The sequence below is a fragment of the Lycium barbarum genome, chromosome 7 (genome assembly GCF_019175385.1).
Source record: "Lycium barbarum isolate Lr01 chromosome 7, ASM1917538v2, whole genome shotgun sequence".
Lineage (NCBI taxonomy): Eukaryota > Viridiplantae > Streptophyta > Magnoliopsida > Solanales > Solanaceae > Lycium > Lycium barbarum.
Genome location: NC_083343.1, coordinates 55,183,158 through 55,255,246, shown reverse-complemented (window position 1 = coordinate 55,255,246; position 72,089 = coordinate 55,183,158).

Genomic DNA, 72,089 nt, shown 5'->3' with positions numbered 1-72,089 from the left:
TATATATATATATATATATATATCATTTTGATAGCCAAAAGGCTTATGTATATAAAAGTATTTATGTTCTCAAATGAAAAATGATTTTCTTATGATTTGAGTATGATGAGTAGCAGAACGAGTGGTGCTCGGTGGTTAGCCCCGGGTACCCGTCACGTCCCCTAGTCTGGTCGTGACACGTACCCGGCCCTTTCAGGACTCGATCATATCAGTACTTGGCCCTTTTGGGACTCGGTCATATCCGTACCCGGTCCTTTCGGGACCCGGTCACACATGACTATATATATACATATATAAGAGTCCATAAATAAAAGCACATCATCATCATCATTATCATCATCACTATATCTTTCCTTAGAGGATCAGCTATCGTAGGGTGAGATCAATAGTGTCATGAGAGTATCAAGAACAATGAACTTGGATCGCATTGGAAATGGAATTATCATCATCGCTATATCTCACCTTGAAGGAACAAGTATAATGAGATGAGATCAACAACAATGAGTAAGCTCAAGCACATCATGAAATATGCTCAATAATCTCATGATAGCATTAAAACCATAAACTTTGGAATCTCCAAAAATTTATTCATCATCATTATCATCATGGAAAAACCTTATCTTTAGCAACAGAAGAACTTTGAGAATCATGAACTTCTAGCTTTTTGGAACTAAGGATATCATGGAAAACATGTATGGGTTCATAAGAAAAGAGACATGCCTTTAGAAAGAAAGGGTTTAGCCTTACGTACCTTTTCGGTCGCCTTAAACTCAACTACTTAATGCTTGTCCTCTCAAGGTCGTAGATCTACATTCCAGAGGATTCATACTACTGTTAAGACTTATCATCATACGCCTATCTTAAGTCTTCAAATTAAATTCCTTTAGAATCTGCCAAAATTCAGGCAGCATCTCCCCTGTTTATATCCCTAGCCGGAAATCACACTTCCAACAACCAACAGAACAACAACAACATCAACGCCAATAACATCATCATCAATACCAAAATATTCCATAAAACATCCCACACGATGTTTATCCAATTTCTCAACCAAAAAATTTGTCAAACGATCATTTAATAGCTCTATCTCCATAATTAAACCTAAATTAATAGCTATGAGGAGAAATTCATACCTTACTTCTGCTAGAACCGCAATATCTTCAATATTCACCTTGAATCAAAGCCCAGATTTGCCGCAATATGATTTTATAATCGTAATTATACGTTGTCCGAACCTGAATTAGGAGATTATACTTGAATTGCGCTAAAATTTGATGATTGGAAGTTGGGGGAAATTTCCAGAATATTTGGAGGAGTTTTGGGGTGTGTTGGGAATGAGGGGGGTGAGCCCCCTTATATAATGTTCTGGAGTCTGCCTGCACTGACCTAGAATTTGCTCAGCGCGTTCGCGCCACCTTGGGGCGCATTCGCGCTGAGTTAACCCTTAGTCCTCTACAAGTTCGCGCCACCGCCAGGCGCATTCTCATAGAGTTAATTTCTGCCCTGGAAGTCTGTCTTAAAACGCTCATAACGCTTGATTCCTATATTGGATCGACGTGCAGTTTGTTGCGTTGGAAACTAGACTTCCCGAACTTCATTTTAGGCTTTTGTTTAATTTAAAAACTCCTCATATACTAAAAGATATTCTTTCCCCAAGTTAGACCAAAATTATCGTACGAAACCTTGCCCAACTTTTCCCCAAATTTCCAAAAACTTAATCTCCTGGATTCACTTGTCCTCCAATATTTCCATGACCTATTACATGAGTGTCACGACCCGTCTAGAGGGCCGCGACGAGCGCCCGTTGCTAGCCCACACGGGCACCCTTTGGCTTACACTTCTACTTACATCTAGGTGAGCTACATAATTAAGCATACATTTCTCTTCATCATTCATGCTAGTCCATTGGACGACAATGCTTTTACATCATGGTTGGCATCTATACCACGTCAATGTACATGCGCCGACAAGGCTATCAAAATGATATACAAAATATAGGCCGACAAGGCCAGACATATCTACCCATATACACATGTCATATAGGCGGGACAGGACCCCGCTATGCCCATAATTATGTACACAAAAGAATAAGTACCCAAAAACTATTGCTCCGAATGAAGTGGAGCTCTGTTATGTAGTCCCTGAGAATGTGGCTATGGATCAAGTCTGTCTCCCTATGCACCTGCGGGCATGACACAGCGTTCACAAACAAAAGGACGTCAGTACGAAGAATGTACTGAGTATGTAAAGCATGATCAATATCAATATAGAAACATAGTAAGCAACATAAGAAATAACATAAGATGGGAGATGGTAATATCGTCGTCACGGGCACTTACTTGCCTTTCCTAGGGACCTTCCATTTCTAGCACATAATGGTGTACATACATCCGTATCCGTATCTGTACGCATAGTCGTATTATTTTACATTTCGTATCCATAATAGTGTTCGTATACATATCCTTATTCATATTCGTATTCATACTCATATCTATATCATATACATAATCACATCATACACATATCCAAGGCTCAGTGTTACACATACCTGGCCCTACCAAGGCTCAGTGTTGTCCGTACCCAACTGCAGTGGTGCGCGCGTGTCGTCATATACGTATATATATATATATATATATATATATATATATATATATATATTCGTTTGTATATTCTACCCGGCCATATAAGCTCGGGGTTTCATAATAGTCATACATAGGCGCACATACATATTTTCTCATAAGCATCTTTACTATTACCATCACTATCATTATCGTCATCGTCATCGTCATCGCTATTACCATTGTAGTCATCATCAATATCATTATCACTATTATCGTCATTCATCACATTCATGACCCATCTTTCCATACCCTTGTTCAATCCAAGTATTTCAACTCTTAAATACCTCAAACAACACATAAATACCATAAGTCCTACCTTAGATGTTGTAGGAACAAGCCTTGGTTGATAATACTCCGCTTGATCAAAAACCCTAGTTTATCTCGAATGAGGTTTCTTGACTTGAATGATCTTTGATGGGCTTCCTTACACTTGATTCACTTGGTTTATGTTGTTGATCACTAATAATCCTTGAATTCTTGTGGAGTAAATGTAGAGAGATGTTTTAGAGAGAAGGGGTGATATGTGGAAATGAAATAATAAACTTGGTCCCCTTTTTAATAACCCAAAATCTGATCTGAAATGAACAGTCGTCGAAAGTGATACAGTGATCGTAAACTCAGTTTACGGGCCGTATTCCAGTTTACGGTCCGTATTCTGTGGGCATATTTAAGCATAACAGAACCAGAAAGTCAGGCTGAGACATGGTGATTTACGACTCAGTTTACGGGCCGTATTTCAGTTTACGGTCCGTATTTCAAGTCGTCTTTAACTGTCACGACCCAACCCCGTGGGCCGCGACTGGTATCCTAACTGGATACCCATACGTACCTACTTAACAGAATTTCGTACCATACTGATTTGTTTTTTCAAACAGATGTGTACAGAATCCGGCCGATACAGATGCGGTGCACGCGCACATATACATACCTGAACATACAGAAATTTACAGACAAGCCGATGAGGCTAACATACAGACGGAGTCACAAAATAATTCGTACTTACCTAAACAGATGAAACCCGTAACCCACATATCTATCTACAGGCCTCTACAGACATACAGAATCATATGGCGGGACAGGGCCCCGCCATACCCCAAAATACCATACATACAGAGTCTACAGATGACAGAAGATATATACCAAAAGTATTTGCTCCGGATTAAAGGAGCTCTTCCAAAATAGCAGAATCGATGCCCTAAACTGGCGGCGTATCTCCAGGTGCGTCTGTACCTGCGGGCATGCAACGCAGCCCCCGAAGATCCGGGGGTCAGTACGAAAAATGTACCGAGTATGCAAAGCAGGAACATAACAAACATAATCATAGTCTGAACCGGAACCATGTATATATAGCGGACAGAACCATAAATCGAACGGACGGACGGAATCATAATCCCAACAGACGGACAGAATCATGGTTCAGACAGACAGATAGAACCGTAACCATACAGACGTACAGAATCAGAATCCATATGGACATACAGAATCAGAATCCATACGGACATACAGACAAAATCGTAATCCAGACGGACGGACAGAAGTATGCCGGACAGAATTATGCATGCAGAGTCATACAGAATCATACAGAATCATACAAAATCATACAGAGGCATGTGCTTATATAAATGCTGGTGGCACATGCATACATACATACAGATCCCGGCCCTGTCTGGGGCGCGGTAACAGAACCCGGCCCTCTTAGTACGGGATGCGGTGGACAGACATAATCAGATCAGATCATATGCCATCCTGGCCGCCATCCCCATACACAGATCATAATATCATAGTCATACAGATATAACAGATCCCGGCCCGCACGCCGAGGGACGCGGTGAACAATGCAGAGGAACATGCACGATAACAGAACCTGGCCCGGGACGCAGTGAAGGAATGCATTGAGCCAGCCACGGACAAATTAATGAGAAACCACATACATACAGACTCAACATACAGACTCAATCAAACTGAAGGGTGACAAACGGCGAGTCAAGTCAGAGTATCCGGATAGTATGCATAATACGCGCCTATGTCCTACTTGGGAAGGCATGACAGATTATTATCAGGATCAGATTCTCAGATGTCCAGAAATCATTTTGTAAGATTTGCATAAAAATAGTCATTTCATAATCAAAATAATAGTCCAGATGTTTTCTGAGGAAATCGGACAGAACCAAAGTAATTAAGGTTATACAGAAGGCATCGGGCCTTGTGGGCCCGCCTCGGACCAACTCGGGGCGACATATGTAAATTACTGATAATAGACCTTATGAGGTCATCCATAATCATTTGGAAGTGTTCCGACTCCGTTTGGGAAGGGTTCGTGCAAAAGTTCACTTTGAAGGCATTTTGTAAGGAAATGGTTTCAATTGTACTGAAGGAATTGGAACGGATTTCCATCTCGAATTCCGAGAAACGGAGTCGTACTTAAGGCTCGCGGCCGAGCCTATTACATCCAGAACATGCCTAAGAATAAAGGGGAAGACTTTACATACCTCGATTGCGCCTTACGCTCGCTTGGCTTCAATTCCAATTTCGTCCAAAATCTAGAAATGGTCAAGTTTACCAATTGTTAATTTCAGACATTAAGACTCCAAACTTAATACATACTTGCCTACCGAAATTTCGGCAGCATTTCCCCTATATATATAACATCCCCGAGACTTAGCTCGGCTTGGTTCATCAACACAGCAACCCAGAAACAACATCAATAACAACAACAAGCATAACATAATACACGATATGGCTTTACTAGCCGTCTTTCCGGCATAACGAAACATCTTTCATTTCAACCTTACACTTCCAAACCAATCCTACCATTTTCATATTCAACACTTATCAAGATCATTACAACATATTTCAGGGGCATATCATACCATTTTCACAAGATATACGCAATATACAAGTTTCCTACTAAGGGCAGATTTCGCCCACAACTTCCAATCTTTTAGCATAAACATCCATAACATATTCTTACCTTCCAACTCCATCAATGATAACCATAATTTGCATCTTCCTACTTTCACTTCCGCATTTACATAATTATAATAAACTTGCATGTTTTCCTACAACAACTTCATAATCATTTTTCCATAACAACAAAAACACCACTCTTTCATTCACTTCACAATTAACACAATTAACATACTAACAAAATTTAGTTCACCTTCCAACATCAACACACACCACACGGCCACATACTATATTCTCCAACTTCCATTAATTCATTCAACTTTCATTTCTAATACAATTCCCACATTAACTACAACTACATTTTAACATGAATTCAAGTCACCATAACCATGCAATATATATGCATATATTCGGCCAACACATATCCAATTCCAATACACAAAATTTTCATGCTTTTCATTCATTTCCACTTACTACATCATACATACACCTCTCATAACATAACAAAAGCATAAAATTCTTACCTTTCCTTCAAGTTCTTCACTTGCCACTAAAGTTGTCCTCTTGGCAAGATACTTATATCACCTTGTAGAGGACTTTGTACTTAGTAATAATCCCACAAGAAATTGAATTTCTAATCAAGGAGTTGGCTCCAAGAAATTTTTTTCTTTCTTTTTCTTTTCTTTCTTGCTTTGGCCGTGAGCCTCCCTTCTCTTTTTCTCTCAATTTTTCTTTTGATTTCTTGAAACTTCTTGAAACTAGCTTCATATTTATCCTACTTAGTCACATGACTAACTCCCATGGGTTTGGGCCTTTAGTTGGCCGGCCACCCCTCTAATTTGGGCCCAAGTTTTTTTTTTTTTTTTTGAGCCCAATTGGCTAATTTTTTGTAATTCATGGCACAAGTTTCCAAAATTCCAACTTTGCCCTTGGCCTCCTTTCGTAATTCCACACCAATGTATTCATAGCCAACACATTCATACCAAGTAAGGTCCAATTATGGCCTTATTCGTTACAAGTCAAGTTATCTCAAATTTTTCAAATATGCAAAAATGTCGGATGTAACATCCTCCCCCCTTTAAAACATTCGTCCTCGAATGTTGGATTGACCTCATGGGGCATCATACTACTTCGGGAGGGTTCTTTTTATAATCGTCCTTTGTTGACTTTCCGATATGAATTCTTTACCAATATGATGGAGTAATTCTTCACATTACTGACTCATATGTTTTCATAACGTATTTTCTCACATCCCACACAGTCACTGAGCCATGAACTATATCCTAGTAACCGATGAATGCTTTTCGCTCTATCACGGACGTTGTGTCCCTTCTTCCTTCCCTTCAGAGCTTTTCAAACATTATAATTAATATCACTTCTTGTCACACTCCTCGGTTCCTTACCACATTATCATAATCCCACGTCATACCAAATAGATTCAGAACTGGGATCGGACGCACAGGAGCATATCGGACGGATTCGTAATCGGAGGCAGACGTACTAAATTATGACAGACAGATTCGTAGTCAGAATCAGACGTATGGGAGTATGTCAGACAGATCCATGTTCAGAGTCAGACGTACAGAGATGTACCAGACAGATTCGTAATCAGAATCAGACATACGGAGATGTATCAGACAGATTCATAATCAGAGTCAGACGTACAGAATTATATCAGACAGATTCGTACCAGGGTCAGATATACGGAGATGTATCAGACAGACGCGTGATCAAAATCAGACGTACAGAGGTGTGTCAGACAGATTTGTATCCACAGTTAATTGTACAGAGGTATATCAGACAGTAACATAATCGGATCCAGAAGTACGGAGGCGTAATGGGCAGAGCCTTATCAGAATCAGAAGTGCAGAAGTATAACAAATAGAGTTTTGATTAGAATTAGATCACTCCTATTAAGGCTCCAGTGATTTACGAAAATTTCCCTTTGTCGACATTTCATTGCTCACTCTGACAATTGTACCACGGGTCATTTCATCAAAACCTGTTCACTCATTTATAGACTTGTTCGTCAAATCTCCACACAAATAGGTTTATGGGTCGCTGATCAACTCTTTCGAAGGCTTCGCTTAATCACACTTCTTATCCTTCATCTTTTCTAATGTCCATACTCATCTTCCTCTTCCAGATATCGTCGCACTAGACTAATTTGTAATGTAATCAGGGTTTTTCTATTCTTTGACAACGTTCGTATCCTCACCTCCGCTTCGTTTCATACATTCTGTTTAGTAAAACCTCTTGTCTATCGCAACAGTAGTCGCTGGGACTTTGCTCTTGATCCACATGACCACCAGACGAAAATCATACACATGCATATATATTTACTGCTATCTTACCTGCAAACGTCTTCGACCGCTATTCAAATTCGTCCAAATTTCCGAGCGGTATTGTACTTTTTTTTTCTTTTCGCCCATTAAGTCTGCCTCGGTTTGCGCGACTCCTGTAAGGGCACCAACTACTCTACATATTCTCTTTTTTTCTAGGTTACCCCAAATTTCCGTTTACATATCGCACTCATACTTATGATCCTTTCCAGGGGGTCACCCATCCCAGAATTGCTCTAGCCTTAGCACGCTTAACCTCGAAACTTTCACGCGTTTTGACGCGTTAAGGCTAGTATAATTTCGTCGACTGCCCCGCACGACCTTTGTCACATAATTTAGGGCAGATCGGGATCTTAGTAAATTTTTCAGAAAATTCTCGTAGTGGGTCCCACCCCGGGCTATACCATACAATTACCATATTGTCTTTCTGAATCTCCAATATTCACCTTCATCTGGGGTTTCTAAATTCACACTGATAGTGGGGACATCTTAGTCACCCTTGATTTTAACCAGTAGGTCTTTAATCCATTTAAACTTTCCGTCGTTGTCATCGAATAATATTTTACAGATATCATACACACATCGGAAAATTCTAGGAAACTTATATACTTATAAATGAACAATCTCGGGTCTAACCTGGGGAGCTGCCGTGGGAACTGTGTCCATCATCATCGTCGTCTGTCTGGCCCCCATTCGCCTGGCCCCCGCTATTACCTGCGACCGAATCAGAGGAGTATAGGTAGCCCGGCAATTCCTGGTTCACTGATGGCCAGGACAATGGATTGGAGTAGGGCGTGACACTCTCCGGGGAAGCCTGTCTAACATAGTGCTCTATCACAGGAGCTGCTGGCACATCCCCGGAAACCTCCTCCTCCGGCGTCCCAGAGGAATGCTCGAGGGGATCTGCATCATGGCCATCCTCATCCCTGGGAGTAAGAAGCTCTGGAGGTATCGTCGCCGGATCCTCCGAAGGGTCAGTATCATAACTATCTTCCCTGAGATCCTCTGCTCTGGGGATCAGAAACTCTGGAGGAATTGTCTCTGGATCCTCCGAAGGGTCTGTCTCAATCGAGTAGCTGGGGATCTGCCTACTCGGTCCTGGTGATATCCCAGGAGCCTTCTTAGCACCCTCACCCCCATCATCAGAAGCAGTCCTCTTCATTCTTTTCAATCTACAATCACCTGCAGGAAGAGGGTCAGAAACATTTTTCCCAAATACTGACACTTCTGCTCTTCTGGAGCCTCGCTGTAGATACAGCAATTCGTAGGAAACATCCTAACCATAGAGCTTTATCGCACGATCTAAGATCCGAAGAAGGGTAACATCCTAGATGCCCTGTAGCCTCCTGTTTATAGATGTGGTGCACAACACACCGATAAACAAGACTCTACTAGACACGGCCTGTAGACATTCCGAGGACAAACTGCTCTGATACCACTTCTGTCACGACCCAACCCCGTGGGCCGCGACTGGTATCCTAACTGGATACCCATACGTACCTACTTAACAGAATTTCGTACCATAATGATTTTTTTTCAAACAGATGTGTACAGAATCAGGCCGATACAGATGCGGCGCACGCGAACATATACATACCTGAACATACAGAAATTTACAGACAAGCCGATGAGGCTAACATACAGACGGAGTCACAAAATCATTCGTACTTACCTAAACAGATGAAACCCGTAACCCACATATCTATCTACAGGCCTCTACAGACATACAGAATCAGATGGCGGGACAAGGCCCCGCCGTACCCCAAAATACCATACATACAGAGTCTACAGATGACAGAAGATATATACCAAAAGTATTTGCTCCGGATTAAAGGAGCTCTTCCAAAATAGCAGAATCGACGCCCTAAACTGGCGGCGTATCTCCAGGTGCGTCTGTACCTGCGGGCTTGTAACGCAGCCCCCGAAGAACCGGGGGTCAGTACGAAAAATGTACCGAGTATGCAAAGCAGGAACATAACAAACATAATCATAGTCTGAACCGGAACCATGTATATATAGCGGACAGAACCATAAATCGAACGGACGGACGGAATCATAATCCCAACAGACGGACAGAATCATGGTTCAGACAGACAGATAGAACCGTAACCATACAGACGTACAGAATCAGAATCCATACGGACATACAGAATCAGAATCCATACGGACATACAGACAAAATCGTAATCCAGACGGACGGACAGAAGTATGCCGGATAGAATTATGCATGCAGAGTCATACAGAATCATACAGAATCATACAGAGGCATGTGCTTATATAAATGCTGGTGGCACATGCATACATACATACAGATCCCGGCCCTGTCTGGGGGCGCGGTAACAGAACCCGGCCCTCTTAGTACGGGACGCGGTGGACAGACAGAATCAGATCAGATCATATGCCATCCTGGCCGCCATCCCTATACACAGATCATAATATCATAGTCATACAGATATAACAGATCCCGGCCAGCACGCCGAGGGACGCGGTGAACAATGCAGAGGAACATGCACGAGAACAGAACCTGGCCCGGGACGCAGTGAAGGAATGCATTGAGACAGCCACGAACAGATTAATGAGAAACCACATACATACAGACTCAACATACAGACTCAATCAAACTGAATGGTGCCAAATGGCGAGTCAATTCAGAGTATCCGGATAGTATTCATAATACGCGCCTATGTCCTACTTGGGAAGGCACGACAGATTATTATCAGGATCAGATTCTCAGATGTCCAGAAATCATTTTGTAAGATTTGCATAAAAATAGTCATTTCATAATCAAAATAATAGTCCAGATGTTTTCTGAGGAAATCGGACAGAACCAAAGTAATTAAGGTTATACAGAAGGCATCGGGCCTTGTGGGCCCGCCTCGGACCAACTCGGGGCGACATATGTAAATTACTGATAATAGACCTTATGAGGTCATCCATAATCATTTGGAAGTGTTCCGACTCCGTTTGGGAAGGTTTCGTGCAAAAGTTCACTTTGAAGGCATTTTATAAGGAAATGGTTTCAATTGTACTGAAGGAATTGGAACGGATTTCCATCTCGAATTCCGAGAAACGGAGTCGTACTTAAGGCTCGCGGCCGAGCCTATTACATCCAGAACATGCCTAAGAATAAAGGGGAAGACTTTACATACCTCGATTGCGCCTTACGCTCGCTTGGCTTCAATTCCAATTTCGTCCAAAATCTAGAAATGGTCAAGTTTACAAATTGTTAATTTCAGACTTTAAGACTCCAAACTTAATACATACTTGCCTACCGAAATTTCGGCAGCATTTCCCCTATATATATAACATCCCCGAGACTTAGCTCGGCTTGGTTCATCAACACAGCAACCCAGAAACAACATCAATAACAACAACAAGCATAACATAATACACGATATGGCTTTACTAGCCGTCTTTCCGGCATAACAAAACATCTTTCATTTCAACCTTACACTTCCAAACCAATCCTACCATTTTCATATTCAACACTTATCAAGATCATTACAACATATTTCAGGGGCATATCATACCATTTTCACAAGATATACACAAGACATACACAATATACAAGTTTCCTACTAAGGGCAGATTTCGCCCACAACTTCCAATCTTTTAGCATAAACATCCATAACATATTCTTACCTTCCAACTCCATCAATGATAACCATAATTTGCATCTTCCTACTTTCACTTCCGCATTTACATAATTATAATAAACTTGCATGTTTTCCTACAACAACTTCATAATCATTTTTCCATAACAACAAAAACCACCACTCTTTCATTCACTTCACAGTTAACACAATTAACATACTAACAAGATTTAGTTCACCTTCCAACATCAACACACACCACACGGCCACATACTATATTCTCCAACTTCCATTAATTCATTCAACTTTCATTTCTAATACAATTCCCACATTAACTACACCTACATTTTAACATGAATTCAAGTCACCATAACCATGCAATATATATGCATATATTCGACCACCACATATCCAATTCCAATACACAAAATTTTCATGCTTTTCATTCATTTCCACTTACTACATCATACATACACCTCTCATAACATAACAAAAGCATAAAATTCTTACCTTTCCTTCAAGTTCTTCACTTGCCACTAAAGTTGTCCTCTTGGCAAGATACTTATATCACCTTGTAGAGGACTTTGTACTTAGTAATAATCCCACAAGAAATTAAATTTTGAATCAAGGAGTTGGCTCCAAGAAATTTTTTTCTTTCTTTTTCTTTTCTTTCTTGCTTTGGCCGTGAGCCTCCCTTCTCTTTTTCTCTCAATTTTTCTTTTGATTTCTTGAAACTTCTTGAAACTAGCTTCATATTTATCCTAGTTAGTCATATGACTTAGTCACATGACTAACTCCCATGGGTTTGGGCCTTTAGTTGGCCGGCCACCCCTCCAATTTGGGCCCAAGTTTTCTTATTTTTTTTTTAGCCCAACTGGCTAATTTTTTGTAATTCATGGCACAAGTTTCCAAAATTCCAACTTTGCCCTTGGCCTCCTTTCGTAATTCCACACCAATGTATTCATAGCCAACACATTCATACCAAGTAAGGTCCAATTATGGCCTTATTCGTTACAAGTCAAGTTATCTCAAATTTTTCGAATATGCAAAAATGTCGGATGTAACATTAACCATTCACGCACTTGATAGCAAGTTGAAGTTCTGGAATTTTAAATACGACATGGCAGTTTACGGGCCGTATACTACTTTACGATCCGTATTTCATTTTACGTCCAACAGGCCAAAATGCAAATCTGTAACTTTCCACATTTTCAGAATCTATAATTAGTCATTATGGAGCATAACCTATCCCTTATTGCAATTGTCTTTGGAACCTTACTTAGGGTCATCCAACGTCATTTCCTTCTTATTAAATCATTGTATACGCTATGCCCTTTGTTGGCCTATCCACTGTACGTTCGCGGGGAAATTTTCAAGGTGTAACATTCTTCCCCCCTTTTGGAACATTCGTCCTCGAATGTTAAACACTCGGGATCCTGCGAAAATTTTGCCATAGTTTCCCCTGTAATTTGGCACTACCAATCTGTCACAACAACCCATAATATCATCACCTCACAGGGCTACATCACAATATCAACATATCTATGGCCACACACGACCAAAAGCATAAAAAGAAAACATACGTACCTTATGATCTTGACGTCTCATCTTGGATTTCTTCCAAGGGATGAAATAAATGCGGGTATCTGGATCGCATACTTTCTTCTGCTTCCCATGTCATCTCTTCTCGTTTACTACTTCTCCATAAAACCTTAACTGAGGCCACTTCTTTGTTTCTAAGCCTCCGTACTTGCCTATCTAGAATGGAAATGGGCACTTCTTCACAAGTCAACTTTTCTGTCACTTACACATCGCTTATTGGCACGATCTTAGTAGGATCTCCAACACATTTCCGAAGCATTGAAACATGAAAAACTGGATGAACTGACTCCAAATCCGGAGGTAAATCTAATTCGTAGGCCACTTTGCCCACTTTGCGCATAATCTCATAAGGCCCAACGTATAGGGGACTAAGCTTCCCTTTCTTGCCAAATCTCATTACACCCTTCATTGGTGACATTTTCAAGAATACCCAATCTTTCACTTGGAACTCTAAGTCTCTTCGACGATTATCCGCATAGGACTTTTGACGACTTTGAGCTGCTAACAACCAATCTTGTATGAGCTTGACTTTGTCGATGGCATGCTGGACCAAGTCTGGCCCTATCAATTTAGTCTCTCCTGTTTCAAACCACCCAATTGGGGATCTACACTTTCGCCCATATAGAGCTTCATACGGTGCCATTTGAATACTAGAGCGATAGCTATTATTGTAAGCAAATTCAATGAGTGGCAAATGCTCATCCCAATTACCTCCAAAATCTAGTATACATGCCCGCAACATATCCTCAAGAGTCTGAATGGTGCGTTCAGCTTTCCCATCGGTCTGCGGGTGAAATGTCGTGCTAAGGCTCACTTGGGTCCCTAAACCCTCTTGGAAAGACTTCCAAAAATTGGCTGTAAACTGAGTCCCTCTATCAGAGATAATAGATACTGGAACACCATGGAGTCTCACTATCTCTTTAACATAAAGCCTTGCATAATCTTCTGCCACATAAGTCGTCTTGACCGGTAAGAAATGAGCTGACTTTGTGAGCCTATCTACAATAACCCATATAGAATCGTACTTGCATTGAGAACGGGGTAAACCTGTAATGAAGTCCATGTTAATCACTTCCCACTTCCAAGTTGGGATTTCTATAGCTTGCAACAATCTACCCGGCTTTTGGTGCTCGATTTTCACTTGTTGACAATTGGGACATTAAGCCACGAATTCCGCTATATCTTTCTTCATTCCATTCCACCAATATATGGACTTAAGATCATGATACATTTATGTCGCACTGGGGTGAACAGAATAACGGGAACAATGAGCTTTTCTCAATATCTGGTGGCGTAATCCTGTCACATCGGGAACACATAATCTGCCTCGATATCGGAGGGCTCCGTCTCCTGAGATATCAAATGATGACTCCTCTTTCTGGGGGAGTGTATCTCTGTAATGCCTTAGCGTGGAATCTTCGTATTGTTGCTCTTTCACTTCTGCTACTAGCGACGAGACTGCTGAATTCTGGATAGTGGCTCCCTAGCTACCTGAGTCCACTACTCGAACTCCTAGACTAGCTAGCTGCTGAAGCTAACGGGCCATTTCTCTCTTCTCTGGTCGAACATCACGCAAACTTCCCATAGATTTGCGGCTAAGAGCATCAGCCACAATATTTGCCTTTCCGGGGTGATATAGGATATCAACATCATAATCTTTTAGCAATTCCAACCATCGTCGTTGCCGTAAATTCAACTCCTTCTGCTTGAAGATATACTGCAGAATCTATTGATCTGTATAAATATCTACATGGACTCCATATAAATAATGTCTCCATATCTTTAACGCATGAACCACTGCGGCCAATTCTAAATCATGGGTTGGATAATTCTGCTCATGTTTCCGTAATTTCCTTGAAGCATACGCAATCACTTTATCATGTTGCATCAATACAGAGCCTAGCCCAATACCTGAAGCATCGCAGTAAACAACATATCCTTCCAGTACCTCTAGAAGTGTCAAGACTGGGGCGGAAGTCAATCTACCTTTCAACTCTTGGAAGCTTCGTTCACAAGCATCTGTCCATCGAAACTTTGCCGATTTCTGGGTCAACTTTGTGAGTGGGGTAGAAATAGAAGAAAAACCTTTAACAAATCTCCTGTAATAACCTGCTAAGCCTAGAAAACTATGAACCTCCGTAGGAGTTGTGGGCCTTGGCCAAGTCTTCACGGCCTCAATCTTTTGCTTGTCTACTCGAATACCATCGGCTGCAATAATATCCCCCAGAAATGCCACTGAGTTCAACCAAAACTCGCATTTGGAAAACTTTGCAAACAACTCTCGAGTTCGAAGAACTCCGAGGACAGTACGCAAATGATTTCGCATGTTCTGCCTCGGATCTAGAATACACCAAGATATCGTCGATACATACGATCACAAATAAATCCAGGAAGGGCCTGAACACATTGTTCATCAAATCCATAAATGCCGCCGGCGCATTAGTTAGCCTAAATGACATCACCCGAAACTCAAAATGACCATATCTTGTTCTGAAGGCTGTCTTAGGGATATCTTTCTCCCTAACTCTCAGCTGGTGATACCCGGACCTCAAATCAATCTTTGAAAACCATTTGGCACCTTGCCATTGATCAAATAAACCATCAATCCTCAGAAGAGGATACTTGTTCTTAATCGTCACCTTATTCAATTGCCGGTAATCAATGCACATTCTCAAGGAGCCATCTTTCTTTCGGACAAACAGTACGGGTGCTCCCCACGGGGAAGAACTAGGCCTAATAAAGCCTTTATCCAGCAGGTCTTTCAATTGCTCCTTTAACTCTTTCAATTCTGCGGGAGCCATTCTATAAGGAGGAATAGATATAGGCTTAGTGCCTGGCAGCACATCAATGGCAAAATTAATCTCCCATTCGGGAGGAAGACCTGGAAGCTCTTCCGAGAACACATCCAGAAATTCATTCACTACAGGAACTGACTGAAGAGTTGGCGAATCAGCATCTACATGTTGAACCCGAACTAGATGATAGATACACCCTTTTGTGATCATTCTCCTTGCCTTTAGATAGGAAATAAACCTACCCCTTGGTGACGCCATATTCCCTTCCCATTCTAAGACTGGTTCTCCCGAAAATTGTAAACGAACCCTTTTCATTCTACAATCAACATTGGTGTAGCGAGAAGCCAACCAATCCATGCCCATAATAACATCAAAATCCACCATTTCTAGCTCATGCAAATCAATCATGGTACGATGATCACAAATCACAATTACACAATTTCTATACACTCGGCTAGCTATTACCGATTCACCAACGGGTGTAGATACCTCAAAAGGCTTATTCGACTCCGGCTTGACTCTAAATCGACCCGCGATATAGGGAGTAACATATGAAAATGTGGAGCCGGGATCAATCAAAGCATATACATCATGAGAGAATATCGACAATATACCTGTGACCACGTCGGGAGAAGACTCAAGATCTTGGCGTCCAGCCAAAGCATAAACACCGTGCTGAGGACAGCTAGGACTGGGAATTCTCCCTCTGCCTCTACCATGGCCGACTGGCGCATGTGAACCTGGCCCCATAGGGCGCATAGAAGATGAAGATCCGGCTGTTGACCCTGAAGGCTGGGCCCTGCCTCTACCATGAATCGAAGGGCAATCACGCATAATATAGCCCGGTCGACCACATGAATAGCAACCCTCTGATCCCAATCGACATTGACCCAAATGCAACTTCCCACACTGGGAACATCGTGGTACGGGTGGCCTTTCCTGACCCGAATCACCTCTGCACTAAGACCCCGAAAAACTCTGACTCAGCCCGGAACGAGTAGATCTATCGAATCTCTGGCCTGAAAACCGTGGAGATGCACTAGCCATAGAATAGCCTGAATGCCTGGGAAACTGTTGTCTGTGCCCACCTCTGAACTCAGTCATCGGACCTGAAGATCTGGCCCTCTTGCTATGTCCCCTATCATGCTCGTTTTCGCTTCTTTGCTGTTGCAGGCTTTCTTCTAAGTTCTGAGCATGAGCCTGAATGCGTGCAATATCCATATTGTCCTGAAGGGACGCAGTCAAGCACCTATCCATCAAATGTCGCCCTAGGCCCTTCACAAATCGGTGTACTCTGTCACCCATATCCGCTACCATGGCCGAAGCATACCTAGCCAAAGAATTGAAGCGGAGACTATACTCTAGAGCACTCATGCTACCTTGCCTCAATCGGCTCTAGCTCGCCAAACTTCTGGAGGCATGTGATGTCGGAGAAAAGCATCAACAAACTCTTGGCATACCGAGGGAGGTGCAATGGCTCCCCGTGAAGCCATCCAAACCGAATACCAATGGACCGAGACGTCCCTCAATCTGTATGACGCTAGCTCCATCGATTCGGTGTCCGAAGCATGTATCAATCGAAGCGTCCTCAACATACCATCAATAAAATCCTGAGGGTCCTCCTCCAGCTTTGATCCAAAGAATTCCGGAGGGTTCAAAGTAATGAAGTCACGGGACCTTGCACTAACAACCCTATTACCTTGCCCCGAACTTTGCCGCTGAGTCTGAGCAGCAACCAACTAAGTAAGAAAATGTATGGCCTCTTTAACATCTTGGCTTGAAGCATCCGGTGGAGGAGCTGGAGGTGCTGGAGGTGCTGGAGCTGAGGCTCCCTCGCGCTTCTCTAATATAGGTGCTGAACGGGAGGACTGAGATTGACCCGCACTCTGTGACTCACTTTCCTCTACTACCAGTAGCGGTGCTCTTTCAGCCCGCTTCTCTGCCACTGTCTTGCCCTTTTGGGCTGCTGTAGCCTTTCTCTTTACATGCATTTCTGAAATACACAACACACGGTTAAGGGACAAGAATTTCTCATACCATAGCTCTATCGCACGATTCTTATGAAGAAAGAGGGTCATTTATTCCTAAAATGTCCGCAGCTTCTTGTTTATAAGTGTGGCGTGCAACACACCCATAACCAAGACTCTACTAGACACGGCTCGTAGACACACCCTAGGACTGAACTGCTCTGCTACCACTTTTGTCACGACCCTTCTAGAGGGCCGCGACGAGCTCCCGGGGCTAGCCCACCCGGGCACCCTTTGGCTTATACTTATACTTACATATAGGTGAGCTACATAATTAAGCATACATTTCTATTCATCATTCATGCTAGTCCCATTGGACGACAATGCTTTTATAACATGGTTGGCATCTATACCACGTCAATGTACATGAGCCGACAAGGCTATCAAAATGATATACAAAATATAGGCCGACAAGGCTAGACATATCTACCCATATACACATGTTTACGAGCCTATAAGGAGACTATGACATATCATAGAGGCGGGACAGGACCCCGATATGCCCATAATTATGTACACAAAGAAATAAGTACCCAAAAACTATGGCTCCGAATGAAGTGGAGCTCTGCTATGTAGTCCCTGAGAATGTGGCTATAGATCAAGTCTGTCTACCTGTGCACCTGCGGGCATGTCCACAAACAAAAGGACGTCAGTACGAAGAATGTACTGAGTATGTAAAGCACGATCAATATCAATATAGAAACATAGTAAGCAACAGAAGAAAAAACATAAGATGGGAGATGGTAATATCGTCGTCACAGGCACTTACTTGCCTTTCATAGGGACCTTCCATTTCTAGCACATAAAGGTGTACATACATCCGTATCCGTATCTATACGCATAGTCCTATTCTTTTACATTTCGTATCCATAATTGTGTTCGTATACATATCCTTATTCATATTTGTATTCATACTCATATCTATATCATATACATAATCACATCATACACATATCGTCTGCATAACGTACCCGACCTCGAAGGTTCGGTGTTTCACGTACCCGGCCCTAGCTAGGCTCGGTGATCATACATACCTGGCCAACCAAGGCTCAGTGTTACACATACCTGGCCCTACCAAGGCTCTGTGTTGTCTGTACCCAACTGCAGTGGTGCGCGCGTGTCGTCATATACGTATATATATATATATATTTGTTTGTTTGTATATTCTACCCGGCCATATAAGCTCGGGGTTTCATAATAGCCATACATAGGCACACATACATATTTGCTCGTAAGCATCTTTACTATTACCATCACTATCATTAGCGTCATCGTCATCGTCGTCGCTATTACCATTGTAGTCATCATCAATATCATTATCACTATTATCGTCATTCATCATATCTATTTTGATAGGCTTACTCGTCATACGTTGAATTTAGTACAATCATAGCGTATAGAGGATCGTGAGCCTACTAGCTCAGAAGATCAAATCATTTGAAGGATATCATAGTCTCATAGAAGATTTAGACGTTGGCCAAAGAAGCATGCCTTATGAAAGAAGGGTTAGCCTTACATACTATTCCCGTTCAACTATTCTACACATGCGCGTTCTCCTCCAATGCTAGCGTTTCTACCTTCATTAAAGTCATACTATCATTAGAGTCGATAACTAGCATATATGACTAAAACTAGAGAAAATCGGACATCATCTCCTTTACTTATACGACATTCCTCCATAACGTATATCAACTCCCAAACGTCGATAATACATTCACCATACCGTAATGTTAGTCATTATTCACCCACCTTACCCTCATTTCTTAGTTTACCTTCAATCACCCATATCCATGGCTATAACACACGACTATGTCCATTCACGTACATTTCTCATCTCATGTTCTCATCATCATTTATAACACATTTACGTCACATTACATCAAGACTCATAATTCAATTCAAGCTATTTCTCAAAATGGCACTATTCCACATTCATGACCCATCTTTCTATACCATTGTTCAATCCAAGTATTTCAACTCTTAAATAGCTCAAACAACATATAAATACCATGTCTTACCTTAGATGTTGTAGGAACAAGCCTTGGTTGATAATACTCCGCTTGAGCAAAAACCCTAGTTTATCTCCAATGAGGTTTCTTGACTTGAATGATCTTAGATGGGCTTCCTTACACTTGATTCACTTGGTTTATGTTCTTGATCACTAATAATCCTTGAATTCTTGTGGATTAAATGTAGAGAGATGTTTTAGAGAGAAGGGGTGATATGTGGAAATGAAATAACAAACTTGGTCCCCTTTTTAATAACCCAAAATCTGATCTAAAATGAACAATCGTCGAAAGTGCTACAGTGATCGTAAACTCAGTTTACGGGCCGTATTCTAGTTTACGGTCCGTATTCTGTGGGCGAACTTAAGCATAATAGAACCAGAAAGTCAGGCTGAGACATGGTAATTTACGACTCAGTTTATGGGCCGTATTTCAGTTTACGGTCCGTATTTCAAGTCTTCTTTAACCATTCAAGCACTTGACAGCAAGTTGAAGTTCTGGAAGTTGAAATACGACATAGCAGTTTACGGGCCGTATACCACTTTACGATCCGTATTTCATTTTACGTCCAACAGGCCAAAATGCAAATCTGCAATTTTTCACATTTTCAGAACCTATAATTAGTCATTATGGAGCATAACCTATCCCTTATTGCAATTGCCTTTGGAACCTTACTTAGGGTCGTCCAACGTCGTTCCCTTCTTATTAAAACATCGTATATGCTATGCCCTTTTGTTGGCCTATCCACTATACGTTCGCAGGGAAATTTTCAAGGTGTAAAAATGAGCTTCAACCCTCATAACCATAAGATAAGCACCTATAATCTCATATATCTTCGGTAATATCTCTAATGTCCCCAATTGAACAACTAGCACCTAGCAAATTTCAATGTACAAAAACTATGAGGTGTAACACTTTAATGCCACTCATCATTTGCTTTCTTCATCACTTCATAGAGTTTTCGTAACCTATCTTCATCTCTTTATTTTAATATTTTGTCTTCTTCCATTATTTTGGTATTCTTGAATGTAACCATAACCCACAAAAACCTGCAAATTACCTAAATATAAGCAAAAATTTGTTAGAAGTAAAAGAACCACACCCTTACGTTTATCACTCAAGTAGTGGCTCTCAACACTCGTATATCACACAAGTAGGCTTTTACCCTCAAATAATCTCACCACTCTTGTCTTTTACCACTCAAGGGATGCTCATCAATGTTCTTCCATGAACCTGTAGCTCAAACACTTCAAAGAAAGTTCCAAAGTTTGGTTCAAGAATCGAGTTTATGTCAAACAAAGAAAAGGACAAGAAAACTATAATGGACTGGAAACAAAGAAATACGCAACGAAAATAAAGAGAAAAAAAGCACGGAACAAATTGGCACAAAATCACTAGAATACAGTAAGTATAACAAATACTTAAAGTCTCTAGCAAGAGAATAAATAGGAAACCAAATATAGTGAATAAACACTTTCAAGAGAAGATCTAGAACATATCAAATGAGGTTTTATCCAAAAGTGATGTGATGATCTTTGCACTCCTGAAAATGACTATTGGGTTCCTTGATGAGTAAAAGTCAAAGAAGCTTTAAACCTAATGGGATTTTCAAGAGATAGCAACTAGATTGGATTCCTCAATATTTTAAAGTGACTAAATCACACGATAAAGCATTGAATTAACCAAGAGTAAGCAAAAATAACTAGAATTTACTATTCACATCAGCGGATTTTGAATTGTTCTTTTTTTGAATATTTTTTATTACTGTTCACGCTACAATAACGTTTTTTTTTTATTTCTAGTGTCCAAATCAATAGATCGGGTGAGTATAAAAATACCTAAACATTCAAACCTCTGATACCACTTGACCACATTAGAAGTTAGAAAGGGGGAAGGATTGATTCTTGAGAAAAAAGAACACAGGTTCAAGTATTTGATACATGAAACCATGTTTAATAGTAAAAGAAGCAGTGAATCAATTAAGAAGATAAAGAAGAATATGAGGGAGGGAACTCAAACGAGGAATCTTACCATTGAAGAATCTGAGCTATGGTTCAAAGTAGAACAAAAAGGGCGAACCCTAAAGAGAACTTCAAAGGTCTCCACAAGCCACAAGGATAATAATATTAATATTAATATTAACCAAACTTAGTTACAATAAAGAATAAAACACCCTTGTATATACGAGTCTAGAAAGGGTGGTCATCCCCCTGAAATTAACAATGTAGTAGTCAAACTAAATTAAATAAGATAAAATTTCCTAGGTGCATAGAAGACTACCAATTCTTTGTTCAAAGGTGCATTGAAGACCACTAACACTTGCTCCACGGTGCATAGAAGACCATCAACACTTTGATCAATAAAACATTAAATATTGTCAACATAGCATTATATAATCTTGATAACAACACGGATAGCGGAAGACATTAAAATTAGAAGTTACAAAGGGGGAGGATTGATTCATGAGAGAAAAGAACACAAGTTCAAGTATTTGATAGTTGAAACGTTGTTTAATAGTAAAAAAAAAGAAGTGAATCAATTAAGAAGAAGAAGAATAGGAGGGAGGTAACTCAAACGAGGAATATTACCATTGAAAAGTCCGACCTATGGTTCAAAGTAGAACAAAAAGGGCGTACCCAAAAGAGAACCTCAAAGGTCTCCACAAGCCACAAGGCTAATAATATTAATCAAACTAAGTTACAATAAAGAATAAGACACACCTTTAGATAGGAGTTGTCACGACCCATTTAGCCTAGGCCGTGCGGGCACTTACCTTCCCACCTCGGTAAGCGAACACTTATCCCAATAATGAACCAATACATAAATTGAAGAAAGTTAAGTAGCGGAATTCAACAAATATGTAAGTCTCACGATATATATATATATATATATATATATATCATCTAAGGTGAATAGTACAGTCTGGAAAACTAATACATAAATGTCTATGTCTCTGAAATAAAAGTAAGACATATGATAGGAAAGTCTTCAAGGTCAGCGGACTATGCTCACCCTGGAAACTCGAGAGGAAGCTGATGAGTCGATCAGCCACGGGTCAAAGAAGTAGATCTGACTTGGTACTCTGCATTCATAAAAGAATGTAGCAAGTGCAGGTCAGTACAACAACAGTACTGGTAGGCATCATCGGCCGACTAAGCATAGTTAACACAATTCAGAAAATAAGCAGATAAGCAAGAAATCTAACAAGTATAAGACAACACGATCACGACCAAGTATCCGTCATCGCCTATGTAAAACATCTAAACCCAAATACGTCAAATCTGAATATACCTGATCAAATCCAATCATCACAATCATTTCACCAAGAATCTCAATCAAGTCACAATGCAATGCAATGTAGTGCAATGATGGAATGAATGCAATGTAATGCCATGCAGATGAGGTGTCCACATGTACTCCGGACGGAAATATCGACGTCTCGGTGTCACAACCCAGCGTGACTCGAAAAGTCTAAGTGCCACCCGTCTCGGACCCTTGCCCAACAGACAGATCAGACCCTGGCTAATTGCTCATAGGGGAGTCTCACCGGCACCACCCTGGGGGACCCACGGTGTCCATGCACTAACAACGATTCCGGGATATCATCGGAATCGGCCATGCAACAACGATGCCGGAATAGATCATCAGCCATCACACAATCACTCAAGTAAAGAGTCTGTCATATTTCAGTCTAACACAATCAACGATTTCGGAATTAGACCTTGGACATCGTCCTTCTCACAATCACTCAAGCAAAAGCGTTTATCAGATATCACTTCTGTACAATCAACGATTCCGGAATTGATCATCAAAAATTGGCCTTTTCATAGTCACTCAAGTAAAGAGTTTATTGAAATATTAGTTTGCTCAATCAACGATACCGAATCATCACCGGGTATCGGCCATGCATCATGAATGTGTGAGAATGCATGCAATGCGTATATCAATTATCCATGGCCAAGTTCAATATCGCAGGTGCCAACAATGGGGTACGCCAACAATGTATCATATCACAATACCAACAGTGGTATGCCAACAGTATATCAATATCACAAATACCAACAAAGGGGTACGCCAACAACGTATCATATCACAATACCAACGGTGGTCTGCCAACAATATATCAATATCACAAGTACCGACAAAGGGGTACGCCAACAATATATCGATATCAGAACAACGGGTACGCCAACAATGCAGCATAGTTCAAATACCAACAACGGTATATCAATCCTATCTCAGTCAAGACAATAACACATATTCCAATATCAGCCAACTACTCATGGCATCATCCATCACAATAGAAAAATCAAACACACATAACGGGGTGGCTAGTCCCAACACACAACAGGGCCCACCCTAAAGCAATATCCAACCCAACTTCATACCCAAAGGTTCACATGCTATCTCTGACGTCATAATCTAAATATGTGCTTCGCTATACGAAGTGTCACCAAAGGTAAGTCATAACCTACCTGGACTACCGAACGGCAACACTAACAACTCTCTCTTTTGCCTTGCCCTTTCGCTGAAGCTCAAAACCAAAGTAGTCTATGCATAATCGAAGTATATATTAGAAATCATGAAGAATGATACTAATATTGCTATGATTTCAATTAGGTCAATTCAAACCCAAATTGGGAAAACGGGCCCACAAGGGCAAAATGGAAAATTCGAGGGAAAAATACCAAATTAAGTACTAGGTAATCATAACCCAACAACCAATTGTTGATTTAGCCCAAGGATTTTCCTAATTTCTGATTTCAAGCAAAACCCCCAAATTGAGTATAAACCCTAAATCTCCAAATCCAAAATTCAATGTTAAAAGTGGAAGATACATGATTAATAAGCTTAGATTCATCAAATTTTAGCATAACCATCATCAATTTTACCATACATGATCCTAAGGGAAAATTCATTAAAATCATCCTTCAAATTCCACCTCTAAAGGATTGTTAAAGGGAAGAGAGAAATCTAAGATGATTGTGATTAAGGAAGAGTAAAGGATTAGGCAAGGTTTACCTCCAAGAATTTCTCCAAATTATCGCCAAGAACAGTTTCCTCAAGCTCAAAATTCGAGATGGGAAATAATGAGGGTCTAAGACTTATTTAAGACACATTTAATGAAAACTAACTACCCATCGCTGCCACGGCGATAGGTATACTGCAACGGCGGCGCCGCTGCAGTGGCTGGGAGACCGCCACACCGGTATGGCCAACAATATATATGACCGCCCCAGCGGCCAACACACAGTTGTGCCGCCATTGCGGGCAACAGACACCAAAATCCTCCATTTTTTTCAAAGTCTTCAATCGAAATACCAAATTATTCCCGAGGCCATCTGCTCACAAACCACCCACATAGACCCACACAAAAATACATTGTGAATGCGCTTGTGGTCTCAAAATTTCCAACGGAGGCCTCATTGACCAAGTCAACCCCCGATGCCTTAATTTCAAATTCCCATCCCAAGTTCCGAAATGCATCCAAGTGCCTTGGGAACTGAAGAAAATATACATACAAGTTCTAAATGACCATCTGGACCTCTCAAAATTGACGAAATTTCAAAAAAGGTTCGTTTTCCCAAAAGTCAACTTTGGGTCACTATTTTTCACTTTAAGCCTATATTTTCACAAAAGTTGCCTGAATCCAATCTAGACACCTCAAGAAGCGTGTCAACGGTCCCTTCGGGTCACAAGTGAGCTAATCAATGCTCAGGAACGGGCGAAGATACCGAAACAACTATAACGACCAATTGGGTCGTTACATCATATACCCGTTGAACCGTTACTCGTCCTCGAGCGAAGAAAAGAATGGAAGTAGGGAAATACCTGAATTAGTAAACAACTGGGGATATCGGCTACGCATATCAGACTCAGTCTCCCAAGTAGCCTCTTCCACCAGGCGGTGCTTCCATTGCACCTTCACAGAAGCAATCGCCTTTGATCTCAACTTCTGAACTTGCCTATACAAGATCGCGATAGGCTCCTCATCATAAGTCAAATTCTCGTGAAGCAATACAGAATCCTAACAGATAATGTAGGTACCGTCGGCATGGTATTTCTTCAGCATCGAAACATGAAAGACCAGATGAACTCCCGCCAAGCTTGGCGGCAATGCTAACTTATAAGCTACATCACCGATACAATCCACAATCTCAAATGGACCAATGTACCTGGGGCTCAACTTGCCCCTCTTGCCAAACCTCAAAACACCCTTCACGGGTGAAACCTTTAATAGAACCTGGTCACCAATAGCAAACTTCAAATCCCGGACCATCCAGTCCGCATACATCTTTTGCCGACTCTGTTCTGCCACGAGCCTGGCCTAAATAACTCTCACTCTATCAAGGGACTCTCTCAATAGATCCGTGCTCCCAGGTCGAGCCTCGAACCCATCGAACCAACTAATCGAAGATCTGCACTTCCTACCATACAAGGCCTCAAAAGGCTCCATACCAATACTCGAATGATAATTGTTATTATACGCAAACTCTACCAGAGGCAAGTGTTGATCCCAATGACCACCAAAATAAATAACACACTCTCTCAACAATCCTCAAGCATCTGAATAGTCCGCTCGGACTGGCCATCGATCTGGGGATGGAAGGCTGTACTAAGATCCAATTGAGTACCTAACTCCTAATAAAATGCCTTCCAAAATCGGGAGGTGAAGATAGTACCCCGATCAGATACAACGAAAATAGGGAACCCATGTAATCTCACAATATCCCGAATATACATGTTAGGTAACTTCTCCGCGGTATAGGAAACCTGAACTGGAACAAAGTGAGCGGACTTAGTCAACCGATCCATTATCACTCAAATAGAATCAAACTTGACAAGGGTTTTTTGAAGACCCGTGACAAAATCCATGGTAATCCTCTCCCACTTCCACTCGCGAAATGCATCCTCTAAAGCATCCCATCGGGCCACTGGTGCTCTTATTTACCTGCTAACAATTTTCACACTTAGCCACAAAATCAACTATATCTCTCTTCATACGACGCCACTAATAGTGCTATCTTAAGTCATGGTACATCTTAGTCGCTCTCGGATGGATGGAATAGCGAGAGCAATGATCCATGAGCCTCAGATAAGATTAACTGAAACAAATCACCAACACGAGGAACGTACACGCGTCCTCTAATCCTCAAAATTCCCTTGGAATCAATCACGGCCTCCTTGGCCTCACCTCTCGAAACTCTATCTCAAATCTTGCTCAACTGAGCATCCTCAAACTGATGAGCCCTGATCCGATCCAATAAAGATGACCTCGCCTCTATACAGGCCAAAATCCTGCCCGAGGCTGAAATATCAAGGCGGACGAAACTGTTGGCCAGACTAAAACTCCATGGCCAACGGACGCTCAGAAATAATCAATCGAGCTAAACTCCCCATACTAACTGCCTTGCGATTCAAGGCATCAGCCACCACATTGGCCTTTCCAGGATGTTGTAAAATAGAGATGTCGTAGTCCTTCAAGAGCTCCATCAATCGGCGCTTCCTGGAATTAAGATCTCTCTGGGTAAACACAAGCTGAAGGCTACGGTGATCGGTAAAAACCTCACAATGGACACCATACAAGTAGTGCTCCAAAGCTTCAAGGCGAAGACTACGACCAACAACTCCAAATCATGGGTAGCGTAATTCTTCTTATGAACTTTTAACTGATGGGAAGCATAAGCTATCACTCTACCCTCTTGCATCAACACAGCACCCAAACTCATACGGGAAGTATCACAATAAACCGTGAAATCCTTACCTTCCACAGCCAAGGCTAGGATCGGGGCTGTAGTCAATAGAAGCTTGAGATTTTGAAAGCTCTCCTCACAATCATCCGTCCACTGGAAGGGAACATCCTTTTGAGTCAATCGGGTCAAGGATGAAGCAATGGCAGCGAAACCCTTCACAAAGTGATGGTAATAACTGGCCAAACCCGTGAAGCTACGAATCTCAGTAACGGTAGTGGGCCTCGCCCAACCCCTCACAGTCTTAATCTTCTATAAATCAACCATAATCCCCTCCTTTGACACCACATGGCCCAAGAACGCTACAGATTCCAACCAGAACTCACACTTGGAAAATTTAGCAAACAAGCTATGTTTCTTCAACAACCCAATAACGGTACGGAGATGGCTCTCATGCTCCACTCTACTCTTGGAATACACCAAGATGTCATCAACAAACACAATCATAAAGGAATCAAGAAACGGCCTAAAGATGCCATTCATCACAGTCATAAATGCAGCCGGGCATTGGTAAGCCCAAAAGACATCACTAAAAACTCATAGTGGGTATTTATCGTCCGAAATGTTGTCTTCAGAATGTCCTCCGCCCTAATCTTCAACTGGTGATAGCCAGAACGCAAATCAATCTTCAAAAACACCGAAGCACCCTGAAGCTGGACAAACAGATCATCAATATGAGGCATAAGGCAATTGTTCCAAATAGTGACCTTGTTCAACTGGCTGTAATCAATACACATCCTCATGGTCCCATCTTTTTTTCTTCACAAATAACACAGGAGCACCCCAAGGGGAGATGCTCAATCTAATGAACCCGTTGCTCAATAAATCTTGCAATTGTTCCTTAAGCTCTCTCAACTCGGCAGGTGCCATCCGATATGGTGGGATGGAAATGGGACGAGTGCCCGAGTCCATGTCGATACCGAAATAAATATCGCGATCGGGTGCCATACTTGGTAAGTCTGACGGAAATACCTCCGAAGACTCGCTCACAATAGGGAGAGACTCAATGGGTGGAGATGCAACAGTCGTATCACGAACATGCGCCAAATACGCTAAACACCCCTTACTTACTAACTTCTTCACCCGAAGGAAGGAAATGATCTTCGGAGCGGGACTAGGAGTACCTCCCCATTCAAGCCAAGGTATGCCTGGCATGGCTAAGGTGATTGTTTTGGCATGACAGTTGTTATATCCCGTGGTTGCGCATAATTAGAAATCGTGAAAAATAATTAAGACCTGTATGTTACAAGGAAATAATTTGATTTTAGTTAATATGTTTATGTTGTTTATGGAAGTATTGGTGCAAAGAACTTGGGGAAGGCCGAGGGCAAATTTGGATTTTGGAAATTAGTTTCAGGAATTACAAAAAACGAGATTTTAATGAATTGGGCCAAGAAAAAATTGAAGAAAAATTGAGGCCCAAACATTAGGGGTGGCCGACCAAGAGGCTTGGCCCAAGCCCCATTTTAAGTGGTCATGTGATCATCATGTGACCACTTAATCAAGATATTTATCTATGATTATCCATAGAAAGCTCAAGAAACAAATTGAACTCATCTTTGAGCTATTTGGAGCTCTCGGCCGAACCCCTTAAAGAAAAAAAAAATTCTCTAGCCTTTGTTGTTGATCCAAAAATCTTGTTCTTCCCATATTTGTAGTGTACTCAAGACGCTCTTCAACGTGATACAATTAGTTTGGTGAAAGGAGCGCGTTTGCGACAAGTCGAAACTTCAAGTAAAGGTAAGAATTTTGCCCTTTTAATGTTATGGAATTGGTATGAATATGTTAAGGATTGAGAATAGACGAGAATTTCATAGTTTTGATGTGTGTATGGAACCGTGGGTGTGTGCATATATGGTGTTGTGGCCGTGACTTATGTGGTTTGGAAAGGAAGGCGAATCGAATTCTATTTAGTTGATTAGTTGCGCCGTTGTGGTATTTATGACGTAAATGAATGTTTAACGAATTGAATTGGCGTTGGGAATGGTTGCGGGTTATTATGGGAAAGTATATGATTTCGGTATATTTGTGTATATCCTTGTATAATTATGATAGTAAGCCTTTAAATGTGACTTATGGTTGTTGTTAACGAATTTGGAATGAAACAATGCGCGTTAGTATGTTCGTCGTAATTGTTGATGATTCGGATGAAATATGGAAAGTGACGAACTTCTTAAATTGGTGTGTATTGTTTGGAACATAATTGGGATGTGTTTGAATAATCTTGAATGAGTGAATGAATACAATAAAGTGGACATTAGTTTGGTATTGTGAAGTTTGAATGAAAATTGTCAACTTATATAGAAAGGAAGAATATTGAAGTTAGAGTGCTTTAGTTGTGGTTTATGTTGTTTGTGATGTTTGGGCTGTTGTGTTGATGTATAGTGAGCCGAGCTAAGTCTCGGGGATGTTATATATATAGGGGAAATGCTACCGAAATTTCGGTAGACACAAATGAAGTTAAGGGAATTCTTAAGTTTTGAAATCTCTAATTGGTAACTTTGACCATTTGCAGATTCTGGACGAAACGGGATCTGCGTTTTGGGTGAGCATAAGACTCTTATAAGGTATGTAAGGCTCCCCACTCTTTCTTTTGGCATGTCTTAGTATGCTAGGTTGATATCGGAACCCCGGGAGCAATTCTGCTCCTCGAAATCCGATCTATAAAATGGTTACTATTCATTCAATTCAATTGAAGCCTAATGACCCTATTTTGGCTAGAAAGCAATCCAATGTCCGAAACCTATGTAAATGTGATCGGGTTACTTCGAAATCTCTACGTATGATCTTACAGACCGTAAATGTCCATAAATTATGTTCGCCACCTCGACCTGACCCGAGGTGGGCCCGCTAACCCCGAGATGCCTTATTTGTTCTATTAGGCTCTCTTTTGGGAAAAGTTTTGATAAGGGATCTTCGGTTATGAAATTGTCTTCTATGAAAGAATGTTTTGATTACTATAATGTACTAAACTATATTTTGAGCCATACGTACCACTTTGAGAACTCCTTTGTGAAATGAACTTCCGTACTAACAAATTATTCGACTACTTTGACTAATAAGATGACTTATGATGTAATCAAGTTTCGAAAGACTATTTTGATATACAAATTGCATTGTTTGCTCACGACTCCGCTCGTGCCCTTATTATGACTTCGTTCACCGGTTCCCGGGCCGGTTATGATTCGTGCGTACTATGATAAATTCGGCCGTATGCTGTGTTACGGTTCCCGAGACCTCGCCATAGGGCCGGGTTCCGTTTGGAGTTGTGCTGTGATATGGCTGGTGATATGTTATGCTGATTTGTGTGCTCGGGGATGTACGGAGATTTGAACCTTCTGGTGTTATGCTGTGTGTGGCACTAGCGTCGGAGTGGTGACCACGTTCCTGAGCTTTGCATGATTTTATTTGCATTATGTATATATGTTTTGATACAAAATTTGATATATCATTCAGTACTTCCCTTTGTATCTGTTTGCTTTCAGTTGTGGCCATATTTCTGTACTCTATGCTTTACATACTCAGTACATCTTCCGTACTGACCCCCTTTCCTCGGGGGCTGCGTTTCATGCCCGCAGGTACAGACACAGGTGATCCACCACTGTAGGCTCCACTTTCTGCTATTTCGGAGTACTCCCTTTGGTCCGGAGTCCACTTTTGGTACATACATCTTTTGCTATGTATATATATTTCTGTATATCTGACTATTTGGGTACGGCGGGGGCCCTGTCCCGTCATATGATTCTGTCGGTCTGTTTAGAGGTCTGTGGACATGTTTGTGGGTTAGGGTCTTTCTGTATGGTTATGTGTATATGTTGTTTGGGCGATCCCATACGCCGAGGCGGCCGGTCCGCATATGTTTATACGTTGCTTTGTTAGCCCTGTGTGGCCTTTGTTGGTGTTTGCTGTGTACAGGGTTATTCTGGATAGTCCGAAAAACAAAGGAAACTCTGCCGAAATTTTTCTGGAAATTATCTAAATTTGGAATATAGCCTCATCGGCTTCTGCTATATACTTGAATGCATTTGATAGATGGTTTTGGGTGCCCAGATCGGGCACTAGTCACGGCCTACGGGGTTGGGTCATGACAACAGTCCAAGATCGCATGATAAGGAGAAATCCAGGACATACCCAATATAATATCAAAGTCCACCATATCAAGAATCACCAAATCTACCCAAGTGTCATACCCCATAAAAGTAACTAAACAAGATCGGTAGACGCGATCAACAACCACAAAATCTCCGACCAGAGTAGACACAAGAATAGGTATATCTATGCTATCACAAGGCAAATCCCAACCAACGACATGAAATGCAGACATATATGAGTAAGTGGATCCAGGATCAAATAACACTGTAATAGACTGTTCCAGAACAGAAATAATACCTGTCGTCACTACGTCAAGGATCTCCAACAAGAGGCCTAGCTGCTCTCGCACTCGCGGCCTCAACTCTAGCTGCATAGTCAATAATGACCTGGAACGAAGCACCCTAAGTCACAAGCTAGATACAGGGCAGCTGGAGAGGACCATCCAGCCCGCTAATGAACCACCGGATCCTGCCGGCCTCCGTCAAAATCAAGGGGTAGGAGTAACAAGCCAGATAGGAGAAGGATAGTGCATAGGTAGCAACCGGAATGCTCTCCTAACAGAGATCGAGGAACTAACCCTGACGCTCGTCTTTCCAAGAACATGGCACGTACCTCTCTAGGAACAACCCATATAACTGCTCCCAAGTAAGTGCTCGGTAGCACAACCCAGCTTGACTTGTGAAGTCTAAGTGCCACCCGTCCTGGATCTTTAGTCAACAGACAAACGGGACCCTGGCTAATTGTCAACGGGGGAGTCTCACCGGCACCACCCTGGGGGACCCGCGAAGTCCGTGCACTAACAACGATTCCGGGATATCATCAGAATCGGCCATGCAACAACAATGCCAGAATAGAACATCGGCCATCTTACAACCACTCAAGTAAAAAGTCTGTCAAATATCATGTTACACCCCGTAGTTTGTATGTTGAGATTCGAGCTACCTTTCAGGAGGCATATGAGATTGTTTGTGTTTATCCTATGGGTATGAATGTTTAGTTCATATAATAAGCTATGGGAAGATTGGAGAGCAAGTGAATCATGGGGAACCAAGCTTGTTGGACTTCGGAGAAAATAGGAGGGGAAATTGTAACCCTTCTTGATGAGAGGATATCTTTTAGTAGATGGGGAATTTTAAGGCAAACCAAAAGCCTAAAGGGAATTTCACGAAGTCTACTTTCAAACGCAACAAATCGCTCACGCTCTGCGTGAACGTGTCAAAAGGTGGCGCGAACGCGGAGAAGGGGTGACAGACTACCCAGTGCGAACCCGCCACTACCTAATGTGAATACGTTGCGTAATTTTTAGGTCGGTGCTACCCGAGCCTAGAACGTTATAAAAATGGGTTACCCCTTTATTCTTACTTCCAAACATCCTCCAAACCTCTCCAAATATATGGAAACCTCCACCAATTTCCACACACAAAACATTTCACGCCAATAAAGTATAGTCCCTGAATTCTGATCCAGGCAGCGTATAGTTGCGATTATAAAATCGTATAGCGACGAGTTCTGGCTTAAGTTCAAGGTAGAAAGTGAATATATTGCAGTACTAGAGGGAGTAAGGTATGAATCTCTCCTTATTAATATTAGTTTTGATTTATTTACGGAGGTAAAACTATTAAACAGTCATACTATGAGTTGGTCAGTTGAGGAAGTTGAAAAACATCGTGTGGGATGCTTTATGACGTATATTGGTATTGGTAACGTTGTTGTTGGTATTGGTATTTTTGTTGTGGTTGTTGGTTGTTGAATTATGATTTCGGGCTAGACATATAAACAGGGGAAATGGTGCCCGAATTTCAACAGATTCTAAAGGAGTTTGATTTAAAGACTTGAGATAGGCATATGATGATGAGTCTAACGGTAGTATAATTTCTCTTGAATATAGATTTAAAGTTCGGAAGAATAAGCGTTAAGTAGTAGAAGATTAATCAGGTATGTTAAGGCTAGTCCCTTTTCTTTCCAAAGGCATGACTCCTTTCTTGTATATTTATATATGTTTTCCATAATGTCCTTATCCTCAAAAGCTACATATTCATGATTCCAAGATTTTCTTATGACGTTAAGGATGAGTATGCTTTATTAGAATAATGATGATGATGATGATGACTCTATTTCTAGAGATTCATGATTCCAAGAGTTTCTTATGACGTTAAGGATGAGTATCCTTTATGAGAATACTGATGACGATGATGACTCTATTTCTAGAAGTTCCAAAGCTATGATTTTGATGCTATTATGAGACTAACCAGTTTATTTCATGATTTTTTTGAATTTCTCATTGTTGTTAATCTCACCTTATGAATTTTTCCTTCGATGTGAGATATAGCAATGATGATTATTTCATAACATAAATCGGAGGTTACCGACCTTACGTCACTCGATAGAGTTGTTGTCACGACCCGACTAGGGGGCCATGACGGGTACCCGGAGGTGACTACCGAGCACCACTCATACGGCTAGTTATCATACTTATTCTGCATTTTTCTATTGCTCCACACTTCCAGTCGTAAGGAAAACCATTTACAATTTGAAACACATATACGTTTATATACATAAGCCCTTAGAAAGAAGGGATTAGCCTTACATACCTCTTTCGTTTAACAATTCTATTGCTTGATTGTTCTTCTTTGATGCTCGCGTTTCTACCTTCAAGAAAGTTCGTATTAACATTAGTTAATCAATTATAAAACGTGCTTACTAAAGCTAGAGAAAATTGGGGGCATTTCGTTTGTTTATAAAACTTTCCTCATATCACATATCGACACCCAAGCATGCATAACAACATTCACTATATTATAGGCAACAATCATCATTCATCTACATTATCCACATTTCACAATATCACTTCAATTCTTCCATAATCATGGTCATAGTTTACTGTTGTGTTTTCTCACATATAATGCTTATCCCATATTTTAAATGTCACTTATAGCATACTTACAATCACAACATATCAATATTCGTGATTCACTCCAAACTACTACCCAAAATTGACACTATTCCCACATTTATGACCCATTTTCTATACCCTTATACAATCCAAGTGTTTCAACTTTTCAATACCTTAAACAACATGGAAATGCCATGAAACTTACCTTAGATGGTGTAGGAATAAGCCTTGAGTGAAAATATTTCTCTTGCACCAAAACCCTAGTTCACTTCCATTGGAATTTCTTGGCTTGGATGAACTTTAATGTGTTTCTTATACTTAATTTTGTTGGTTTGGTGAAGTTGATCACCAATCTCTCTTGGGTTCTTGTATATGAAGAGTGTGGAAGGTTCTAGAGAGCTCTTGAGTCATGGAGAATAAATGAGAATGAAATAAATGAACTTGGGGTGCTCTTTTTATAAAATAAAAATCTGTTCCGACATTATTATACGGTCCGTATAAGTGACCGTAAAATCATCCCCAGCAACAACTCATTCTGTGACCATTATACGGCACATTATATGGTCCGTATAATTTTATATAGTCCGTATAAGTGACTGTATAATCCCATCAGTAAGGGACCTTCACTGTGACGATTCTGCGGACCATTATACGGACCGTATAATATTATACGGACTATATAATTGGTTGTATAATCTATCTCTTTTCCGATTTTGTTCTCGTCACTTCGTTTGATCTTCAATCCTTATGGAACCTTCTTGATAATTGTTTAACACCTCGTTACCAATCTAAGGGACATTATAACTCTTCTCCAAAACATTATCAAGCCATCATTAATTTGATACTCGTAAATCTTGCCCGACACACAATCTATGCCTCGCTTTCCTTAACAACTTCCGTCTCCTACCTCACATGTCTTTGAAATCTCATTTAGAACCATCAATTATTATTTCTTACCTATTAAAACATCGTATACGTCATGCCCTTCGTTAGTGTATTCACTGCACGTTAACGGGAAATTTTTGGGGTGTAACATTCTTCCCCCCTTTTGGAACATTCGTCCTCGAATGTTAAATACTCGGAAATTCTACGAAAATTTCGCCAGAGTTTCCCCTATAATATAGCACTACCTGTTACGACCCGACTAGGGCCGCGACAAGCACCCGGTGCTACCCCACCCGGGCACCCCTTTAGCATACCTTCACATAACGTCTAGGAGAGCCATAAATCAAATCATGCATTCTAGCCATCAAACATACTAGTCCCAATTGGATGATAACATTTCTTATATCATCATAAGCATCTAACCACATAAAGGAAATAATGCATTCTAGCTTACTCCATAACCATCATCAAATCATGTATGCATATATGTATAAGCTGCCCAACCATATAGGTACGGTGTGATAATCATTAGCCCGCGTCCAGGACTCCCGCATCCGGGGTACCATCTCATGCTGCCCACTAGTGGTGTCTGCCCATGCCATCTAGACATGGGGTATACGCTGCCCCGCTTTAGCGGTGTCTGCCCGGCCATATACGCGCGGTGTGATATCATCATGTACATTGTCACGACCCAACTAGGGGCCGTGACGGGTACCCGGAGCTAGCTACCGAGCACCGCTCACTTTACTACTCATCTTACTCATCTAATGCTCTTTTGCAATTTTTATTCATGGAAGTGTGAGAAAACATATATTTTATAGAAACATAAATGCTTTATACTTATTTGCCTTTCGGCTATCAAAATAACATATATATATATATATATATATATATATATATATATATATATATATATATATATATATATATATATATATATATATGTATATATACATAACAATATCATGTGAGACCATATAACCCACACTGCGTATCTACGAGCCTCTACTGACATACTATATACATAGGCGGAACAAGACTCCGTCACGCCCAAAAGTACACATATGTACCAAAAGAATAACCATAAGCACCTCCGAACAATGGAGTGCTCTCTATCAGCTGACAGCTACTGAGGATCTGGGCCAAGCTCACCTCCTTGTCTACTTGTGGGCATGAACACAGCGTCCAAAGAAAACGGACGTCAGTACGAATATTGTACTGAGTATGAGAGGCATAAACAATGAAGAAAGACATCAATAATATAATGAGAACATCGATATGAAACATCTGGATCTGAATAACAATCATATGGAAAGTAATGCATGTTGTCTTACTCATACTCATGATCATATCATATATGCATAATATGCAAACTGCCCGTCCATGTCGGAACGGTGTGATAATCAATAATATTAGCCCGCGTCCAGGCCTCCCGCGTCCGGGGTACCATCTCATGCCGCCTACTAGTGGTGTCTGCCCATGCCAAAAGGTCATGGTGTATCCGTATAGCTGCCCGCCTTGGCGGTGACTGCCCGGCCAACTAGGCCCGGTGTGATGCAATCATGTCATGCTCATCATAAAATTCTTACTATCATATACTTATCAAAACATGCTTATCATATCATAGTAAAGGCATGAAGCTCAAGATCATTTCTACTCTATCGGGGTGACGTAAGGTCGTGATCCCCCGATATCATTATGGAGCAATTATTGACATTCTGCCTCACCTTGAAGGAACTAGTACATAAGGTGAGTGTAGGAAACAAATAACCTCATTATCAATATAGCATCATCACATCGTATCTCGCATCTTATATAGACATTTATGAATGTTGTCACGACCCAACCCCGTAGGCCGTGACTAGTACCCGATCTGGGCACCCAAACACATCTATCCAATGATATCTCAACTATTATCAAACGCATTCAAGTATAAAGCAGAAGCCGTCAAGGCTATATTTCAAATTTAGATAATTTCCAGAAAAAATTTGGCATAGTTTCCTTTGTTTTACAGACTATCCAAAATAACCCTGCGCACAGAAAATACCAACAAAGGCCACACCGGCCAACAAATCAACATATAAACATATGCGGACCGGCCGCCGCGGCGAATGGGATCGCCCCAAACACAACATATACACACATCCGTACAGAAAGACCCTAACCCACAAACATATCTACAGGCCTCTAACAGACATACAGAGTCATATGACAGGACAGGGCCACGCCGTACCCGGAGTTGCCATACATACAGAATATACAGAAGACAGAAGATATATACCGAAAGTACACGCTCCGGACCAAAGGAGCTCTTCAAAATAGCAGAATCTGAGCCCTAGACTGCCAGCGTATCTTCAGGTGCGTCTGTACCTGCGGGCATGTAGCGCAGCCCCCGAAGAACCGGGGGTCAGTACGAAAAATGTACCGAGTATGTAAAGCAGAAACATAACAAACATAATCATAGTCTGAACCGGAAGCACAGAAATATAGCGGACAGAACCATAAATCAAACGGACGGACAGGATCATGGTCCAGACGGACAGGCAGAATCACAATCCATACGGACAGACGGAATCATAATTCATACGGACAGACAGAATCATAACAGGGCACAGGAGCGTGGTCGCCACTCCTGCCTTTGGCGCCACAACATATCATATTTCAGAAGATTTCATATCTTCGAACATCTCCGTCACATAACACATCATATCATAACCACGGTAACCCCGGGGAAAATTCACACGCCGGGAAACCGGACACATCATACTTCGTAACATATTCACGGTAGCCGGGGACGGACATATACCACAGTACCCCAGAACCGGACACATCATACTTCGGAATTCATACATGGGACCCAGCCCCCGACAAGGAACTCGGCGGCCCATCCGCACGATATAAACCGGCCCGGGATCCGGTGAAAGGAAGCATTGAGACATCCACATACATACAAATCGTTATACCGACTCAATCAAACTGAAGTAGGCCAAATGGCGAGTCAAATCAGAGTATTCGGATAGCGTTCATAATATGCGCCTATATCCTGCTTGGGAAGGCACGACGGATTATTACCAGAATCAGATATTCAGATGTCAAAGCCATTTTGTAAAACTTATATAAAAGTAGTCATATCATGATCAGAATAATAGTCCAGATGTTGTCTGAGAAAGTCGGACAGAAACAAAGTAGTTAAAGTTATACAGAAAGTATCGGGCCTTGAGGGCCCACCTCGGACCAACCCGAGGAGACGTACGTAAATTACAGATAGTAGACCTTATGAGGTCGTCCATAATCATTTGGAAGTATTCCGACTCCGTTTAGGAAGGTTGCATACTTAAAGCTCACTTTGAAGACAAGTTATAAGGAAATTGATTCAATCTTACTGAAGGAATTGGGGCGGATTTCCATCTCGAATTCCGAGGAACGGAGTCGTATCTAAGGCTCGCGGCCGAGCCTATTATGTTTAGAACATGCCTAAGAATGAAGGGGTAGGCTTTACATACCTCAATTGCGCCTTATACTCGCTTAGCTTCACTTCCAATTTCGTCCAGAATCTACAAATGGTCAAGTTTGCCAAAAGTCAAATTCAAGCTTTTCAATAATCCAAACTTGTTACATACTTGCCTACCGAAATTTCGGCAGCATTTCCCATATATATATAACATCCCCGAGACTTAGCTCGGCTTAATATATCAACACAGCAACCCAATAACAACATCAATAACAACAACAAGTATCACAAAACACATAATATGGCATACTAGCCATCTTTCCGACATAACATCACATCTTTCATTTCGACCTTACATTTCCAAACCAATCTTACCATTTTCATATTCATCACTTATCAAGATCACTCCAACGTAATTCGGAGGCATATCATATCGTTTTCACCAAATATACATAAGGTATACACAATATACAAGCTTACTACCAAAGTCATATTTTACCCACAACTTCCAATCTTTAGCATATATGTCCATGACATATTTCTATCTTCCAACTTCATCAATGACAGTCATAATTTACTTCTTACTACTTTTCTTTCCATATTTACATAAGTTACAATAAATGTGCATAATTTCTTACAACAACTTAACAACAAGTTTTCCATGACAACAAGAACCATTATCCTTCCATTCATTTCACAATAACACAATTAACATACTAACGAAATTTAATTCACATTCCATCATCACCATAGCATCACACGGCCACATGCTATATTTTCCAACTTCCCCTAATTCATTCAACTTTCACTTCCAATATAAATTCCATCATAATCACAACTAGGATACAATACAAAATTCTACACATCTCAACCACACAATTATGCACACACACGGCCATACATGCACATACCCTTAATACACAAAATTTCCATGCTTTTTAATCATTTCCACACACTACAACATGCATACATCTCCCATAACATAACAAAGGCATGAAATCCTTACCTTTCCTTCAAGTTCTTCACTTGCCACTAGAGTTGTCCTCTTGCCAAGATAATTGTACCAAGTTGTAGAGAATCTTGCACTTAGTAATAATCCCACAAGAAATGGATTTTTGAACCAAGGATTTAGCTCCAAGAATTTTTTTCCTTTTCTTTCCTTTCTTTCTCCCTTGGCCGAAATGCTCTCTTTCTTTTTCTCTTGTTCTTTTTGTTCTTGTTCTCTCTTGAATCTTCTATGGATATAGATGACTTGGTCATCTTATATTAATTCATCACATGAATTAATTAAGGTGGGCTTGGGCCATATGCACATGGCCGGCCACCTTTTATAATTGGGCCTCAATTTTTTCTTGAATTATTTGAGCCCAATTCATTAGAAATCTTATTTTGTAATTCCCGAAACAAATTTCCAAAATTCCAATTTTTGCCCTTGGCCTCCTTTCGTGATTCCACACCAATGTATTCTTAGCCGACACATTCATACCTAGTAAGGTCCAAATATGGCCTCATTCATTACAAGCCAAGTTATCTCGAAATTTTTTCGAATATGCAAAAATGTCGGATGAACTCGAAGCCATGGAGTTCTGTCCCGAGAACTGTGGGGGCGTACTGTATGCTGGTTGGGATGAATACCTGTTACCCTGCCGCTGAGAAAACTCACTCTGAAATCCCCCTGAGTACCCGGCCGATCTGGCTCTCTTAGGCCGGCTCCCGTCATGGCCCCTATCAGGCCGACGTTCCCTACGCCGGTCCTCCATGCCCTGGGCGTATGCCTGCACCCGGGCAACATGCATCCCTGGCTGAGAAGCCATCGCCAAGCAACCATCGATCAAATAAGGGTCTAGCCCCATCACATACCGGTGCCCTTATTGCAGGAGGCGTCACCCTGGTGAGTGTTATCGTGCCACTGGTGCCTGCTTTTCTTGTGGCCAACAAGGCCATACGATGAGAGAGTGTCCGTATAGGGGTGGTCCAGGTGGTTCAACCCAGCTTACCGGGTCAGTTGCTAGCTCGTCTTCTCCTTCGGCAGCCATACGCCCCACAGGACGAGGAGCACCAGCACCAGCGCCAGCACCAGCGAGTCGTGTCCGAGGTCGAGGTGCAGCTTCTGGTTACAGCGGTCCTTCGAACCGCGTATTTGCTTTGACCGGCCAGCAGGACCTAGGAGCGTCTTCAAGCGCACACCCAGGTATGTTAGTGATCTTTTCTTGAGGGATATGTGTATGAATGGGTCTATACTTTATCATATTACGTGATTTTCTCCTTCTGGGTATTAATAAGAGCAAGGTAATTGTTAACCTGATAGACATTGAGAATTCGGAAGGGCGATATGGTAATTGTATGGTTTAGCCAGGGGTGGGACCCACTCTGAGAATTTTCCGAAAATTTATTAAGACCCCGATCTGCCCTGAATTATGTGACAAAGGTCGTACAGGGCTGTCGACGAAATTATACCAGCCTAACGCGTCAAAATGCATGAAAGTTTCGAGGTTAAACGTGCTAGGGCCAGGGCAATTCTGGGATGGGTGACCCCCTGGGAAGTAATACAAAATTTTTCACAAGTGTAAGTATGATATATATAAATGTGGATATTAGAAAAGATGAAGGATAAGAGATGCGATTAAGCAAAACTTTCGAAAGAGTCGACAAGCGACACGTAAGACGATTTGTATAACAATCTGACGAACAAGTTTGTGAATGAGTAAACAGATTTTGACGAGATAATCCGTGGTATAATTGTCAGGGTGAACAATGAAATGTCGACAAAGGGAAATTTTCGTAGATCACTGGAGCCTTAATAGGGGTGGTTTGATGCTAATCAAAACTCTGTTTATTGTACTTCTGCACCTCTGATTCTGATAAGGCTCTGTCTATTACGCCTCTGTACTTCTGAATCCGATTACGTTTCTGTCTGATACACCTCTGTCCGATTGACTCGGGATATGAATCTGTCTGATATAACTCTGTATGTCTGACTCTGATTACGAATCTGTCTGATACATCTCTGTACGTCTGACTCTGATCTCGGATCTGTCTGATACCCTCCCATACATCTGACTTTTACTACGAATCCGTCCGCCATAGTTTAGTACGTCTGCCTCCGATTGCGAATCCGTCCGATATGCTTCTATGCGCCCGATCCCAGTTGTGAATCTGATTGGTATGACATGGGGATACTATGATGGGGTAAGGAACCGAGGAGTGTAACAAGAAGGGAAATGGATTATGATGTCTGAAAAGCTTGGAAGGAAAGGAAGAAGAGACACAATGTCTGTGAAAGAGCGAAAAGCGTTCATCTGCTACTAGAATACAATTCATGGCCCAACGATTATATGGGATATAAGAAAACACGTTATGAGGGCCTATGAGTCAGTAATGTGAAGAATTACTCCGCCATATTGGTAAAGAGTCCGTATCGAAAAATCGACAAAGGATGATTATAGAAAGGACCCTCCCGAAATAGTATGACGCCCCATGAGGTCAATTTAACATTCGAGGACGAATGTTTTAAAGGGGGGGAGGATGTTACATCCGGCATTTTTGCATATTCGAAAAATATTCGAGATAACTTGGCTTGTAATGAATGAGGCCACATTTGGACCTTACTTGGTATGAATGTGTCGGCTAAGAATACATTGGTGTGGAATCACGAAAGGAGGCCAAGGGCAAAAATTGGAATTTTGGAAATTTGTTTCGGGAATTACAAAATAAGATTTCTAATGAAATGGGCTCAAATAATTCAAGAAAAAATTGAGGCCCAATTATAAAAGGTGGCCGGCCATGTGCATATGGCCCAAGCCCACCTTAATTAATTCATGTGATGAATTAATATAAGATGACCAAGTCATCTATATCCATAGAAGATTCAAGAGAGAACAAGAACAAAAAGAACAAGAGAAAAAGAAAGAGAGCATTTCGGCCAAGAGAGAAAGAAATGAAAGAAAAGGAAAAAAATTCTTGGTGCTAAATCCTTGGTTCAAAAATCCATTTCTTGTGGGATTATTACTAAGTGCAAGATTCTCTACAACTTGGTACAATTATCTTGGCAAGAGGAAAACTCTAGTGGCAAGTGAAGAACTTGAAGGAAAGGTAAGGATTTCATGCCTTTGTTATGTTATGGGAGATGTATGCATGTTGTAGTGTGTGGAAATGATTAAAAAGCATGGAAATTTTGTGTATTAAGGGTATGTGCTTGTATGGCCGTGTGTGTGCATAATTGTGTGGTTGAGATGTGTTGAATTTTGTATTGTATCCTAGTTGTGATTATGATGGAATTTATATTGGAAGTGAAAGTTGAATGAATTAGGGGAAGTTGGAAAATATAGCATGTGGCTGTGTGATGCTATGGTGATGATGGAATGTGAATTAAATTCCGTTAGTATGTTAATTGTGTTATTGTGAAATGAATGGAGGGATAATGGTTCTTGTTGTCATGGAAAACTTGTTGTTAAGTTGTTGTAAGAAATTATGCACATTTATTGTAACTTATGTAAATATGGAAAGAAAAGTAGTAAGAGGTAAATTATGATTGTTATTGATGAAGTTGGAAGATAGAAATATGTCATGAACATATATGCTAAAGATTGGAAGTTGTGGGTAAAATATGACTTTGGTAGTAAGCTTGTATATTGTGTATACCTTATGTATATTTGGTGAAAACGATATGATATGCCTCCGAATTACGTTGGAGTGATCTTGATAAGTGATGAATATGAAAATGGTAAGATTGGTTTGGAAATGTAAGGTCGAAATGAAAGATGTGATGTTATGTCGGAAAGATGGCTAGTATGCCATATTATGTGTTTTGTGATACTTGTTGTTGTTATTGATGTTGTTATTGGGTTGCTGTGTTGATATATTAAGTCGAGCTAAGTCTCGGGGATGTTATATATATAGGGGAAATACTGCCGAAATTTCGGTAGGCAAGTATGTAACAAGTTTGGATTATTGAAAAGCTTGAATTTGACTTTTGGCAAACTTGACCATTTGTAGATTCTGGACGAAATTGGAAGTGAAGCTAAGCGAGTATAAGGCGCAATTGAGGTATGTAAAGCCTACCCCTTCATTCTTAGGCATGTTCTAAACATAATAGGCTCGGCCGCGAGCCTTAGATACGACTCCGTTCCTCGGAATTCGAGATGGAAATCCGCCCCAATTCCTTCAGTAAGATTGAATCAATTTCCTTATAACTTGTCTTCAAAGTGAGCTTTAAGTATGCAACCTTCCTAAACGGAGTCGGAATACTTCCAAATGATTATGGACGACCTCAAAAGGTCTATTATCTGTAATTTACGTACGTCTCCTCGGGTTGGTCCAAGGTGGGCCCTCAAGGCCCGATACTTTCTGTATAACTTTAACTACTTTGTTTCTGTCCGACTTTCTCAGACAACATCTGGACTATTATTTTGATCATGATATGACTACTTTTATATAAGTTTTACAAAATGGCTTTGACATCTGAAAATCTGATTCTGGTAATAATCCGTCGTGCCTTCCCAAGCAGGATATAGGCGCAGGGTTATTTTGGATAGTCTGTAAAACAAAGGAAACTCTGCCAAAAATTTTCTGAAAATTATCTAAATTTTAAATATAGCCTTGACGGCTTCTGCTTTATACTTGAATGCGTTTGATAATAGTTGAGATAGCATTGGATAGATGTGTTTGGGTGCCCAGATCGGGTACTAGTCACGGCCTACGGGGTTGGGTCGTGACAAATGTAAGCTCTTAACTTTTCGGAAAATGGAAACTCATGAAGAGGATAAAGGGTTTACGCTATAGGATTCATGCCATTAGAAGGAAAGGACTAGCCTCACTGCTACATCTCGGGAATTTTTCCGTACTTGTGTGATGAGTAGAACAATGAAGGACTTGAGTGTATGGTGTTTTACTAAGTCGAGAATGGCTAATTTTGCATTTTTGGAAATAATAAAGTTTCAGAAAAAATTTCACCCAGTGGTCGTATATGGCACTATATGGCCCGTAAAGTGATTTACGGACCGTATAGTGCAATCGTCTTTCATTGCGTCAAAAATCTCAAGATTCTGTTAAGTGTTGAAATGGTTAAAGACGACCCAGAATACGGCCCGTAAACTGGTTTACGGACCGTAAACCAGGTCGTAAACCACCAGGTCCCTCAGCCAAGACTTTCTATAAATGTTGAATATGGTTAAATACGACCCAGTTTACGGCCCGTAAACTGGTTTACGGACCGTCAACCAGGTCGTAAACTGCCATGTCCACCAGCCAAACTCTCTGTTTTTCGAATGCTTAAATACGACCACAGTGGGCGACCCGTAAATCAAAATACGGTCCGTAAACTGCAGTGTACGACCACTGTTCACCCGACGAGAATTCATTAAACATCAGCTTTTGAGTTATTAAAAGGAACTTAGGCTTCATTTTATTTCATTCTTCATTCATACAACTCAAGAACACTCTAGAACTCTCCAAATACTACCTCCATAAGAATCCAAGGGAATCAAGGGAAAGCTAAAGATCAACAACACAAAACCTATGAAATCAAGTGCAAGAACACATCAAGGGATCATCTAAGTCAAGTAATTCCCAAGAAGGTGAACTAGGGTTTTGTTTAAGTGAATAATTTCAACTCAAGGGTTGTTCAACCACTATCCAAGGTAAGTTTCATGATCATTCTATGTTGTTTGAAGTATTGAAAAGCTTAGGCACTTGAAATGTAGAAGAACATAGAAATGGACCATTATTGAGTGAATAGTGCCATAAATGAATGATAGTGGGATTGAATTATGAATGTTGAAGTGTTGTGAATACAAATACGTTATAAATGATGTTTATATCATGAAACAAGCGTTAAACGCATGAAAATGCAAGGACGAGTCATATGGCTAATTATGAGGGAAATTGGAGGAAAATGGTGGATTTTGCTAAATGTACGTAAACGACGATTGTTGATTTTGATATTGTGAGTAATGCTATGAATGTTGGGAGTTAATATAAAACATGGGAAAAATAGTATAAACAAGAGAAGCGCTGTCCGACTTCTCTTAGAATTAGCGACGCGTTCTTGTAGTTAGTATGCTAATGTTGATATGAATTCTTTATGAAGGTAACGACGCGATATTGAAGGAGAACGACTGAGCGATATCTTAGCTAAACGACCAAGGTATGTGAGGCTAGTCCCTTCTTCCTGATGGCATGAATCTTGTAGCACGAAATTCCTATTCTCTTCATGAGTTCTTATAGTCCGAAAGGCTAAGAGTCTAACTCCTTAATGTCTATATAAGATGAGGAATACGATATGATGATGCTAGTATAATGATGATGTTAATTATCGCTTACACTCACCTTATGTACTAGTTCCTTCAAGGTGAGGCAGAGTATCAATAGTTGTTCCATAATAGAATCGGGGGATCACGACCTTACGTCACCCCGATAGAATAAAGTTGATCTTGAGCCTTATGCATGTATTACAATGAGATAAGTATTTTATGATGAGTATATTATTATTATGAGCATTTTATGATAAGCATGACATGAGCATTTCACACCGTGCCTAGTTGGCCGGGCAGTCACCGCCAAGGCGGGCAGCTATACGGATACACCATGACCTTCGGGCATGGGCAGACACCACTAGTGGGCGGCATGAGATGGTACCCCAGACGCGGGAGGCCTGGACGCGGGCTAATATTATTGATTATCACACCGTTCCGACATGGACGGGCAGCTTGCATATGATGCATATATGTTATGAGGATGAGTATGAGTAAGATGGCACGCATGATTTCCTTTATGATTATCAGACAGATCCAGATATTTCACGTTGATGTTATCACTATGTTGTTGATGTTTTCTTTCATTGTTTATGCTTCTCATACTCAGTACAACATTCGTACTGACGTTCTTTCTTCGGACGCTGTGTTCATGCCCACAGGTAGACAGAGAGGAGAGCTTGGCCCAGATCCTCAGTAGCAATCAGCTGGTTGAAAGCACTCCATTGTCCGGAGGTGCTTAGGATTATCCTTTTGGTATATATGTATATTTTGGGCACGACGGAGTCTTGTTCCGTCCATGTATATACAGTACGTTAGTAGAGGCTCGTAGATACGTAGTGTGGGTTAGATGGTCTCACAAGACGTTTTCATATGCATGTATATTATTTTGATGGCCGAAAGGCAATTGTATATAAATTATTTATGTTTGTTTAATTATGATTTTCCTACAACTGGTATGTAAATTGATAAAAGAATATTAAATGAGCAAGATAAGTAGTAGAGTGAGCGGTGCTCGGTAACTAGCTCCGGGTACCCGTCGCGGCCCCTAACTGGGTCGTGACACTCACATACCTTGGTCGTTTAACTAAGCTATCGCTCACTTTTTCTCCTTCGGTATCACGTCGTTACCTTCATGAGAGAATTCGAATTAACATTAGTTAATTGACTACAAGAACGCATCGTTAATTCTACGAAAAATTGGGCAGCACTTCCTTTGTTTATACTACTTTTCCCATGTTCTATATCAACTCCCAACATTCACAATACTACTCACCATACCACAATCAACAATCATCATTTATGCATATTTAGCAAAATCCACCATTTTCCTCCAATTTTCCCCATATTTCTACTTATAGCTCATCTTTGTGTTTTCACGCATTTAATGCTTGTTTCATGATATACACATCATTATAACGTATTCATAATCACAATTCTTCAACTTTCATAATTCAATTCCACTATCATTCAATTATGTCACTATTTACTCAATAATGACCCACTTTCTATGTTCTTCTACATTTCAATTATCTAAGCCTTCCAATACCTTAAACATCATGAAATGATCATAAAACTTACCTTGGATGTTGGTTGAACAAGCCTTGAGTTGAGTTTCTACCTTAGCATCAAAACCCTTCTTTACCTCCTTTGATTTTCTTTGAGGAAAATGAACCCTACTTAGTTTTCATACACCTTATTTCATGGATTATATGTTGTTGATCTTAGTTTCCCTTGGATTTCTCTTGTGGTTGAAGAGTAGGGAAAGTTCTAGAGGCTTCTTGAGTTGGAAGAGGTGGGAAATGAAAAATGACCCCTTACACTTAATTTAAAAGCGGGCCGAGACCCATTATACGGACCAACATACGGTCCATACTATTTATACGGACCGTATGTATGGGCGTACAATTGGTCCAGTAGTTGGTCCCTTCATTGGCCAATTATACGGCCAATTATACGGCCAGTATAAATTATACGGTCTGTAGGTTGGACACTTGTTTAATACTTCAATACCAATCTAAGGGACGTCATTTCATGTCTCTAAGACACCATTATGCCCTCACCAACTCGTTGCTCGTTATTCCTACTCGATATATGACTTACGACTCGCTTTCCTTAACAATTTCCTTTCTTTATCTCGAATGGTTTTGAAATATCGTTTGGGGTTATCAAACACTATTCCTAACTCATCAAAACACCGTATACGTCATGACCTTCGTTGTCCTATTCTCAGTACATGTAAGGGGGATTTTTCGAGGTGTAACATCCTTCCCCCCTTTTGGAACATTCGTCCTCGAATGTTAAACACTCGGGATTCTACGAAAATTTCGCCAGAGTTTCCCCTGTAATTGGGCACTACCAACCTGTCACAACAACCCATAATATCATCGCCTTACAGGGATATATCATAATATCAACATATTTATGGCCACACACGACCAAAAGCATAAAAATAAAGCATACGTACCTCATCTCATCGATGCATATTCTCCTCCGCTTCCCAAGTCATTTCTTCCCGATTATTGTTTCGCCATAAGAACTTGACTGAAGCAACCACTTTATTTCGAAGCCTTCGCACCTGTCTGTCTAAGATAGCAACCGGTACTTCTTCATATGTTAGTCCTTCTGTCACTTGGACATCATCAACCGGAACGATTCTCGTTGGATCTCCGATGCACTTGCGGAGCATCGAATTATGGAAGACTGGATGCACTGACTCGAGTTCTGAAGGTAAGTCCAGTTCATAGGCTACTCGACCCACTTTACGGATGATTCGATAAGGTCCAATATATCTTAGGCTTAACTTCCCTTTCTTGCCAAATCTCATCACCCCTTTCATCGGCGATACCTTCAGGAATACCCAATCATCTACCTGAAATTCCAAGTCTCGTCGGCGGTTGTCCGCGTAAGACTTTTGACGATTTTGGGCCCTCAACAACCGATCTCGTATCACCTTAACTTTTTCGACTGCTTGTTGAATCAAGTCGGGGCCTATTAATTGTGCTTCTCCGGTTTCAAATCATCCAATTGGAGATCTACATTTCTTTCCGTACAAGACTTCATATGGAGCCATTTGAATACTGGAATGATAGCTGTTGGTATAGGCAAATTCAATAAGGGGTAAATGCTCATCCCAACTACCACCGAAGTCCAACACACATGCTCGTAGCATATCTTCTAAGGTCTGAATAGTACGTTCAGCTTGTCCGTCAATCTGTGGATGAAACGCCGTGCTGAGCTTAACCTGAGTACCCCAACCTTCTTGGAAGGACTTCCAAAACTTAGCTGTAAACTGTGCCCCTCTGTCTGTGATAATGGCTAAAGGAATTCCGTGAATTCGCACAATTTCCTTCAAGTACAACCTAGCATAATCTTCCGCTGAATACGTGGTTCTAACTGGGAGGAAATGAGCTGCTTTTGTGAGTCTGTCCACGATAACCCATATAGAATCATATTTTCCTCGGGAACGAGGTAATCCTACAATAAATTCCATATTAATTTCTTCCCATTTCCATGTAGGAATCTCTATTGCTTGCAATATGCCTCCTGGATTTTGATGTTCCGCTTTTACTTATTGGCAATTCGAACATTGGGCTACAAATTCTGCTATGTCTCTCTTCATACCATTCCACCAATATATCGATTTGAGGTCATGATACATTTTGGTTGCACCGGGATGAATAGAATACCGAGAGTAGTGAGCTTCCTTTAGAATCCTTTGGCACAATCTTGCCACATTCGGTACGCATAGCCTGCCCTAATATCTGAGAACCCCTTCTGTGGAGACTTCAAATGGAGACTTTTCCTTCTCACGAGATAGGTCTCGGTAGTGGCTTGACTGGGAATCTTCGTACTGTCATTCCTTTACTTCTGTACTTAAGGATAAAACTGTGGGGTTACTAATGCTGGTACCTGTGCTACCCGAATCAATTGCGTGTACTCCAAGATTATCTAGTCGTTGCAGCTCACGAACCATTTCCTTCTTTTCTGAAGGGACTTCACATAAGTTACCCATTGATCGACGGCTAAGCGCATCAGCCACTACGTTAGCTTTTCCCGGGTGGTACAGAATATTTACGTCATAGTCTTTCAACAGTTCTAACCACCGCCTCTGACACAGATTCAACTCCTTTTGCTTGAAAATGTATTGAAGACTCTTGTGATCTGTATAGATGTCAATATGTACACCATACAAATAATGCCTCCATATTTTTAAAGCATGAATAACCGCGGCCAATTCAAGATCATGGGTTGGATAATTCTGTTCGTGTTTCCGCAATTGTCTCGAGGCATATGCAATAACCTTGCCATGCTGCATTAATACACATCCTAGTCCCACACCAGAAGTGTCGCAATATATAACATAGCCTTCTGACCCTTCTGGAAGTGTTAGCACTGGTCCTGAAGTCAATCTGTCTTTCAACTCCTGAAAACTACCCTCACATGCATCGTTCCATTGGAATCTAGCGGATTTCTGAGTTAACTTCGTCAGTGGGGGTGAAATAGAAGAAAATCCCTCTACGAATCTTTTATAGTAACCTGCCAAACCCAGGAAACTACGAACTTATGTGGGTGTCATAGGCCTTGGCCAAGTCTTCACTGCTTCAATTTTCTGAGTGTCGACTCGGATACCATCATCGAAAATAACGTGGCCTAGGAATGTTACAGAATTCAGCCAAAACTCACACTTTGCGAACTTTGAATATAATTCCCGAGCTCGGAGAACACAAAGGACAATTCTTAGATGATCTGCATGTTCTGACTCCGTGCGATAGTATACCAAAATATCATCGATAAATACTATGACAAAGAGATCCAAGAATGGTCTGAACACATTATTCATTAAATTCATAAACACCACCGGGGCATTCGTCAACCCAAACGACATTACTCGGAACTCGTAGTGACCATATCTTGTCCTGAAGGCAGTCTTGGGAATATCCGTTTCTCTAATTCTCACTTGATGATAACCAGACCTGAAATCTATCTTGGAGAACCATTTAGCGCCCTGCAATTGATCAAACAAATCGTCAATTCTGGGGAGGGGATACTTGTTCTTTACCGTTACCCTATTCAGCTGTCGGTAATCAATGCACATCCGCAGGGATCCATCCTTCTTCCTTACGAACAAGACCGGTGCTCCCCACGGTGATGAGCTGGGCCTTATAAATCCCTTCTCAAGAAAATCTTTTAGCTGTGCTTTTAGTTCCTTTAATTCTGCCGGAGCCATTCGATAAGGAGGAATGGAAATAGGTTCAGTGTCCGGTAACACATCAATAGTGAAATCAATTTCCCTCTCGGGAGGAAGACCTGGAAGTTCGTCCGGAAATACATCGGGGAATTCATTCACTACCGGAACAGATTGGAAAGCTGGCGACCATGCCTCAGTGTCATGGACCCGAACTAGATGATAAATATAGGCTTTAGCTATCATTTTGCTTGTCTTAAGGTATGAAATAAACCTACCTTTTGGGGTTGCCGTATTACCCTTCCATTCAAGTACGGGCTCTCCCGGAAATTGGAACCGAACCATTTTCGTCCGACAATCAACATTAGCATAGCACGAAGCCAACCAATCCATACCCATGATTACATCGAAATCTATCATTTCCAGCTCGATCAGATTGTCTTTGGTTTGACGATCACGTATCACGATAACACAGTCCTTGTACACTTTCCTTGCTACTACCGGATCACCAACCGGAGTGAACACTTCAAAAGTTTTGATTGGCTCGGGCTTCACCCCAATACAATCGGCGACATATGGAGTAACATAAGAAAAAGTAGAGCCCGGATCAATCAAAGCATATGCATCACGGGAAAGTATAGTCAAGATACCTGTAACAACATCTGGGGAGGACTCTAGATCCCTCTGCCTCTACCTCTACCTGCGGTGGTCTGAGAAGTCTGTGCTGTCGGGCGTACTGAGGAAGACCCAACTGCTGATCCCGTAGGCTGGGTCCCTACTCTACCTCCTACTGCAGGGCAATCTCTCATCATGTGGCAAACTTGCCCGCAGGCATAACATGCATCTGAACCCTGACGGCACCGCCCGAAATGCAATCTACCGCACTGACTGCACCGCGGCACTGGAGGTCTCCGCTGACTAAAATCTCCCCTGAACTGAGAATCTGAGGCCCTCGAACTCTGGCCCTGTCCTGACTGGAAAGAACGATCAAACCTCCTATCTGCGAATCTGGGAGGCGCACTAGTCGCTGACTGACCTGAGTGCCTAGAATACATCTGCCTCGATCCCCCTCTATATTCACTACTCGCTCCCATAGATCTAGCCCTCTTACCTTGCCTTCTGTCATTATCACGATCACTTCTTTGCTGCTGCTGTCGCTCCTCAATATTTTGAACATGTGCCTGCATTCGGGAAATATCCATCCCGTCTTGCAAGGAGGCCGTCAGAAAATCTCTAAACTAATGTGACCCCAAACCACTCACGAACCTGTGTACACGATCGCCCATGTCGGTCACTATAGTCGGGGTATACCTGGCCAGAGAAATAAACTGCATACTATACTCCCGAGCACTCATACTTCCTTGCTTCAGATTCAAGAGCCTGTCCGCTCTAGCTCGGCGGACCTCGGGCGGTAAATAATGACGAATAAAGGCATCCACGAATTCCTGCCAAACCGGAGGAGGTGCATTCTCTCCTCTTGAGGCCATCCAATTGTTGTACCATAATACCGCCACATCGCGGAGTCTATAAGAGGCCAGATCTACCGACTCGGTCTCGGAAGCATGCATAAGTTTCAGCGACCTCAACATCTCATCAATAAAGCCTTGCGGGTCCTCATTCGGCTTCGACCCGAAATATTTCGGAGGGCTCAAAGTCAGAAAGTCACGGGCTCTCGTACTGGCTGAACAATCACTCGGTCTCGCACTCTGCCGCTGTGCCTGGGCGGCAACCAATTGCGTCAACAAATGAATAGCTTCGGTCACTTGTTGACCCGTAGTAACTGGTGGAGGGATTGGGACTGAGGCTCCCCCTTGCTCTTCCTCCTGAGGCGAGGCCTCATTTTGTGATTCGCCCTCCTCTACATTCAGCGGAGGCTCTCTTTCTACGCGCCTTTTTGTCGTAGCTTTGCCGTTCTGGGCGGCGGTAGCTTTTCCCTTTGGCGGCATATTCTGAAATCATAACACAATTTTAGGAGGGATATAATCTTAGACATGGCCCTATCGCACGATCTCATAAGAAGAAAGATGGTCATTTTCCTAAATGCCCTGTAGCCTCTTGTTTATTAGTGTGGCGCGCTACACACTATAAACAAGACTCGACTAGAAACGGCTCGTAGACACTTCCTAGGACGAACTGCTCTGATACCACTTCTGTCACGACCCAACTAGGGGCCGTGACGGGTACCCGGAGCTAGCTACCGAGCACCGCTCACTTTACTACTCATCTTACTCATCTAATGCTCTTTTGCAATTTTTATTCATGGAAGTGTGAGAAAGCATATATTTTATAGAAACATAAATGTTTTATACTTATTTGCCTTTCGGCTATCAAAATAACATATATATATATATATATATATACATAACAACATCATGTGACACCATATAACCCACATTGCGTATCTACGAGTCTCTACTGACATACTATATACATAGGCGGAACAAGACTCCGTCATGCCCAAAAATAAACATATGTACCAAGAGAATAACCATAAGCACCTCCGAACAATGGAGTGCTCTCTATCAGCTGATAGCTACTGAGGATCTGGGCCAAGCTCACCTCCTTGTCAACCTGTGGGCATGAACACAGCGTCCAAAGAAAACGGACGTCAGTACGAATATTGTACTGAGTATGAGAGGCATAAACAATGAAGAAATACATCAATAATATAATGAGAACATCGATATGAAACATCTGGATCTGAATAACAATCATATGGAAAGTAATGCATGCTGTCTTACTCATACTCATCATCATATCATATATGCATAATATGCAAGCTGCCCGTCCATGTCAGAACGGTGTGATAATCAATAACATTAGCCCGCGTCCAGGCCTCCCGCGTCCGGGGTACCATCTCATGCCGCCCACTAGTGGTGTCTGCCCATGCCAAAAGGTCATGGTGTATCCGTATAGCTGCCTGCCTTGGCGGTGACTGCCCGGCCAACTACGTGCGGTGTGATGCAATCATGTCATGCTCATCATAAAATTCTTACTATCATATACTTATCAAAACATGCTTATCTTTTCATAGTACATGCATCAAGCTCAAGATCATTTCTACTCTATCGGGGTGACGTAAGGTCGTGATCCCCCGATATAATTATGGAGCAATTATTGACATTCTTCCTCACCTTAAAGGAACCAGTACACAAGGTGAGTGTAGGAAACAAATAACCTCATTATCAATAAAGCATCATCACATCGCATCTCTCATCTTATATAGACATTTATGAATGTAGGCTCTTAACTTTTCGGAAAATGGAAACTCATGAAGAGGATAAAGGGTTTACGCTATAGGATTCATGCCATTAGAAGGAAAGGACTAACCTCACATACCTTGGTCGTTTAACTAAGCTATCGCTCACTTGTTCTCCTTCGGTATCACGTCATTACCTTCATGAGAGAATTCGAATTAACATTAGTTAATTGACTACAAGAACGCATCGTTAATTCTAGGAAAAATTGGGCACCACTTCCTTTGTTTATACTACTTTTCCCATGTTCTATATCAACTCCCAAAATTCACAATACTACTCACCATATCACAATCAACAATCATCATTTATGCATATTTAGCAAAATCCACCATTTTCCTCCAATTTTCCCCATATTTCTACTTATAGCTCATCTTTGTGTTTTCACGCATTTAATGCTTGTTTCATGGTATACACATCATTATAACGTATTCATAATCACAATTCTTCAACTTTAATAATTCAATTCCACTATCATTCAATTATGTCACTATTCACTCAATAATGACCCACTTTCTTTGTTCATCTACATTTCAAGTATCTAAGCCTTCCAATACCTTAAACATCATGAAATGATCATAAAACTTACCTTGGATGTTGGTTGAACAGGCCTTGAGTTGAGTTTCTACCTTAGCATCAAAACCCTTCTTCACCTCATTTGATTTTCTTTGAGGAAGATGAACCCTACTTAGTTTTCATACACCTTATTTCATGGATTATGTGTTGTTGATCTTAGTTTCCCTTGGATTTCTCTTGTGGTTGAAGAGTAGGGAAAGTTCTAGAGGCTTCTTGAGTTGGAAGAGGTGGGAAATGAAGTGGGTGAAATGAAAAATGACCCCTTACACTTAATTTAAAAGCTGGCCGAGACCCATTATACGGACCAACATATGGTCCGTACTATTTATACGGACCGTATGTATCGGCGTACAATTGGTCCAGTAGCTGGTCCCTTCATTGGCCAATTATACGGCCAGTATAAATTATGCGGTCTGTAGGTTGGACCGTATAATGCCAGTGGTTCCGTTTTCGTTCTCGTTGTCCCATTCGATCTCCGATCCTTATGGAACCTTCTTAACACTTGTTTAATACTCAAATACAAATCTAAGGGACATCATTGCATGTCTCTAAGACACCATTATTCCCTCACCAACTCGTTGCTCGTTATTCCTACTCGATATACGACTTACGACTCGCTTTCCTTAACAATTTCCTTTCCTTATCTCGAATGGTTTTGAAATCTCGTTTGGGGTTATCAAACACTATTCCTAACTCATCAAAACACCGTATACGTCATGACCTTCGTTGTCCTATTCTCAGTACATGTAAGGGGGATTTTTCGTGGTGTAACATACATCTCATAGACTTATCTTAATCTTATCATACTAATATCATAATGCATGCCTAGGAACTCAAAGACAACTATACATTATCGGGGTGACATAAAATGGTGAACCCCCGATTTCGTTATGGAGCATTCATAAGCATTGCCTCACCTTGAAGGAATTAGCATATAAGGTAAGTGTATACAATAAACAACATCAACGGATCGTAGTTAACATCATATTCGTGAACTCTAAAATATTTGGACATAAGCTCATCATCATCATGTTCATAATATATCTTATTCTTAACTCATATGGCTATTCATGAACATAGACTCTTAGTTTCCCGAAATATAGTAAATTCATGGAGAAGGAGGGAAGATCATGTCATAAGATCCATGCCTTAGAAAGAAGGGATTAGCCTCACATACCTCTTTCGTTTAACAATTCTATTACTTGATTGTTCTTCTTCGATGCTCGCGTTTCTACCTTCAAGAAAGTTCGTATTACCAATAGCTAATCGATTATAAAGTGTGCTTACTAAAGCTAGAGAAAAATGGGCAGCATTTCCTTTGTTTATACAACTTTCCTCATATCACATTGTTATATCCCGAATTTTTATACGTCGAATTATTCATAAGGTAATCGACATAAGTTAAGGACAGAATTATTTTGGGATATAAAATAAGTGCCTTTAATTCTCAATTTTAATTAGTGCACAATTTGTTTATAAATTTCAATTGGTATAGAAATATTATTGGAGATTAGGGACTAATTAACTATGATTGGATTATTAAGTGGGGGTTAGGAACTAATTAATATTAATTAAGTAATTAAGCGGACCCCACTGACATGTGTCAACATGGTGGGACACATGTCATGGTAGTGGACATGTGTCCTATGGCTAGAAAGCATATAAATGTTCACAAATTGTGAACCATGCTGGCCGTACACTTCATGGATGTGCAATTCAAATGAAATTCTAATGAAAAAAAAAAAGCATAGCCATGGCTGCTGCTCACGGCCAGCCATGGTAAAAAATAATTGTTTTTGTTTGCTTTGATTTAATTCCAAGGTGATTTACAAGTCCAAGGAGGTGATAGCAACATTGGTATTGAATGGAGGAAAAAGAAATAGCGAAATTGGAGCAAATAAGCGTAGAATTTCCTTCGATTAAATTAAGGTAAGATTTTCTCATTTTATGGTATAATTGTATTGATGATGTTGAAATGGAAATATTAAAATTAGGTTCGATGAAATTGGAAGTAAGAAATTGCATTAATCCGTGGATATTAGGAGTTGTGGTTGTTATATGGAATTGTTGAGTTGAGAGGATTAAAAGTATGGTTCATGTTCGTATGTTGGTTTGTTTAGTGTATAATCTTAAATGTTAATGATTTGGATTGGAAAGGGATTAAGAAAGGTTGTTGAGTTGTTTATGGGTTGGATTGTAAGGATTCTATATGAATATTGCTATTGCTGTCATTGTTGGTATTGCTGTGATAACAGGAGGTTAATTGGAAGTTCGGGTTAGGCGAGTTATAAAGGGGAAATGCTGCCCGATTTCCGTTAAGTTCTTAACTAATAAAAATCCTAATCAAGAAAGTATGAATTGAAGAATGGTTCCTGTAGGTAATTGGTTGCAGATTGATCAGCTAGAAAGTATAGTTTACTAACGATAGTGTTACTTTCATATTAAATAGGCTAAAGGGGCGACGAAACGAACGTGATTACGATTAACCTTCAACAGGTATGTAAAGCTAACCCTTCTTTCTTTTTGGCATGATCTTTATGAAACAAACAGGCGACGTATATATAAGACTCCAAAGAAGCTCCTATTCTTAGAGCCACTAGGATGGCTAATGTTCTTGACTTTCAGAAGCTATTTCATTATGTCTTGATACGTGTATCTGATTCCAGAAGTTCTATTTTAATATAATCCGTAGTGACATTCGAAAGGTACTTGATATGACTATCGTCTAAATTTTCAAATGATGGTTCATTTTGATTATCTTATTGAGTCTCAGATATTATTTAATTTGCATATGGTTGCTCACTACTCTACTTGTGCATGCCTCAATACATCTTTCACTGAGTCCCGGGCCAGGATACGTTCTCTTGCACAGTTTCACTGCATTATTCACCGAGTCCCTCACTAGAGGGTCGGGTACGGTATATATATATATATATATATATATATATATGATGGTGTTATAATGTGATGGTGTTATGATGTGATGATGTGATGGTGGTATGATGTGATGATGTGACGGTGTTATGATGTGTTTATAGTGCCAAGGACGGTATCTAGCGACCTTATTCACCGAGTCCCATAATGGGCCGGATATGATATATGATATTGATATGCATGATTTTCATTTCATAAGGAAAGTGTATTGATGTTTTAAAAAGTCATACTTGTTTCTGGTAATCTCTATTTCAGTTACGATCCTCTTTATTGTATTTCATGCTTTATATACTCAGTACATATTCCGTACTGGCCCCCTTTCTTCGGGGGCTGCGTTTCATGCCCGCAGGTACAAATAGGCGATTTGGTGACCCTTCAGCATAGGACTCCTACTCAGCTGTCTTGGAGAGCTCTGTTGTTCCGGAGTTTAGACTTTTGGTACAGATATATATATATATATATATATATATATATATATGTTTAATGCAGGGGTACCACGGGGCCCTGTCCCGTCATATTTCACTGTTAGTACTCTTACAGGTCTATAGACATATGTGTGGGTTGTGTATAAGTTCTGTTCAGCTGTGTCTATACGATGTGGTATGGATATGTTCGTCTGTAGTGGCGGCCTTGTCGGCTTGCATATGATATTGATATGTAGTGGCAGCCTTGTTGGCTTGCGCATCATTTCATGATTTGATTAGTTGTGACTCCTCAGGAGACAGTTTATCTGGATATATGTATATGATGACATTATGAACCTTTGGAGTTCTTTTGCAAGTTTCCATATTGTTCTTAGATTCAGTTTGACTATATCCAACAGGTACGTATACGAGTGTCCAGGTCGGGCACTAGTCATGGCCCACGGGGTTGGGTCGTGACAAAAGTGGTATCAGAGCAGATCATCCTCGGAGTGTCTACAGACCGTGTCTAGTAGAGTCTTCTTTATCGATGTGTTGTGCACCACATCTATAAACAGGAAGCTACAGGACATTTAGGATGTTACCTTTCTTTCATATCTAAGATCGTGCGATAGAGCTCAGCCATAGGAAATGAAATTCCTTCTACTAACCCTTGATTTTAGCTGAAGAACGGTATCGACAGAAGAAAGTGACTGACGATATTGGAAGCTATGAAGTACACATGTAAGTAACGGTGCGAAAGATGTATGTCAGATAAGATAAGAATATTGAGGTATGATTGAAATGTAAAGTTAAAGAATGAAAGGGAAGGTAGATAGGAAGGTATAACAGGATATATCGTTAAAGGATCAGGTACATCTCGAGGTGTGATATATGAGGTAAGTTTCGGTATCCTTATACTTTTACTTAAAATTGGGAGCCCTGTGTGGCTATGATATGATATGAAATATATGTATATATGTTGGCCCTGTGAGGCATTGTTGATATTTCCTGCGTGCAGGTTTTGGGATAGTAAAAAGTACAGAGGAAACTCTGCCCCCATTTTTCCCAGAATAGAAACGAGAGAATGAGATATAGGTTCATAATATGTCTTGAAAGTCGATACCGATAGGGTAAATTTATTATGTTGGATTAAAGCTTTAAGAGATACCCTCCATGTCATCCGTAAGAGAGGCACCATTCTTACTTGGGAAATTTTATTTCGAAGAAGCATATATGAGCAGCAAACTTTTAAATTCATTTGAACGAACTAGAATACTTTCCAGCCACATTTTTACCTTAGAAAAGCTCATATTGAAGGGAAAAAAAGTCCAGCAATTAAGTTTCACTTCATTGGAAGAATACAGAGCATACATCAAGTAGTTTATGAACTAAATGATTCGTTCACAACTCAAGAATAAATCTGGAGGTAAACCATGTGAATCAAGCACTAGAAGTCCTGTGGTGCTTGTCAGATTCTAGTTTTTCTTCTGGTGGTGGTTGGAGAATGCCTCATGGTGACATTTTATTAGATATTAATAAACTAATTGGAGATGGAATTTGGGAAAGGAAAACTCAAACTTGTGGGCTGTCTAGGATCATGTGTTTCATATGTTGTTGATGAAATGCTAGAATAATTCGGAAGGGCTTGTGATACTAAGGGATGATTTAGAAAAAGGTGGCAAATCTTAACAAAACATTTTATTGAGGTATCGCGTGAACTGATAAGTAGGGATAAATTACGACGAGTTTACAGTTAAAAGGAGTGATAGTATGATTGAGATAAAAGTACGGAGGAGGAAGAATTATGACAAATTATGAAGGTATTGATAAGACAGCTTGTGAGATATTAAGGATAAGATTGATCGGAAAGGGTGAAGGGTTAAATACGCCCACTCCACAGAGTGCAATTAAAACATAATAAGAATCGTGAATAAGGTTAGGAAGTGTTACGTTATAGGATGGATTACGAACAGGATGTAATGTGAATACCACAAGGATTGTTATAGAAATGAGTAAAGCCTAACAAGGAAGTAACTAAAAGATATGACGTGATCTATGTGATTAAAGTATTAAGGCGAGCTATATAGTGAATAAGAAAGACTTATAAAGTTCTTCTACAAGGAAAAGTTCAGAATAAATATTACGTGATAACGAAAATGAAAGTGAGCACAAGAGAAGAAGGAGTTAATTGAAAGAAGGAAATAGGAAGGAAGCGAGCGAGATAACAGTGTAGTAACAGGTTGTGACATAGCCGAGAACACGAGTAATACAAATGGCATAACTTGTGAAAGACCAAACTATAGGAAAACGAGCAACGAGGTAGAGTGAGTGCTAGAAAATGACTAGTATGACAAGAACAAACACAGATGAACATAATACGTTTGCAGAATAAGAAACGGGGTTATGCAGAAATAGTGTTTTCCGAAGGATACAGGAGTAGTATGAGATTTCTCGTGCACAGGATGAAAGATGGACATAGACTAGAGAGATGAAGGGAATACTAAAGAAAGCACCCAAGATAGACGGAATTAATTGAGTACGAGTATAAAATAAAACCAGAAAATATATAGCTATGCACTTAAAGGTGCAGTAAGACGAGAAGGTGATAAGACAAGACCACTATTAAGACGAATTGATATGATTTTGAGTAAGTTAGAAGTTAGCGTTGGGTATACAACAAGGGTGAAAGAGCATGAGGCATAAATGAGTACTGTGTGTATGTGACTTCACCTCAGAAATAGTGAAATCCTTAAAGGACAAGGATTGTGGATTTGCGAAACAACTGATGTATTGTGAATTTATTAGAAGAAACAGATGATATCCGTTGGGATAAAGATAGTGTTAAAAGAAAGCTTGGGACACTTATCATCAGAATATAAGTGCTACCTAATTGAGAATTTGAAACGACTATAAGCACTAGCTAATTACTGATCAGAATAAATGGAATGTGGCTTTGGTTAAGGTTTCGTACGTGGGGAATCAAAGTTATAAATGATAAACAAAAGACATGGATATGGTATAAGTACAGCCCCAAAGGGGGGAAGCGGGTGAAAGCAAAGTAAGTATAAATGGAAACAATTGACACTGAAATATATTTGATATAGATGCATAAATTTCAATTGAGATCCCCTGCTGAAACAAGTTAATAAGCTCTGATAGCCAGCAATGAATGGATAGAAGACAGGATGGTATTTGAGACAAGACTAAGGATCATTTGTAAAGATTTTGTATAATATGACATTAGAAAGTGAATGCTTATAAAAAGGAAGAATACGACAAGAAAATGGTAACGAGTAGCTTAAGATATATTATAAAGGATAGCAACGCTATATTGGATTAGAGGTTAAGGCGTTGGCAATGGGGTTGCTTGCTAATGATACTGTAACTTATAAGTAGCAAAGGAAGAAGGACAGGAAATCTCCTATAGTAGGATATGAGAAAATCAAATAGTGAATATATAAAGGGGAAGGAGCATGACAAGATAGACCGCAAGTGAGTTTTAGTACAAATAAGATATGCAAAACAGAATGAACCAGGAGAGGGGAAAACTATGACTAAGATTGGATATACTCTATACAAGTTATACAAGAATAGTTATGCAATCTACGAATATTTCTATGCTAAAAATGAGACCAAGTGAGTACTTGATAAGAAGAGTAAGGATTCAGTAATAACAATGTGGTTACGATATTTTGAATACATTAGGGAAAGGTGTAAGATGGTTTGAACCAAAGTACCGAGATGGGATTAGTACTAAGAACAAAAGCCATAGTTGAGCCCCGATATCAATTGAAAGATATAAGAGAAGAATGCAAGTTCTACATAAAGACTAGTGAGACGACGCTAAGGTATTTCTCGGGCTGATTTGAACGCCTTCGTATATTCATGTAAAAATTGCAATATAATTTGTGACAGAAAAACTAAGAGCAAAATTTGAGTAAGAGACAAGGAAAGCGTTTTGATTAAAGACAAAGGAATGACACGAGATAATATGCCTAAAAGTATTGCAAGTTAGGTCAAAGGAAATCACGAAATGGTTTAACCGAGATGATCAGAACAAATGGGTTACTGGTTACTGGATGGCAGTGACTTTATATGTCCAATCAAGAGAAATTCTTTCAGAATTATACCAGTTAATGATAGTCAGATCACAGAACGACTACGTAGAGTTATTATAAGAGGAAGCTCCAGCGTTACTTGATAGCCAACTCTAAAGATTGAGATCAAGAGCTGAAAGCAAAGTGATAGTTAAGAGCCTTTAAAAGAAAGTCGAAAAGTGACACATGATGCTGAAGCTTCCAGAATATGGGTTGTAACAGCAGGACAAAGCAAGGTTATTGGAGTAAAATAATATTACACCCTGGGAAAGGTCGTTCTATACGTAAAGTTTGTGAAGGGTCTACAAGTTACCGGAGGTATGAAAAACTCTAAGAATTGTAAAGTCTAATAAATCGATGAGGAATGTCTGCGCGTTACAAGATCTTGTTTAACGATCAGAAGGTAAAGTGAAGTGAACGATACATCATCTAAAAGGGTAACTATAGAAAAAGAAAGAGTCGAGTCATGACTACGTGCATCATGAGTACAAGTCCGAATCAATCAGTGACAGTACAACTGAGCAGTATGCAGACAAGAGAGACAGTAACATTTCAGCAGAAGAGCTCGCAATACAACTGACAACCGACTGCGAAATAAAGAGGAGAATAAAGACAATGACGTGGCATTATTACCTCGAGAAGCAACAGAAAGAGGAAATATTACAGGAATGGTTACATAGAGGTCTGAAATGCATTATAACAGGTTGAAGGAAATCGACCAATGAAAGAGGCATGTGAGGAGTATAATTCAGTAAGGGAACATTTAAGGAAATATTGGGAGCCCAGGACTAGCTTAACATTCGAGGACGAATGTTCTAAAGGGGGGAAGGATGTAATATCCCGAATTTTTATACGTCGAATTATTCGTAAGCTAATCGACATAAGTTAAGGACGGGATTATTTTGAGATATAAAATAAGTGCCTTTAATTCGCGATTTTAATTAGTGCACAATTTGTTTATAAATTTCAATTAGTATAGAAATATTATTGGAGATTAGGGACTAATTAACTATGATTAGATTATTAAGTGGGGGTTAGGAACTAATTAAGATTAATTAAGTAATTAAGTGGACCCCGCTGACATGTGTCAACATGGTGGGACACATGTCATGGTAGTGGACATGTGTCCTATGGCTAGAAAGCATATAAATGTTCACAAATTGTGAACCATGCTGGTCGTACACTTCATGGATGTGCAATTCAAATGAAATTCTAATGAAAAAAAAAAAGAACATAGCCATGGCTGTTGCTCACGGCCAGCCATGGTAAAAAAAAATTGTTTTTGTTCGCTTTGATTTAATTCCAAGGTGATTTACAAGTCTAAGGAGGTGATAGCAACATTGGTATTGAATTGAGGAAAAAGAAATAGCGAAATTGGAGCAAATAAGCGTAGAATTTCCTCCGATTAAATTAAGGTAAAATTTTCTCATTTTATGGTATAATTGTATTGATGATGTTGAAATGGAAATATTAAAATTAGGTTCGATGAAATTGGAAGTAAGAAATTGCATGAATCCGTGGATATTAGGAGTTGTGGTTGTTATATGGAATTGTTGAGTTGAGAGGATTAAAAGTATGGTTCATGTTCGTATGTTGGTTTGTTTAGTGTATAATCTTAAATGTTAATGATTTGGATTGGAAAGGGATTAAGAAAGGTTGTTGAGTTGTTGTTTATGGGTTGGATTGTAAGGATTCTATATGAATATTGCTATTGCTGTCATTGTTGGTATTGCTGTGATAACAGGAGGTTAATTGGAAGTTCGGGTTAGGCGAGTTATAAAGGGGAAATGCTGCCCGATTTCCGTTAAGTTCTTAACTAATAAAAATCCTAATCAAGAAAGTATGAATTGAAGAATGGTTCCTATAGGTAATTGGTTGCAGATTGATCAGCTAGAAAGTATAGTTTACTAACGATAGTGTTACTTTCATATTAAATAGGCTAAAGGGGCGACGAAGCGAACGTGATTACAATTAACCTTCAATAGGTATGTAAAGCTAACCCTTCTTTCTTTTTGGCATGATCTTTATTGTTACACCCCGGAAATATTTCGCGTTACCAAAAACTGCAGACGGCTAGTACAGGCCAAAGGGTTGATACAGCACGAACGCGCCCCCACGTGGCGCGAACGCGCTCAACGAAAATTCGAGAATCAAGTTAGGAATGAAGGTGGTGTTATAAGAAGGTAATAATAGCATATATATATGACATTTGGAGACCATATGGTGTAGATTAGTTCATACGTTATTTGACAAATAGCCCTCGTTGCTGCAAGCTAAGTGGGGCCCACACATCGGAGTTTTATAAAGGACATATGAAGATACATACGAGTAGTATATGGAAGTTGAGCAAGTCCAAGAAGGACCCATAAGCCAAAAATAGGCATAAGCCCTCCAAAAGGACGATTTAAGGAAACATTTTCGGATGATCTGACTTGAAAGGGCAAAAACGGCATTATAAGTTTGGAATTTGTGAAAACTCTCAGAAATAGAAGTTGTAGATAATTGAATTAGCTTTCCAACCATAGGTCGTGGGCCCTCATACGATATCGGGATCAAGAGTTATAACCGTTTTACTGAACGAACATCCAGTCAGAAATTTTAACCCTGCGCGAACGCGCCCAAAGGGGGCGCGAACGCGCAGAAGGAAATTATTTAACTCTACGCGATCGCGCCAAAAGGCACCGCGAACGCGCAGAGCATTTTTCCAGCTGCTTCTGGCAGCTTCCAAAACAATTATAAACAGGGGGAGACTCCCTCATTTTCGTCCCAAAATCACGAAAAACCCCCTAAATATTCCAGAAAATTTCCTAACTTTTCACCACCAAATTTTAGCCCAAACCAGGTATAATTTCCCAATTTCAGTCCGGGTAGCGTATAGTTTTCACTGCAGAATCGTATGGGAGTGCATTGTGGCATAAAAATAAGGTGAAAAAGGGAAGATACAACAATATTAAAAGGAGAAAGGTATGAATCTCTTCCTATTTGTGTTAATACTAGTTTATTTACGAAGAAGGCGCGATTAAATAATTGTATACTGAGTTAATTACTTATAAAAGTTGGAAAACAGTGTGTGGGCTGTTTTATGGAATATGTTGATATGGAAAAAAAAGATATTATTGATGTTGGTGCTGTTATTGTGTTGTTGGCTGCTGAGTTAAAAATTTGGGCTAGGCATATAAACAGGGGAGATGCTGCCCGATTTTCGGCAGAATATAAAATAGTATAATTTGAATTATGGTACAAGTGTACGATGAAAAGGCTAACATTAGTGTGAATTATCTTAAATGTAGACTTACAAGCTAGGACACATAAGCGTAGCTAATAGGACGTGTAACAGGTATGTTAAGGCTCGTCCCTTTCTTTCTATGGCATGATCCCGATGTTATAATTTTGTAATTGTTTCCATATCGTCCGTGTTTTGAAAGTTAGATGTCTATGATTCTAAGGTATTCTTACTTCCCCGATAACCCGTCAATGTTTTCCAAAACGTTCGTATTTCTCCAAAATAAAGGTTATGGTGTCGTAAGCTCTTATGGCAAAGACGATGGATATGTTTCACGATGACAATGATGATGTCAAGATTGAGATTGTTCTATGATGATTATGATAAGAATGATTTTCCAAAAATGACTTCTGAAATGTTCATAAAAGGTTCTGAACTTCAAACGCTCATAACTTTCGTATACTAATTCCGATCGACCCTAAATATGTTTCTGAGTCTTCATATGTTCCCCATAACGTCCTTATTTTCAAAAGCTAGAAGTTATGAATTCAAAACATGATTTCCTTTCCAAAAATTATAAATGTTTTCCAAAATATACAATTTTTCTCCAAAATCCAAGTTTTACAATTTTGAAAGTTTTTATAACTAAAACAACGTCTACGAAGTTATGATGACAATAATGAAGCCAGACATGAGAAAGTGTCTATGACGAATATGCCAAGGATATGTTCTTACCATGAATACGACGATATGAAATGTTAAGCTACTTTTGGATAATGACTACTTTGAAGGTTTTAAAGTATATGAAGTAATATGTTATGATCCTGTTTTATGTTTTCCTGAGATAATGTTGTTCATTGATAGTCTCGCCTTATAATTGTTCCTTCAAGGCGTGACATGACGACCATGATGATTCCATAATACAATCGGAGGTTACCGACCTTACGTCACTCCGATAGACACATGACTTTCCTTGGGCTCTCATGCATGCTATATATATATATGGGAGGGGGGAAGGGATACATGTATATGGGGATATGGGGAAGGGAAACATGTTTCATCGCCACCTGGTCAGCTGGCATTATCATCCCGGACGCGGGATGCCCGGACGCGGGATATATGGGCGAGCCGACGTATTTCGGCGCTATGTGGGTGAGTCGACTTGTTCGGTGCTATGATATGATATGACCAATAAGCACGCATGCTTTCCGCCCTAAGTGGCATTCATATGTACATGTACTTCAATCAGTGTATGAGACATTATATGACTCCCGATGATATGACATGATATGATATGATACGACCGGACATGATATGACATGATATGACATGATACGACAGGACATGATATGACATGACATGATATGATATGACACGATATGATATGACATGATATGTTCCATACGAGATGCCATATGATTCCTTTGTGATTATATCCACTGGTATCTCTCCTTGTATTGTTGTTCATGCCTTACATACTCAGTACATTGCTCGTACTGACCCCTCTTCTTCGGGGGCTGCGTTTCATGCCGTGCAGGTACACCCAGATGAGTTGAAGCTAATATAGAAGATATTCCAGCAGAGTCGGCAAGCTCCACTTGTTCCTGGAGTGCTACCGAGTCAGAGTACATGTGCTACGATGTCTGATAAATGTTAGAGACTTTGTAGACAGAGTCGTGGGTATAGGATGTCGGTATTGTGAACGGCTCCACTAGCCTATGTGTCATTTTATGTTATGTTATAAAGTCCATATGATCACAGACTATATTGATTGAGTACGATGAAAAAAAAAATTGAAAGTTGTACTATGTTTTCCACTCCTTATTAATGCAAGAGTCTAAGGAAATTAAGTACGTAATAAGAGTCAGCGGGTTCGTTCGGCTCCGGATATGGGGTCGGGTGCCCATCACACCCTAGTAAAGTCGGGGTGTGACATTTATGAAACAAACAGACGACGTATATATAAGACTCCAAAGAAGCTCCTATTCTTAGAGCTACTAGGATGGCTAATGTTCTTGACTTTCAGAAGCTATTTCATTATGTCTTGATACGTGTATATGATTCCAGAAGTTCTATTTTAATATAATCCGTAGTGACATTCGAAAGGTACTTGATATGACTATCGTCTAAATTTTCAAATGATGGTTCATTTTGATTATTTTATTGAGTCACAGATATGATTTAATTTGCATATGGTTGCTCACTACTCTACTCGTGCATGCCTCAATACATCTTTCACTGAGTCCCGGGCCAGGATACGTTCTCGTGCACAGTTTCACTGCATTATTCACCGAGTCCCTCACTAGAGGGCCGAGTACGGTATATATATATATATATATATATATATATATATGATGGTGTTATGATGTGATGATGTGACGGTGTTATGATGTGTTTATGGTGCCAAGGACGGTATCTAGCGACCTTATTCACCGAGTCCCATAATGGGTCGGATATGATATATGATATTGATATGCATGATTTTCATTTCATAAGGAAAGTGTATTGATGTTTTAAAAAGTCATACTTGTTTCTGGTAATCTCTATTTCAGTTACGATCCTCTTTATTGTATTTCATGCTTTATATACTCAGTACATATTCCGTACTGACCCCCTTTCTTCGGGGGCTGCGTTTCATGCCCGCAGGTACAAATAGGCAGTTTGGTGACCCTTTAGCATAGGACACCTACTCAGCTGTCTTGGAGAGCTCCGTTGTTTCGGAGTTTAGACTCTTGGTACAAATCTTATGAATATATATATATATATATATATATATATATATATATTTATCCAGGGGTACGACGGGGCCCTGTCCCGTGATATTTCACTGTTAGTACTCTTAGAGGTCTGTAGACATATGTGTGGGTTGTGTATAAGTTCTATTCAGCTGTGTCTATACGATGTGCTATGATATCATGTTCGTCTGTAGTGGCAGCCTTGTCGACTTGCATATGATATTGATATGTAGTGGCAGCCTTGTCGGCTTGCGTATCATTTTATGATTTGATTAGTTGTGACTCCTCAGGAGACAGTTTATCTGGATATGTATATACGTGACGACGTTATGAACCTTGGAGTTGTTTTGCAAGTTTCCATATTGTTCTTAGATTCAGTTTGACTATATCCAACAGGTACATATACGAGTGTCCAGGTCGGGAACTAGTCATGGCCCACGGGGTTGGGTCGTGACACACGTATCGACTCCCAAGCATCCATAACAACATTCACAATATTATAGGAAACAATCATCATTCATCTACATTATCCACATTTCACAATATCACTTTAATTCCTCCATAATCATGGTCATAGTTTACTATTGTGTTTTCGCACATATAATGCTTATCCCATCTTCTAAATGTTGCTTATATCATACTTACAATCACAACATATCAATATTCATGATTCACTCCAAACTACTACTCAAAATTGGCACTATTCCCACATTCATGACCCATTTTCTATATCCTTCTACAATCCAAGTGTTTCAACTTTTCAATACCTTAAACAACATGGAAATGCCATGAAACTTACCTTAGATGGTGTAGGAATAAGCCTTGAGTGAAAATATTTCTCTTGCACCAAAACCCTAATTCACTTCCATTGGAATTCCTTGGCATGGATGAACTTTAATGTGTTTCTTACACTTAATTTTGTTGGTTTGGTGAAGTTGATCACCAATCTCTCTTGGGTTCTTGTATATGAAGAGTTTGGAAGGTTCTAGAGAGCTCTTGAGTCGTGGAGAATAAATGAGAATGAAATAAATGAACTTGGGGTGCTCTTTTTATAAAATAAAAATCTGTCCCGACATTATTATACGAACACTTATACGGTCCGTACAAATTTATACGGTCCGTAAAAGTGACCGTAAAATCATCCCCAGCAACAACTCATTCTGTGACCATTATACGACATATTATACGGTCCGTTTAATTTTATACGGTCCGTATAAGGGACCGTATAATCCCATCAGTGAGGGACCTTCATAGTGACGATTCTGCGGACCATTATACGGACCGTATAATTGGTCGTATAATCTATCTCTTCTCCGATTTTGTTCTCGTCACTTCGTTTGATCTTCAATCCTTACGGAACCTTCTTGATGCTTGTTTAACACCTCGTTAACAATCTAAGGGACATTATAACTCTTCTCCAAAACATCATCAAGCCATCATTAATTTGATACTTGTAAATCTTGCCCGACACACAATCTATGCCTCGCTTTCCTTAACAACTTCCGTCTCCTACCTCGCATGTCTTTGAAATCTCATTTAGAACCATCAATTGTTATTTCTTACCTATTAAAACATCGTATACGTCGTGCCCTTCATTAGTCTATTCACTGCACGTTAACGAGAAATTTTCAGGGTGTAACAGTTGTAGCTTTCACTTGGTGTCACGACCCAACTAGGGGCCGTGACAGAAGTGGTATCAGAGCAGTTCGTCCTAGGAAGTGTCTACGAGCCGTGTCTAGTAGAGTCTTGTTTATGGTGTGTAGCGCACCACGCTAATAAACAAGAGGCTACAAGGCATTTAGGAAAATGACCATCTTTCTTCTTATGAGATCGTGCGATAGAGCCATGTCTAAGATTATATCCCTCCTAAAAGTGTGTTATGATTTCAGAATATGCCATCAAAGGAAAAATCTACCGCCGCCCAGAAGGGCAAAGCTACGACAAAAAGGCGCGTAGAAAGAGAGCCTCCGCTGAATGTAGAGGAGGGCGAATCACAAAATGTAGCCTCGCCTCAGGAGGAAGAGCAAGGGGGAGCCTCAGTCCCAATCCCTCCACCAGTTACTTTGGGTCAACAAATGACCAAAGCTATTCATTTGTTGACGCAATTGGTTGCCGCCCAGGCACAGCGGCAGAGTGCAGGCCCGAGTGATCGTTCAGCCAGTACGAGAGCCCGTGACTTTCTGACTTTGAACCCTCCGAAATTTTTTGGGTCGAAGCCGAATGAGGACCCGCAAGGCTTTGTTGATGAGATGCTGAGGACGCTGAAACTTATGCATGCTTCCGAGACCGAGTCGGTTGAGCTGGCCTCTTATAGACTCCGCGATGTGGCGATATTATGGTACAACAATTGGATGGCCTCAAGAGGAGAGAATGCACCTCCTCCGGTTTGGCAGGAATTCATGGATGCCTTTATTCGTCATTATTTACCGCCCGAGGTCCGCCGAGCTAGAGCGGACAGGTTCTTGAATCTGAAGCAAAGAAGTATGAGTGCTCGGGAGTATAGTATGCAGTTTAATTCTCTGGCCAGGTATGCCCCGGCTATGGTGACCGACATGGGCGATCGTGTACACAGGTTCGTGAATGGTTTAGGGTCACATTTGTTTAGAGATTGTCTGACGGCCTCCTTGCAAGACGGGATGGATATTTCCCGAATACAGGCACATGCTCAAAATCTTGAGGAGCGACAGCAGCAGCAAAGAAGTGATCGTGATAATGACAGAAGGCAAGGTAAGAGGGCTAGATCTATGGGAGCGAGTAGTGAATATAGAGGGGGATCGAGGCAGATGTACTCTAGGCACTCAGGTCAGTCAGCGACTAGTGCGCCTCCCAGATTCGCAGATAGGAGGTTTGATCGTTCTTTCCAGTCAGGACAGGGCCAGAGTTCGAGGGCCTCAGATTCTCAGTTCAGGGGAGATTTTAGTTAGGGGAGACCTCCAGTGCCGCGGTATAGTCAGTGCGGTAGATTGCATTCCGGGCAGTGCCGTCAGGGTTCAGATGCATGTTATGCCTGCGGGAAAGTTCGCCACATGATGAGACATTACCCTTCAGCGGGAGATAGAGTCGGGACCCAGCCTACGGGATCAGCAGTTGGGTCTTCCTCAGTACGCCCGACAGGAAAGACTTCTCAGACCACCGCAGGTAGAGGCAGAGGCAGAGGTAGAGGGGGAGCATCTACTTCAGGTGCCGTTCAGCCCCGCGTATATGCTTTGGCTGGGCGACAGGATCTAGAGTCCTCCCCAGATGTTGTCACATGTACATTGATTATATTTTCCCGTGATGCATATGCTTTGATTGATCCGGGCTCTACTTTCTCTTATGTTACTCCATATGTCGCCGATCGTATTGGGGTTAAGCCGATCCAATCAAACCTTTTGAAGTGATCCGGTTGGTGATCTGGTTATCATCAAGTGAGAATTAGAGAAACGGATATTCCCAAGACTGCCTTCAGGACAAGAAATGG